The following is a 72,089-nucleotide window of genomic DNA, read 5'->3' on the forward strand; positions in this document are numbered from 1 at the left end:
TATATATATCTATATATATATATAGGAAGGGGGGGGGGGGGGGGGGGGGGGGGAGGGAGAGAGAGAGAGAGGGGTGCTTTTCTTTTTAATTGAAAAAAATTGAGGAAAGTTTTGCACCTTGGGAGATTTGATCCCTTTAGGTGCATGATAGATTTAGAGTTAAAATAGATTTATGTTGATGTTAACTATATTTCTATTTAAATTGAACTCTTTTACTTCTTCTTCGTTCCTATAACATTAAAAAATTATATATATATATATATATATATATATATATATATAGATATAGATAGGTGGGGAGTAATAAAGAAAAATAAAATTATATCTATCTATATATATATATATATATATATAATTTTATTTTTCTTTATTAGTCCCCATCTTTGGGTAGGAGCTATTATTATCACTTCATACTCCATGTTAGTTGACTTAATTTATCTCCTTATTTTGAGAAAAAAATTCCAATTTTCTTTTGTTGAAATTTTTATAAAGCAAAATTCATTTACTAAGTTCTTACTTTTTTTTAATTTAATTTGTGATTAGTTGAAATCAACATGATGGAACCTTTTATTTCTAAAGAAAAAAACCTTTATATTCATGACAATATAATATACATGTTATTCTCCACCAAGTTGGACCAAAAACCTAGTGTTGCATCACAAAGTTGCGTAGCTTAGCTTTGTCAACAAAGAATTGGAGCCATCATCATTACCGATGATAAACCTTTACTACAGAACAAATTCCTAATGGGACTTTATTCCCCTAGTATATTTCATTTTTAAACTATTGGTTAGGGTTGAAAAAATATTGAAGAAAACAAAAATGATGAATAGCCAATTTAAAGGTGTTGATACTACAATTTAAAGTTTATGCCACTGCAACTCAATAGGGGATTTGACACCCCACTATTGCAAAAGAGGCCTTGATACATCACAATAGGGTGTTTGTCATCTTAATATACTTTGATATATGGTACCTATCATTCCTCTAACACTCCATAGTTAGGATGTTTACAATGTAGTCAAGGTAAGGGTGTTGTCATGCCTTTGAGTTAGCCACAACCTAGACTTGAATGAGCCATGGCACTATGCTAGTGGTTTTTAGGAAGAATAGTCCACTTGATAAGTTGTACAAAGGTCATCCTACTTATACATAAATCTACATGTAAGCAAAAAAATGTACCTATGCCAATTTTATGTGCCTAAAATAAATACAAAACAATATGAAACTAAAGTAGCTTATGCATAAAGAAATTGAGCATGAATAAAACTTACCTCATGCTAGGATATTTCCTTTACTCAATAGATCTAGTCCCATCTTCGTAGCCATAACTAGATCTACCATTATCACATTTAGCATCTCCTTTGGAATATGCATTAAAAAGTAGTTGTTAAATGAAACTTATCTATCAACTAAGTCTTTTATATGTTTCTTGTATCCTTGAATTCCAAGTCGATGTTTGTATCCTAGGTCAATGCTTAAGAAAGAAATTTGTGTTTGCTACACAAGAGCTAAAGTTGTCTGAAAAATATTGTACAAGTAGAAGAAGTTGTTGTTGTTTTTATTAATGAGTAATGAAATTAGTGACATCCATAATAACATCTAACAAAACTTGGTGACAATCACACAAGTAGCAATAAAGAGGGTTGATTTCTAGCTATGAAGAAAACAATAAGATGTTGATTTCTAGTTGTGTGGAAAACAAAAGCATTTAATAAGTGCAGATCCCACAATGTATATACTTGCCCTAGTGAAATGAAATGGAGACCTACCTAACAATGAAAAGTCATACTACAATATATAAATGGGCATTAGGCCACTTACCTATAAATGAATTGAGGATTTGAGACTGCCAAAATCATATTAGATTTGAGGTTGTAGTTCAATTCCAATATACTGGATGTTGTGTGTGGAGCATGATTGTTCAGAGGTCTTTGTTTCAGCCGGATGTATATCCCAGGAAGTTTGTACACCCCTCCACGAGGGGGGGGACTTGTCCCCACCGCGGGGGTCCGGGGGGGCCGATCCCCCTCGGCTGGGGGGTCCGGGGGCTCGGGGGCAGCGCCCCCGAAGCTAAAACAAATGTAAAATTGCCTTGTAAAAGTATAGTAATTTCTAGTCAATCTGGGCTGTTCATTAGGCAGATGATCTGACGGTAGAACTTATGTTTAGTTTAGGGTTTTTTGCCCTAGAAGGCAACCCCCTCTCTTTGTATGAGGGCATTGTATTTGAGGCTGAGATATAGATGTGTATTCTGTGAGCGAGAAACAGAGAGGTGAGACTGTGAGAGAAAACAGAGGATATTACAGCGGATTTGCTGTAAGTTGTGTCTCTTCATTTTGCTGGATAATAGAAAGGAAGGACTAGCTGTTCGGGGTGGACATAGCCCAAACAGGGTGAACCACGTATATATGTGTCTCTCTTGTTTTGTGCGTTTTCTGTGTTTATATTTCTGCAATATTTTATGTGTTCCATTGCTCTATAATATATAATTTTCTAACAACTGGTATCAGAGCCGAAGGTCTATTTGGCTAATAAACTTGCAGGAAAGAAGGCTTCCTGGTTCAAGTGGGAGCAATGGCGGAAGATGGAAAGTTTAGGGTCGAGAAATTTAACGGCCAAAACTTCTCGCTGTGGAAGATGCAGATGGAAGATTATCTGTATCAGAAAGATCTATACCTACCATTGGGCAGAAAAACAAAGATGTCGACGGGTATGAAAGATGAAGAATGGAACCTTCTCGATAGAAAGGCACTCGGAACAATACGGTTGTGGCTTGCTGCGTCAGTCACCCTCAACATTTCGAAGGAAACCACGACAGAGGGTTTGATGCAGACGTTGTCGAAACTATATGAAAAACCCTCGGCCTCAAACAAGGTATTTCTTATGAAACGATTATTTAATATGAATATGTCGAAAGGTGGATCTGTTACAAACCATTTAAATGATTTTAATACAGTTACAAGTCAGTTAAGTTCTGTAGGGGTAAACTTTGATGATGAAGTTAGAGCTCTGTTATTCTTGTGCTCATTACCAGAAAGTTGGAATGGTTTGGTAATGGCCATTAGTAACTCCGTTTCTGGATCTAGTACTTTAAAGTTTGATGATGTTGTCGGTGCTATCCTTAGCGAGGAAATGTGACGGAAAAGCTCCGGTGAGACATTAGGAAATGCTTTGAGTGCAGAGTCTAGAGGAAGAAAAATGGAAAGAGGAAAGAGCTCAGGATATCGCAGTAAATCAAGGAAAGGCAGATCCAAGTCCAGATCGGGGATAGTGTGCTGGAAATGTGGAAAGAAAGGACACCTAAAGAAAGACTGTAGATCTCGGAAGGGAAAAGAAGGAGATGCATAGCAAGAAAACAATCATGAAGCAAATGTGACAGGTGAGGTGTTACAAGATGCTTTGATTCTTTCTTTCGAAAATATTACTGATTCCTGGTTGGTAGATTCAGGGGCTTCATTCCATGCCACACCTGATAAGAAATACTTTCATGACTATGTTCAAGGAGATTTTGGACAAGTTCGTCTGGGTGATGATAAACCCTGTAAAATTGTTGGAATGGGTAAGGTTCTTGTAAAACAGCAGAATGGAAACCAATGGCTATTAAAGGAGGTAAGGCATGTTCCACATCTAAAGAAAAATCTGATTTCAACAGGGCAGTGAGGCGGTGAAGGTTGTGTGACAACTTTCACAGATAAAGCTTGGAAGGTCACAAAAGGAGCCTTGGTAATAGCAAAAGGTGAAAAGGTTGGTACATTGTATTTATGCAATGGTATTTCTAACTCTTTTAATGCTTTAACTTCCAAAGGAGCTGATGCAGCATTATGGCATCATAGGCTCGGACACATGAGTGAAAAGGGGATGAAAATTCTTCACTCAAGGAATTTGTTGCCGGGTTTGAAGAATGTTGATTTGGATTTCTGTGAGAATTGCATTTATGGAAAACAGAAGAGAGTCAGATTTCTCAGAGTTGGGAAAGAAAAGAAGAATGAAAAATTAGAGCTTGTGCATATAGATGTATGGGGACCTGCTCAGGTATCATCTCTCGGTGGCTCTCATTATTATGTTACTTTTATTGATGATGCAACTAGAAAAACTTGGATTTATTGTATTAAGAATAAATCTGATGTATTTGATACTTTCAAGAAATGGAAATCTTTGGTTGAGATTGAGACAGGAAAGAAATTGAAGTGTCTTAGATCAGAAAATGGAGGTGAATATTGCAGCAAAGAGTTTGATAGGTACTGTTCAGAACATGGAATTCGCAGAGAGAAGACAGTTCCAAGAACACCACAAGAAAATGGTGTGTCAGAAAGGATGAACAGAACAATCATGGAGCGTGCAAGGTGCATGAGATTGCATGCAGGATTGCCTTTACAGTTTTGGGCAGATGCCGTAGATACTGCTGTTTATCTAATAAACAGAGGGCCTTCAAGTTCCTTGGATGGTGGTGTTCCAGAGGAAGCATGGACATGTAAAAAGGTAAACTACTCTTTTTTAAAGCCTTTTGGTTGTGAGGCCTTTGTCCATATTGATAAAGAAAATAGAACAAAGCTTGAGGCAAAGTCAAAGAAATGTACCTTTATTGGATATGGTGTTAATGATTTTGGTTATCACTTATATGATTACGAAAATCACAAAATCATTAGGAGCAGAGATTTAATATTCAATGAAAAGGTCTTGTATAAGAATCAGTTGCAGGAAAAGAAACAGGAAAAAGAAAACAAGGAATATACAGTTCTTGATGAAATCACTGAAAAGGTAAAGGTGCCTGAAAATAATAATAATCAACAACATCAACCAGCACAACAGCAACAGGCACCCCAAACACCTGAAAGTGGTGTTAGAAGATATACCAGGATAAGTAGACCCCCTGAACGATACTCTCCTTCATTATATTTTTTATTGTTGACTGATTCCGGTGAACCCGAATGTTATGAAGAAGCAATGCAGGTTGAAAGCAAGAAGAAGTGGGAGGTAGCCATGGAAGAAGAGATGAACTCCTTAACGCATAACCAGACTTGGGATTTAGTCAGGTTGCCTGCAGGAAAAACTACATTGAAGAATAAATGGGTTTACAGGCTGAAGGAAGAAGATGGAGGAAAATAGAGGTACAAAGCTAGACTTGTGGTGAAGGGGTTTGCACAAACGAAAGGTATTGATTTTGATGAAATATTTTCTCCTGTTGTTAAAATGACTTCAATCATAACCATTTTAAGTCTTGTAGCAGCTGAAGATTTGCATCTTGAGCAGTTAGATGTAAAGACAACCTTTCTCCATGGGGATTTGGAGGAAGAGATATATATGAAGCAGCCACAAGGATATGAGGTGAAAGGGAAGGAGAAACTAGTGTGCAGGTTGAAGAAGAGCTTGTATGGCTTAAAACAGGCTCCAAGGCATTGGTATCTAAAATTTGACAAGTTTATGTCTGAACAAGGTTATACTAGATGTCACTCTGATCATTGTGTTTATTTGAAAAAGCAAAATGATGGCAGCTATATTATATTGTTATTGTATGTAGATGACATGCTTGTTGTAGGATCTAACATGCAGGAAATAAATGTACTCAAAAGAAAATTGGCAAATTCATTTGCAATGAAGGATTTGGGAGCTGCAAAACAAATCCTTGGTATGAGAATCACTAGAGACAGGACAAATAGCAAATTAACATTGTCTCAGAATGAGTACATACAAAAGGTGTTGAAAAGATTTAATATGCACAATGCAAAACTAGTTAGTACACCTTTTGCTAGCCATTTCAAACTTAGTAAGGAAATGTGCCCAAAGACCCAAGAAGACATGGATTATATGTCTAAAGTTCCATATGCATCAGCAGTTGGAATCTTAATGTATGCAATGGTCTGCACAAGGCCTGATATTTCACATGTAGTGGGAGTTGTAAGCATGTACATGAACAATCCAGGAAAGGAACATTGGATGGCAGTGAAATTGATTCTCAGATATTTGAAAGGTACCACAAATCAAGCATTATGCTTTGGTGGTGCAAACATTTCTCTACAGGGATATGTTGATGCAGATATGGCAGGTGACAGGGATAACAGGAGGAGCACTACAGGATATGTATTTACTGTTGGTGGAACAGCTGTCAGTTGGATTTCAAAAATCCAAAGTGTTGTTTCACTTTCAACAACAGAAGCAGAGTATGTTGCTGCTACAGAGGCTAGTAAAGAAATGATTTGGTTAAAAAGTTTTATGGGTGAATTGGGTAAGGAGCATGATATGGGCACGTTATACAGTGATAGCCAAAGTGCCATTCATCTTGCAAAGAACTCAACATTTCATTATAGGACTAAACACATACAGCTCAAGTACCATTTCATACGATCAGTGTTGGAAGATGGAGAGTTGAAGTTGGAAAAGATACACACTAACCAGAATCCTGCAGATATGCTAACAAAAGTTGTAACCAGGGAGAAACTGAGAATATGCTCAGTTTCAATTGGTCTTCAAGGATGACGATGAAGATGAGAAACAGCCAGGTCCAAAGAGAAGTCATTGTCCAGCAAATGAAGCAGTGGTGGAGTTTCTACAATCATTCTCCAAGTGGGAGATTGTTGTGTGTGGAGCATGATTGTTCAGAGGTCTTTGTTTTAGCCGGATGTATACCCCAGGAAGTTTGTACACCCCTCCACGCGGGGGGGGTGAGGGGGTCCAGGGGGGCCGATCCCCCCCAGCTGGGGGGTCCGGGGGCTCGGGGGCAGCGCCCCCGAAGCTAAAAACAAATGTAAAATTGACTTGTAAAAGTATAGTAATTTCTAGTCAATCTGGGCCGTTCATTAGGCAGATGATCTGACGGTAGAACTTATGTTTAGTTTAGGGTTTTTTGCCCTAGAAGGCAACCCCCTCTCTTTGTATGAGGGCATTGTATTTGAGGCTGAGATATATATGTGTATTATGTGAGCGAGAAACAGAGAGGTGAGACTGTGAGAGAAAACAGAGGATATTACAGCGGATTTGCTGTAGGTTGTGTCTCTTCATTTTGCTGGATAATAGAAAGGAAGGACTGGCTGTTCGGGGTGGACGAAACTGGGTGAACCACATATATTTGTGTCTCTCTTGTTTTGTGTGTTTTCTGTGTTTATATTTCTGCAATATTTTATGTGTTCCATTGCTCTGTAATATATAATTTTCTAACACTGGACTCATTAAGCTATTTCTCTTAGAATTGCAATGGGATGTGTGTTAGGGAAAATGTTGTGATTTTAGTTGTTTTCTTGTGAGGAACCCTTATGTAAATTTAATATATAATCCACCGAGGAACCCCCAAGTCAAAATTTGCACAAGGTAACACCCAAAAAATGTACTCAACAAAATAGATCAATGATAACTTAGAAATTTTGCAAAAATATGTTATGAAAAAGGGGATATATAGATCTGTTTTAGAAACCAAAAAAGGAGAAATTTTCTATGGAAGAAAATTATATGTTGAAGCAATTTGATGCACTTGGCCATATAAAAGTGAGTGTGGTTTAGAGATGGTAAAGAAATAAACCCTTCAAGGAGTGTTATATTTGATCTAAGTTATGCCACAAAATGAAAGTTCAGAAAAATCTAGGGAGGGTAAAGAAGGCAACCTAGCAAGGACTACTAAAATGAGCTAGAATGATCTAGATTTGTTGAACTATATTCTAACCTCACCAATACTTTGTCACATATTATTTCTAAATGTGGTGACTCACTTTTATTTAGTGCTTCCATTATACTAATATTGGGACACTCCCATGTGTTATAATTCCGTAAATCCCTTAAGGTTGAGGAGAGGGATCCCAAAGGTAACCACAAACCACTTGTAGGTTAAGGTCCAGTCCCCCTAACCTTGGAGAGGGCTCTCTAGTTGGATCAACTATCAATCTAAGAAGACAGATAGGATTTTCATTTTAGATTGGTTATTAAGCTTAAAGGTAGATGATATAGGATTTTGATGGAAATGTTGGAAGGGAGGGCCACTGAAGTATAGGATTATAGCACATAAGGGCATGCATGTGGCATCTAGATAATAGAGGAAAGGTAGGTGTACATTCCAAGTCAACCGTCAGTTGTAATATAGCGAGGAATGAGGGAAACACATAAATATTCAGTTAAATGTAATAGAGCATAAGGTTATGAATTTTGCTACACGACTTATAACCAAATATTTAGAAGAAACATGACAGAGAAATAAAGAATTCTATCATGTATTATATCCATAGTTATCTTGATTATATAAGAATGAATTCAAGAAAACAACTTCAGAAATGGATATTAGATTAACACAGAGGAAACACAGACTTGAAACCACACACCACAGGAATCTCTGAAACATATAACTAAGTATGCTCTGAGCTTTATTAAAATGATTACATACATTGCCTCTCCTCTCAACAATTCTCCATCCTCCATTACATTGCACATTTAGCCTTTTATGTTCTTTAGGCCAAAGACTAGATACATTGTATTTCATTCACTAAGTGATCAAAAGGTGTGTTTGATCATTTCTAAAAGAAACAACAAGATTCAGGCTAGTCATAGAAAATATTTTTAATCCTTATCTGCCCAACCTGAACAACAACAATCTCACCAAACCTACTTTATGCAGCTGTCTGTATTCCTCTTGAAAATCTTGACCTGCCTGCTATGATGCCAAAAATCCTGCTAAAAAATACTTCATATGCCTTATTGCATCACCTCTGATCAATCAAAACCATAATACATGGTGGAGTATAAAATCATGACTATGGAAAGGATCTTAAGTTGTAAAACCAGTGAGAAGTAACCATAGGCTTATGTCTTTCAGGGTTAAGCCCTTTAACTTGGGACATGGGGCCGATTCTTTGTAATATTATGATATAACAACGGTTCCACCACATATGACATGGGACCACATGTATATATGCATGGGCCTTTTATACTATTGGAGATTCACAATTGGCGATTTCACAACGACACACTTGGTTGTACCTTTTAAAACTTGCAATTTCCGAACACCGATCACTCTTTGTTTCTGGCCTTTGGTCCCTTTGAACTCTTGTGACCATGTTTAGCCCCCTTATCGGAGCCCCTTTCCTGACGAATTCCAACAGCGGTTTCATTAGGTGCACACATTACATTTCACTGATTGCGATCACTGATCACCTTTTCTGCTTAGTGCCTGGTCATGTGGTTGTTCACGTGACTATAGGCCAGCCCTCGTATCGGAGTCCCCTTCCCTGACAATTTCCAATCAAAGGTTTCACTCCAATGCACAACAAGCCTCAACCTTCGATCACCGATATGCGATTGCTGACATCATCACTGCCATGTCATCGCCATGTCACTGCTACATGTCAACCTATGAGTGGTGAGACGTGTCACCCATTTTTGGCCTATTTTGATCCCTGAAAATGTCAGATCCGCCTGCCACGTGTTCATTGTGCCAACATGTAATTGCTAATATCATATGCCACGTGGCATAATTGGAACCAATTTATGTTTTCCGTGTGTCCTTTATCAGATCCAATAATTGTGTGACACACATCCCTTTAGGAGGAGAGAGAAAAGGCCCGACCTTCCCTATTTCGGTGAACAATTCCTTTGTTATTTGGTTTTCGGCCCTCCCGACAATTTACCACTAGAGGCCTATTTTATCGCAATCCTGGTGATTTCAAAACGTGACCACCCTACCTCCATTGCGAATTGTCGATTGCCGATATGCGAGATTTGGAAATCAACACTTAGGCATTTTTCTTTGTTTTGAGGGTTTTGAAAGAGGATCTTCAACTTGCTCTAACTTTTGACTTGGAAGTTGGTTTGAAGAACTGAATATACCACTAGAAATATTCATTTGAGCACTTTACCGTGGAAATGGTCCGATTAAGCTCTAAGTACTTCAGATGTTCGAAAAATGACCTCAAACTTCCCTGTCTAGACCATAAAACCTCAAGGACTAGATGACTCCCTGGACACACAAAACTTTAGGCTATGACACTTAGTGATTCATAGTCTAAATTGACCAAAATGAATAGTGAGAGACCCAATACCACTGATTCCTATTATAGGACCTTAAGACCATGAAAAGTAAATACTTCACCAAACGATTCTTATTATTGCTACAAGTGGAAAACGATTTTTTTTTTACTCCTATCAAAATTAAATAAAGATTGATGATTTTGGCAACATAGTCCTTAATTATCGATTCAAAAGGGGACGGAGCGATTTGGAGCAGAGGAAGCGATGAAGGCAAGTGAGTAGGGTTAGGGTTTCGGAATGGGCCGCCTCTGGCAGACCTAAACCTGGGATAGGGTGAAGGGGAAGCCTACAACCACCTGCATCTGATCAGAGAAGCGAAGAGTGTAGAGATGAGTGGAGGACGGGAGACAGAAGGCAGGTGGGATTGACAAAGAAATGGCAGATGGAGATGGGAGGGGAGAGATCCCCTCCTATAAAAATGCAGTAGTAGGTGAGTCAAGCAGAAATGGGGCACATGGAGGCACTGGAAAAAGCTACAAAGACATTCTGGTCATGGGGGCTCGCTGGCAAGCAGGGTTGGGAAGTAGATGCCTACCCAGAGCAACGAAAAAACCCAGGTTTGTAATCCCTAACAACAAACTCGAAGAGTATAGAGGTTATATGAAATATCATGCTCTGATTTGCAAGTTTGTGGGGATCTGGCCATCTGAGAAGGATCTGGCCAAATGGATACAACAGATATGGAAACCCAAGGGACACATAGACCTAAAACTAGGGGCAAAGGGCTTTTTCACAGTCATTTTCACTAACCTGGAGGACAAGGAGAGGATTTTTGAGGGAGGACCCTACTTCCTGAATAACGCTGGGCTATTTATGAGGCACTGGGAGGAATGCTACAACCCAGACAAAGAAAAAATGCTAGCGACACCTATCTAGGTTAGACTGTTCGGACTCCCAATCGAGTTCTGGGATCTAGAGATCCTGGAAGGAATAGGAAACACAATTGGGACATTTTTCAAAGTAGCTGAGACCACTAAAAGAGGAAGATATACGTCCTATGCCAGGATCTGTGTATACATGAATATCACAGAACTGCTTCCAGAGTATATTGAAGTAGAGTACCATGATGAGGTCTGGCAACAACCAGTGGATTATGAGCATATCCCGTTCCGCTGTAGAAGATGCCATGAATATGGTCATCTCTTCAAACAATGTCCTTTGAATGCATTTGGAGAAATAGCAGGAATGAGAGAGGAAGAGAAGAAGGAAACAGAGGCAAACAAGGAGGACGAGGAAGGTTTCAAAGAAGTGCTTACCAGAAGGAAATCTCAAAAAGGATCAATCCCTCTAAAACCACCTGTCAAAACAGTAACCTTGGAAAATCAAAACAAGTTCAGGGTACTTCAGGAAGAGGAAATGGAAATGGAAAGGGAAGATAGTGAAGAAGAACCAGCGGAACTTTCAAAAAGGGAAAAAGGACATGACACAATACAAACAAATTTGGAACAGGAGAAGGAAGGAGAAAGCATGGGAATGCCCCAAGACCAAACCCAAATGGAGATAGATCCACAAAAGGACAAAGGGAGCGAAGAGGAACAAGTAATGAGGAGACTGCTACATGAATGGAGGCACCTGGATGAAAGATTCATACTGGAAGAACAAAAGCAATTATACAAGGACATGTTTCAAAAATATAAGGAGAAAGGAGGGGTAGCCATGGCAAACCAACCAGAACAACTAGGAGCACAAGGAAGCCAAGGCACAGAAATGGGTAATGCTAGAAAAGGTGGAAGAAAATGGGGAAGACGACCTATGAGCGAGACCATCCAAATGGTTGGAGAGATGCTAGTTAATTCAGGAAGAGTCATACCTCTTTCAGAGGTATTCCAACAACCCCTCAAATTGTTAAAATGATAATTACAACATGGAATATTAGAGGGCTGAACAGTAAGGGGAAACAAATATATCTAAGAGATAGGTTGAAAAAAGATAAACCCATCATAATTATAATTCAAGAAACAAAGATTAGTGAATAGAAATTGAAAGAGATAATGAGCAAATTCAATCCTCATTATGAAATAATGGGTCAGGATGCCTTAGGTAGTGCAGGGGGACTGGCAATTCTTTGGAACCCAGAGGAATTTCAATTTGAAAATTGGGTTAGCATGCCTCAAATTCTTTCAGTCAAATTCAGGAATATAGGTTCTCGAGAATGGATCCTTCTCACTGGGGTATACGGTCCCCATCTAACGGGTGAACGCAGAAGCTTTCTTCAAAATGTGGGAACAATCTGAAGTTTATTCCCAGATTCACCATGGATTGTAGGAGGTGACTTTAGCATGATCACATCCCTAGAGGAAAAACGAGGAGGCCTGAGAAGAACAGATCCGGATATGGAGGCCTTTGGCGATATGATAACAAAACAAAGACTGGTGGATATTCCCACAATAAATGGGATTCACACATGGAATAATAGAAGAGGAGGTAAAAACCAAATTGCATCAAGACTGGACAGATTCTTAATATCTGAAAAAATAATAAACAGGGATATATTTATTGAAAAAATGATCCTACCAGGACTAGGTTCAGACCATTGGCCGATTCGACTAGAAATTGACATTAAAGCTAGTCCAAAAAAATGGCATTTTAGGTTCGAGGCCTTCTGGCTCAGAGATCAAAAGTTCATGACAAAAGTGGAAGAGTGGTGGAATCATAGCCAACAAAGGGGAAGAAGCAGAATGCAGACATTTCAATTAAAATTAAAGGAACTCAAGGAGAATATTAAAAAATAGAATAGAGAAGAATTTGGGAAGATATTTAAAGACCAACAGCTTTTAGACTAGAAAATGAGAACATTGCAGCAAGAAATCATATTAGAAGGCAGAAGCGAGGAAAGAACCAGAGAAGAAGGGATATTGATAAGTCAAATTGAAGAACGAAGAAAACAGGAGGAGATTCTATGGAAGCAAAAGTCAAGAGTAAACTGGCTTAGAGAAGGAGAAAGGAATATGAAATTTTTCCATCAAGCCATGATTCAGCAGCGACAAAAAAATAGAATTTTCTCCATTAAAAATGAAGAGGGACTTTGCCTAACCCAGCATGAGGAAATGAAGCAGACTCTAGTTGGTCATTTCAAAGACCTCCTTACGGAACCCCAAACGAATAGAAAAGAAGCTATTGGAAGGATATGCAATGAAATTCTGAGTATGATCACCAGAGACCAAAACCTAGCTCTTATGAGAGCTGCAACCCTAGAGGAAGTGGAAGAGATTGTGAAAGGGATGAAGAAGAATAAAGCTCCAGGACTAGACGGATTCACAGTGGAATTCTACCAAGTGGGCTGGAAATTCTTGGGGCAGGACATTTTGGAGGTGGTAGAAGAGTCGCGAAGAAATCAGAAGGTATGTCCTGGTCTAAACTCAACCCTCTTGTCTCTTATTCCTAAAAATTTTAAATCTGAAACTGCCCAGGGTTTTCGACCCATTGCTCTTTGTAATGTAATTATAAGATTATAGCCACTTTGATGGCCAAACGATTGAAGCCAATTCTGTCAAGCATTATCTCTCCGGAACAGACCGGGTTTGTGGAAGGGAGGCAAATCCTAGATGGCTTGGTAGTATCTCAGGAAGTGGTGCATTCTTTGAAACATAAGAAGGAAGTGGGAATGATGATCAAACTAGATCTCTCAAAGGCATATGACCACCTGAACTGGGAATACCTTAAATCAGTATTAGCGGCATTTGGGTTTTGTAATAGGTGGGTAAAATGGGTTTCTGATATGATTTCCACACCAAATTTCTCCATTCTTTTGAATGGAACACCAACTTCAACTTTCAATGCCACAAGAGGGCTGAGATAGGGGGATCCTCTATCCCCATTTCTGTTCATCATTGTAGCAGAAGGACTAGGAAGATACATCAAAAAATAATTGAGAGAAAGGAAAATCAAGGGGTTGAGGTTATGGGAAAACAACCTATTGATTACTCACCAACAATTTGTAGATGATATATGATTTTTTGTGCAGTCTCCCTAAGAGAGGTAAAAAGAGTAAAAAGAATCCTTGACCTCTTCATGGAAGCTTTAGGTACTCAAATTAACAAGGAAAAATCATGTACATTCCTTTTCAACACTCTAGGTACTGTCAAATCCCACCTGACGAGAATACTGGGCTTTTGGTTTGGAGAATTACCCACAAAATACTTAGGTACCCAGTTAGCCTCAAACCCTTTAAAGATGGCGAATTGGCAATAAACCATTGAGAAACTTAAGAATAGATTGGAAAACTGGTCCTTCCAAACTTTGAATATAGCAGGCAGAGCAGTGCTTCTCAGATCGGTCTTACAAGCAATTCCCATCTACCCTCTTCGACAACGGCTGTTCCCAAAGGGTCATGCACAAAAATGGTGGAGATATTCAAAAAATTCAATTGGGGAGGGCCAAAGCAACAAAAGAAATGGGTTCTGATATCTTGGAAGGGCCTGACAAAAAGTAAAGAAGAAGGAGGATTGGGTCTAAGAGACCCTTATAGCCTGAACCAAGTAATGGGAGCGAAGTTGTGGTGGAGATGGATGAGGGGAGGAGGAGACCTATGGAAAAAATCTGGACACAAAAATACAACATGCCCACAACTACTGAAGGTATCCTAAGACTTGAGGAAATGCCAAGAGGTTCCACAATATGGGACCTGGCTAGTCAAAATAGAGACATTATATCCAAACATGCATTCTGGGAAATACGGAATGGAAATTCAGCTAAATTCTAGGATGAAGCTTGGTAGCAAAGAGAGAAAATGAAGGAGATGCAGGGCCTTAGAAACACCTGTCAGAAGGCAAAAGAGGAAGGACTGAATTATGTAAGTGAGTTCTGGAATGAAGAAAGTTAGGAGGAGACCTGGAGAACTTGGAAGAAGCCGGAAGTGTGGGATAGACATATTGATACTGAACAAAGAGAGCTATATATAAGAGAAATGAAGTCAAGGAGAATAAATATCAAAATAGGCCTAGATATAGTGAGATGGGGTCGATCCATGAAGGGAACCTTCACGATCAAAGAATCTTACCATCTAACCATACAACAAGAGCAAGACGAAAATGCACCCATGTGGAAACAAATATGGCAGAGTAACTGGTGGCTGAAAGTAACCATGTTTTTATGGTTAGTAGGTAAAGGTCACATTTTGACATGGGATCAGCTTCAGAAGCGTGGATTCCACAGACCCCCCAGATGTTGCTTATGCAAGCAGGACCAAGAAATGCAAGAACATCTTCTGAATACATGCCCTGTCGCTCAGCAGCAATGGGAAGAAATCAAGAAACTATTTGGGAAGAAAAACAAAGATCCTCATAACATTAAAGAAACCATTAAACAATGGGGGTGAGGTCAATTTTCGAGCCTGGTGGTTAGAAGAGCCTGGAGTCTAGTGGTGGGTTTGAATATGTGGATGATATGGAAAGAAAGAAATCGGAGAATATTTCAAAACAAAGAAATGTCTCCAGAGCTGATCTGGAAAGGAACCCAAAGCCATATAAGAGAAACTATCCTTGCGGAATCCTTGAATCAAGAAGATTGGAAAGCAACTCCGGAAGAAGAAAGGATCCTGGCATTCCTAAATTTAGAACAAGGCATGGTGCATCCCCAGAAGCAGAAAGAACTGGAAACTCACAACCATAGCCCTGCCAAGTTCAAGTGCCCACAAGATGGCTTCATCAAACTAAACTTTGATGGAGCCTCCAAAGGAAATCCGGGGCCAGCAGGGTTTGGAGGCATTTTTAGGGATAATCAAGGGCAGACAAGATGGGTATATGCAGATCATGGTGGTATTATGAGCAACAATGAAGCAGAATTAATGGCAGTCTATCAAGGATTAAGAATAGCAATCCGAAATGGATACAATAATCTGGAAATAGAGGGCGACTCAAAACTAGTGATAGAGATGCTCAGGAAACTTAATAATGGCAAGGATTGGGAGAAAGTGGTGCAGAGTTGGAGGACGGCGGGCCTAATTTAGGACTTGGCAAAGCTCATAAAGCGCATTGAGTATAAGATCATAAATCATGTTAGAAGGGATGGTAATAAGGCAGCGGATTTCCTTGCTAATTGGGGTTGTAATGAACAAGGGGGCAAGGTAGACAGTATATGGCTGACACATTTGGAAGAACAAAGATGGGAGCCCCTCAAAACAATCATTACCCAAGATAATAATGAGGACACGAACTCAAGGTAGTGGATACAGGTGGCCCCCGATCAGGGTGAGAGAGAAGGACAAGACAGTTAACAGGACAATGCAGGGGAGAGGCTGGCAAGGTTGGCCACCAAATGCTCTAATAATTACTCAGTGGGATGCGGGGGCATCATGCAGGCCTGCTGGAATCCCGAGGCGCTGAGGTGACAGGGGAGTGGAGGAAGAGGGAGTAGGAAATGGCGGTGGAAGAATGATGGGATGTAGAATAGATGGGAGAAGGTTAGTGAGGATAGCTAAGGGAGGAAGAGAGACTAGTACTTAGCGAAGGAAGGAGAAGACCGGAGCCAAGCGAAAGCTGGATTCTTATGCGACCGAGCGACAGGCTAGGTATGTTTTCTCAGTATTAATTCTTGCATCCCTTTCAACCTTTTGTTGTATGATGGAGGAGGGAGGGGAGATAGGATTTGATGTAAGTGGAAGAAGCCTGTGCGAGTTTGCAACCCTCGCTGCAGCGCACAGTAATAAGGTGGATGGGGACCAAACGAGGAATGCAGAGGGAGATTCTTGTATGGTAAAGAACTGTGAATACCAGAATGAAAACCTGGAGGGGTTCTGTAGGTGTTGGGTACAGGGGAAGGCTGAGGAGGTTAAACAAGCAGTCTGGCAGGCAGAAAAGATTATAGAGGGTATACACATGTCTGGCCCAAGGGGAGGCAATCTGGGGAGTAGCCAGACCATTGGGAGAAGCTAAAGTGGGGAGGGCAAAATCTGGGATAGGGACACTCAGGAGATGGGAATAGGAGTAAATGTAGATAATCTAAACTTTGCTATTGGTCATGGTAAACAGGCGGCTGTAAAACGCAAGATGATGTGTTCAAGTTGAGGAAGGGGCCAAGGTGGAAGAGACTGACAAAACTAGCCAGGATGTAATGACCCCACGACCTCTGGGCCTGCACCTTAGAGGCGTAGCTGGAAAACTATGAGGAAAAAATACAGGAAGTTGCAAGGGCATATCGAGAAGGAACTGATGTGGATATACGCAAGGTCATTCAGGAATTGGAGGAAAATATCATGGAAGAAGATTCAGAGCTTGAAATGGAGGAATGGGGAGATCTCATTCTTGACCCAGGAAATACCAGGGGAAGAATGACTCTATACAAGAAAGCCTTGCACGTTTATTGGGTGCTGAAACGTTTACTTGCAAAGGCGCTGGAGCAAGTAGCAAGTGAAATGGCAGAGCTTGCCCAAGGCATGCCAAACATGAAGAAAGAGGTGAAAAATCTACAGATCATAATGATAATGCAGGACAGTAAGCTGGAGGAGATCCAACAATAGTTGAAAAAGCTAACTCCAACAATGAGGGATGTGGCAACAGCACCCGAGAATGGGAAAGACATAAAAGTTTAGCTCTTGTAGTTGTTTATTATGTTTGTTTTTGAGGATCAGTATTCTCTTTTCTTTTTACTGGTTTCATGACTGTCTGGAACATGTTTAGCATTTGCTGGTGCGCAGTTTATATTGCATGGATTGGTAGACTTATAAATTTTTGCTACTGGATGGCCTATAATAACTTGAGGTGGCCAACAGATCTGGTTTCCCATCTGGGCAGGTTGAGGCCACCAAATCGATGTATATGGTTTAACCTGTTTTTATATAAATAGAAAAAGAAAGGAACTACCGCAGCTTACAAAAAAAAACATAGTCCTAAATTATCTAACAAGGGGCTAAACATCTAAAATATTGATTTTTTTTATAATCTTGATGATGGTTCAAGCTATACCCTTCTTTCTTAAAAGCTCACATTGATTGTAATATCTTTAATAAAATTAAATATTGCAAATGATACAAAAATTGTGTAACATAGTCCATACTCACCATCAAGATGATAAACATCTCTTTACCACCAAAAGGGACAAGGATCTTCAAATTGTTTGACATCATATACCAAAAATTATTTATGCGTTTGGATTTTCTATCGATGCCTAATTCACCTCCCTCTTTATTAAATTTTATTTTTCCCTGCTTTGCACATGCATATTTCTCCCACTTTGATTCTTTGCTATGTTTTACTCTACCACTAGTAATCCATGGATCTTATCATTAGATTTGTATAAAATGCTACAAAATCTTTGTAGCCATGCCAATCATCCACTTGTGTAATGATGTATAACCTTTTTCCTTCTTATCTATCGATGACTAGTCGATCTATCTTTAACCAATATTCTACACACCACTACACATGCAATTGAGTATGGAACAACATATTGAAATATAATATCACCTATTTGAATGATCACTTAAATTCCTAGGTAAGTTGGAAATTACACACTATTTTGCAACACTATTTAGATGTCCATTTGTAAGAAGTAGATGATGGTTGGTAGCATTATATATCATTGTGGTTTCAATCAAGTATTCCAAGTGTTAAAGTGTTGGGAAACATGCCTTGAAGTAATAAATTTAGTGCCTTCAAAAATGAATTTAAGGGTAATTCATGTCAGTGCCTCTGTTATTCACTTATCCATGTGTCCATTTGGGTATTTGCAATTTGTATGTCAATAGCTAATGTGTGTGTATATGAAATACAATTTCACTATTTCATTGTATGTTCAAATCAACCCATTATTCAATAAAAAATATTTAGGCAACATGTTGCGTTATTTTTAATGTGGGAAGGGAGAACTACTCACTTAAAAAAATTTCATCTCTTCTAAAATTTTTGGTCTGCACATGCCACGTAGAAAAAATGTTTCTCCTTGCACACATGAAAAAGTAGAATCCCTAGTTGGTCAATTGATCATGAATTTTGTTGTCAACAATAGGCATGAAATAAAGTGTGCAACATTGCAGTGCAAAAAGTGTGCTTTACTTCATTATTTTATATTTTGTGTATCTTGTAATTATTTATTTAGACTTTTTTTAATTAACTTTAATTTTTTTTTATATTTTATAAGGAATATCTATAATTTAGAATTTTGGATTTTCATAGTGTGTAAAAAAAATGATCATGACCATTAACAACAATTTTACGAGCAAGATCATAAAAACATCAAGTGCTTTAATATTTTGTGTCAAGATGATATGGGTGGCCTTCAAATTTGAACAAATGAAGAAGAGTGGATTAATACCAAACCCTTGTCTAGATCATATGTTGTTATCAATGATCTTCTATAGGTGATTCTTTCAACCTCTTTTTCTTTCCTTAAAGCTATTAGATTATAATTCACTTATAATTAAAGATGATGGCAATGGTTGACAGATGTTGAGTAATGGTAGATACTACTACGTAGAGCATCATGTGGTGTATGGAGGATTCAAAAGGTTTTCCATGGCATTATTTTTGGATTTTTATATACAAAGTCAAGATTCATGCTCCTGAAGAGTTGAATGATAAGAAGCATCCCCAAAAGTATAGAGTAGTTACTATTGAATACCTGAAGTCTTATTACATGCAAGATGGCCCAACTATGGGTGGACCTTCTACTTACTTTTCATTTGAGATAGAAGGGAAATCTTCAATTCACATTTTATGAATGAAAATTGTTCGAGACTAGAAGTGCTAAGAATATATATGTAAATGATGGTTAATATTATTATTTTATTCGACAAATATGTTGTCGTGGAGTTATTAATACTTATTAGCATAGTGTTTTAAAAATTTATATAAGTAATCCTAGATTTCTTGGTGTTTATAATAATAACATACATATGAGAAACAATATGTTTTTTCCTACCAAGCTTGCATGTCAAAATTTCTGATATATATAGACAAGGAGTGACAACACATTGCTTACATATCACTTAATTGTTCAAAGAAGTAGGGACTGGATACTTTGCAACTATCTCTCTTGTTTTACATATATTTATCCATTGCATGTAGTTTGCATCTCTATGTAATAAGTAGAAATATCCTTTCTCAATATCAATTCCAATAGCTAATTGGAATTGAAATTCTTATCTTTTACATAAGTTCATTATCTCTTTACATTGCTCTTCACAATTTCTTTAATAGTATGTTTACTCATATGATCAATATCTTTACAATAAATCCTTGAATCAAAATAAATAAAACTTTCTATAAAAGAAGATTCAAATAATTCCTTAAACCAAAAAAGCAAACTTTATATAAAGACAACAAAAAAAATGTTAAAAATATTATACTGAAAAAATATTTCCCTGATCTAAAAGAAGCAAAATTTATATAAAGATAACAAAACATATTCAAAAGTATGTCTACCAATTTAATTTCAGAAGACATTTAACATCCAGAAAGTAGATATCTTTTTAATCATTGGGTTAAGTTTTAGTCTAGTGTTTCATAATTTACAGTTTCAAACAAAAAAGAGTAGAACACAAGGATGTAACTCTATAAAAGAGATGTAAAGTGTAGAACACAAAGAAGAGAGAATGCATAACAAAAAGTAATTTTTTTGTGAGATTGTTACCATGACATTTCCTATATGATTTGCCATCTACATATTGACAGTGAAATTGTGAAGGATGTTTTTCTTTTTCAAAATGTAAATCTACATGGGATACAGGATGGCATTGAATAAGCAAAAGAGAAAAATAAATATTTGGTTAAGTATGTAAAAATGTGTTTATGTATAAAAGAATCTCATATGTCATTTTAATTTGTATCTTATATCTTAATATATAATAAAAATTTCAAAATAACAAATAACAAATTATAATTTTTTTGGTGAGTTAGCTTTTTTAGTTATAACATAAAGTTACATATATTCTTGGTCTTTGTTTGTTAGTGATTTACCACATGGGAAACTAGATCACTGGAAAAACAAAATATTATTGACATTTGAAAATAAATTAACCAAAAAAATAATTATGTCTATTAGAGTATAATGTTTTTTCCATAGGGAAACACAAAAACTATCTTAATAATGCATCACAACCTTAGAAAACTTACTACTAATTTTTTTTGACAAAGAATAGAAACACATCAAGTAAAATTCAAAGAGTTGGTGGCATTGGCATCAATAAGAAGATGTTCCACAAGGCTATGGCTACTTGGTCCAAGACCTAGTGGATCCACACTCTCCTCTATGTGAATTAACTTGTCATTCATTTCCTTAAAATGCAACACTATATCATCCAATACCAAAATATTTTTTTGCCTTGGTGTCATTATTTCCAAGCAGGATACAGACTAGGAGTGACTTCATACACTAATAAATATCTATCATGTAGTTACATTGGTTTTGTCAACTGTGAATGTTCCTTGCATCTAGCACCCAAGCCTCAAGTATTGTTAAGCCTTTAGAATTATATAGACAATATTGCTCATAAGCTAGATTGAACTCCCCCTCTTGTAGTTGATCTATAATTGTTTTCTAGATATGTTCCCTCTATAATCTAGCTAAGTACTCATTCCATTTCTAAGCTCGAGAACCCTCAGGAAGGACATGCCCACCATCACATCTTTTGAATTAAGCCCATTGATGCACCATAACTGTGATAAATGAGATAGGGAGAAAAACTATACGACCAATTAAATCTGCATAGTAGGGTGAGGAAGGCTAAGAAGGGGATTGCAGAAAGGGGGTTTCAAAACACAAATGTATAGATAGAGAGCTATGGAAAAGCACATAGGGAGACATTTTTTTGAAATAGAAAGAAATAAGGTCATATGCTAAAGGGATTACACATAAATCCCACCATCCATCCAAAATAATGGAGATAAATGGCATCATCTTGGGAAGCAAAATGGCATTATGAATGAGAACCCAAACACATTGAATCTTAAATGTCTAGAATATGCATAAATCTTGGCTTATATATGTCCCAAATCAAAGGAGGTGATGACCAACATGTTGCCATATATACCCATGAACATGTTTAATAACACATAGCTCATCACAATGTGGAGGAAGGAACATCGACATCACTTGTTGAATATCTCACCACATTACACATCCCAATTCACTCCATTTGAAAAATAATAATTTATAAATTTAATAGTGATATAAACCAAATAATTCATTAAAGAATTTATTAATAATTGGTAAGTTTAAAAATACCCTCCAACCACACCAAACTCTTAATCTATGATATCTCCATCATTTCCTTTCTGATTATCAAATTCCTTTTCAAGATGGTGTTGATATTCTTTATTGAGGAAAACGTCCTCATGGAAATTTCAACTTCTAAGAACCCTATAGCCTCCTCTTCCCCTCTAATTTTGATGAAAACAATAGCAAGTGAAAAAAAATTTGGCACTGTTGTGGGGAAAAATGCCTATGCAGGACGATCCTATCCACCTAAGGTGTGACAGTGCCTTAGCAACAAACAGAGACAGCTATTCTAGTATTCTTCCTTTATGAATTAAGAATGAAGAGAGATAGGTGGACTAACCGGTGTCTTCCGTTTGTCCCTCGATCCGGTCTCTCTTCTCTTTGAGGGTTCCCATCTACTTGCCTTCTCGCTCGCCCAGCTTCAAGAGGTTTCTGCAAGATCACAAGAAGAGAACACTACACAAGACATGGATTCATATTCATAACTAGTTCAGGATTAGAAATAAACTAAATACACTAATGCAATCATACATCAAAGACACATCAGCATATAGGAGAAACCAAGATAGCTTTATTGATGAATAACAAGGTTCAGGAAGAGATACAACCCAGAGGGCTCCAATCCAGCATCTCCTTCCCAGCAAATGGAATTCCTATCTTCACCCCCTTCAAAGCATTAAGCACCCAATGATCCCAATCTCAAACCAACAGCAATTCTTTGCAATAACAAAATTCCAGCCCCTAGATCTCATGGAGGAGAGATCCATATATAGATGTTTGGAGATAGGATGAGTCAGCTTGAGATCTGACTAGTGTCCTCCCCCTCTGTCAGTTCTTGATTCCACTTGGAGGTTCTTGCTTCCACTTGGAGATTGGAACCTCCTACTCATCACTAGTCGAATTCACTGAGGCAAGTGTCATTGAGGAAGATTCTGGAAGCTTCCTGGGTCTTGACACCTCTTGGAATGAACTTGCCATTTGGCAATTCTCGTTCAACGCACCCTGGTAGTGCTTCTACCTACGTTGCAGTGCAGGTAGCCAGTGTTGGCTTTGACATTCAGCGCAGATAGCTAGTAGAGCCACTGAATTGATCCTGAATTGACTTGTTTTTGAGCAGTTTCTGGTGGAGAACTTCTGTGAATTGTTGTGGTTTGTTAGCCTTGTTCCTCTAGGGGTAGGAACAACATGTTTAGGGACTTTGGATCCCTTAGATTATGGACATTTCATGCTCAATGCTGTAAGGCACAAAAATGTCGATGACAGTTGCCCCCTAAAGTATGAGGCCGTTTATCGGGTGAAATGCTTTATCAGGAGGATTCGAAGTTCATTCAATTCTGGAGAGGAGACCTGTAATAAGATACAATACAATACATTATTTTTCATACTGCTTTCATGATCTGGCTGAGGCGGGCATTCCATGCTCAGCTTTATAAATTCATTTTCCTGTACATAGAACAGACAATCGTCTGGTGGTAGACTGATAATTTTGATGAAATTATCATCCTTTGGGTAGGATGATTATCTGCTGCAATGATGTACATGTCAATGTCTTTATCTTTCCTGAATATATATCGCAGCCCAGATGGATGAAACTAGATCCAGGGTCTTCAAACTCGTTCGATCTTCACTCTAAGTACAAGTCGATCCATGTGAGAAATGTTCTGAAGTCGAACATGGAAAGACATCGCTTGATTACCGGTCAATGAGGTAAACCGTTAACAAGCGCGAGAGGAATCACCGATAATGATAATGACCCTCAAGGTACTGCAGTACAATTCACGTGGTGTGAATAAAGGACTTGGCGTCGAACACCACACAAAATCTTTCGGTCGAAGGTCATTGATGTATACCTGTCGCCGGAAGTGAGAAACTTGCCATTGAGGCATGCAAGCTTCAAAGTACTGAAGGGTGTGTTCCTAGATCAACTTCTTGGATAATGAGCTGATGTCGACAAGAAGCGATCCGTCAAAGGAGGGCCTTAATGAATCCCACATCAATGACACGGAACGGAGCTAATGATTTTGATGGAGGTGAAAACGATCTGTGACATATGATTCAGGGTGGCGGTCATGAAAGGATGAAGGATAATGTACGGCAGTGGATGGGACACGGTTGACTTTTCTGAACGACTTCTCTTGAACATATGGCAACACTGATGCGATGGATCGGTAGCATTACCCCAAATATGGATGGTATGGCGAGACCATGGATGTGACCGGTGAATGAAACAACCCAACCCGATTGTGGTACGGAGGAAAAGTGTCATGTTCAAGAGCGACTTGCTACCATCAAAGTTTTCTTGAGTTTCTCCCAATTTTTCCCCAGTCATTGCTGACCAGTACCTCTTTATTTTTATCAAGCTTGAGGAGGATAACATATGCATGTTCTATAACCTGCCCTTCGGGCAAGCCCATCGCTATGTTTTAACGAGCCTAGCGATAGTGAAACTCGTTCTCGTCTAAAGACAAGTTTGTCGCTATTTAATGCATTTAACGAGTCTAACGACAAGGATAACTCGGTCCTTTTCATTTTTAGAGAGTCTGAAAAGGTACATAAAGTTAACTCCAAAAGTCCTTTTTCATCATCTAATCCCTTAGGTCCGAAAAATTATAAAACAATACAGAAGGGATGAGTTTTCGATAGTTTTAACGAGCCGAATAAAACAAGCGCTCGATCTTTTTGTGCAATAATCCCTCAGGTCCAAAAAGATTAAAATCTAGAGGAGGGATAGCACTTCCTGTCCCTTTAACGAGCTGGAAGGCCAAGGACTCGACAATATTTTCATATTTTACGAGTCAGATGAAAAGAGCTTAAAGAAGACTCGTCTTTTGAGGAACGAGTGATAAAACGGGTTAGCAGTTGATTCCAGGTACAGGTTGGAATTTTCCAATCATGGCAGTGTCACAAGGATGGCTAGTGAAATCACTCTTCGCAGATGTTCCTCAAAATGGGTAAACAATCATATGGAGGTGAACGATCGGCCAATGGAAAAGTGGAGGTGACGGGCAAACACGACCAAGGCTTTAATGGCTGATGATGTTACATTCACAGTGGTTATTTACCAGGATAGTTCATTTTTTAACGAGATTAAACGCGGGTGGAAACATTTGCTCAATCTTATGTTTATTTTTTAACGAGCATGAACTATGTGCTAAAACTTCTCGGATCTTGCGTTTATTTTTTAACGAGCATGAACTGTGTGCTAAAACTGCTCGATTACCCAGTCATATGATAAGAATGTCTCATTAAGATACTATTTTTTATGGAGCTTCATCTTACAAAGCTATGCCCCACATCCTTTCGTTATGAAAGTTCGGAAATGACTAATCCTACAAGTTTAAAGGGTTAGAGGTCCTAAAAATTTAAAAAATAAATAGCCGCCCTTGCTTGCACTCCTGAAGGTTTGCATGCCCCCAGGTATAAAACAGAGTTTCAAGGTTACCCCTACTTTAGTCCGGCAAAACAATTGTTTTACGGAGAGAGGCCTACCTCTTTCAGGTTACCCAAAGATTGTCTCGTTAATCTTTCAAACAAAACACTTCTTCGGCGATATCTATCGAAATAGACAAAGGTGAGAGACTCTGTCTGTCAACTCACATAACTTTGACAAAAGAATCTTATTCTAGAATAACCCTCTTCCAGCATGGGCGGGGTACAGACTAGTCATATTCTTTCGCGGAAACCTACCCTATACCCAAAGTTTTCCTGCCGAAGCAGACCAGGACGCATGCCCCCTGGGTTCCAGTCATATCCTCCCGGATTACTCGCGCTCATCAGGAGGACGGATTGTGGGTTGAGACATTTCTTGCGTGAAGAGACCATTTAGGGATGGTACATGACTATTTGCGATGCGTGATCCGGGAAATGAAAGTTGGTCCACGAGCTTGACCACTCTTCCTTCATGCGGAAAACACATTACTCTAAAGAGTGAGGAGACGATGGCTCCCATGCAATATATATAGTCTCGTCCAAGGAGTAGGTTATAATCCAAGGGTCCTTGAATGACCATCACGTTCATTTGAACGGTCTTCCCTTTCAATGTTATGGGCACATTGGGGAGGATCCCTAAAGGTCGACTGGTTCCTTTATCAAAGCCTGATAGATTTCTCATTTCAGGCAAAAGCGCTGGCGAGCCAAGCGCTTTCCAAGCAATAGAGGAAAGGATACTCACAAATGCCCCCTCATCAATGATAGTGCCAGCCATTACCATTCTGTATATTTGAACGATAATTCTGAATGGTATGCTTGCTGGCAACCGGGGTCTGCCTAGTTGGTTCCAGTCGAACGAGACAACTAGGTTGCTTGGTGATGGGACCAAATAGACGGTCGGGTATGACTCTGACGAAGTTCCTTCCCGCGATAAAGGAATGGGCAAATTGCCCCCTTGTTCGTCGGAGTCTGTGTTGATGAAGAGAATTTGGACGGTGTCGTCTTTATTCTCCTCTGTGATGATATCATTCGAGGATAAAGCCTCTGAAGGCAAAACCGGGTCAACTGCCGCCTCAACCTTTTGACTTTCGTCAGGTATGGATTCAGACGGTTTATCCTCAATGATAGGTGCTTCGGCTGACCACCTGGGCGGGCCAGCCGGGTTCTCAACTAGTGAAGGACTTGGCAGGAGTTTTTGATATCCAGGAGGAAGTTGCGCTCGTAAAATCGGGCGATCTTCCAAAACTCTTTTAGCCTCATCTAAGAAGGGACAATGGTGGATGGCATGGTCGCCTTCACATAGTTTGCAGGGAAATCTAGCTTTCCCTCTCTGTCCTGTGGCTTCACTTTCACTAGTTGACGGTGTGCAGTCAACATGGCTATCAGAGGTTAACGCCACCGAATTGTGCAAACGGGGAGACCAATCCCTTAGTATCCGAGGGATGCATGGACAATCTCTGTGGAAGTGGTCTCCCTTGCATATGACACATGGTGATTTAGGCCTAGTCAGTGCTGTGTGTGGATTTTTGTCAGACGACACTTGTTTGCCCCCAGTCGCTTTTGGCTCCTTCTTCTTCTTCTCTTTCTTCTTCTTTTCCTTCTTCTCCTTAGGAACTTGGTTTTTTGTTTTACCAGTTCCGTCAAGCGAAGAGGAAGGAGGAGAGGAAGAATTAGATGAAGTAGAAGGCTGATGGGCAACTCTGGTCTGGTCTAACTGTTGACTCGACTGTTCAGGAATAGTGGTGTTCTGAACGACATTGGTTGAAAAGAGCCAGACCGGCAAGCCAATTGTCAGTCCTGGAAGTGACAATGTGGCCATATGGGGCGCACCAACATCTCCCCAAGAGGAGAAGGGACTAGGATTTCCGCCAAAGGGAATTCCTTGGTTGGTGGGCTCCATTTTTTCAACCTAAAGATCAATGCAGGAATAGGGGTGATTGTTCCGTTTAAAATAAATTTTAACGACACTTTAGACACAACTTGCTTTTTCAATTTTAAAGAGTCGAGAAAAAGCTAAAGATGACTTTAGTCTCCTTCGATGTTTTAACGAGCCCGAAGTGACAAATGCTCGGATGGACTTTTTCTGTTATAGAGTTTGAAAAAGGCCAAAAGGAGCTGCTTTGGAGTTCTAGGTAGAGGGTGTGCCAAACTTTTCGCAAAACCGCAGAATACTTTTTAGGGTACGGGCGGTCGATCTTCCTGAATGCTGTGTTCAGTGCATTGCGATCAGTAGGGCGGCCGACACGGCTTCCTAAGGATAAAGGTTTTATGCCTATAGGGGTCTCCCAATATATACGCGACGGTACGTGGGAGCACAATCCGTACTGGCGCTATCGTCTCTCAGGAGGAATCACCCACCATCAACGAGATCGACAGTCACCAGGCTTTACGACGCTGGAACACGTCTCTAGCCTAGACCTCTATGTTGTGCATTATGTTGCAAAGCGTTGTTAAGTTCATTCAATTTATTTTAGGTTGATCTTTTTAGAAGTTTTCCTTTTGAGGTTCACCACGAGATGTATGATACAATTCCTAAATGCAGTCTAAAGATGATAAGCAAGCTTTATATCTTTTCAACTTTGAAAATCCTAGCTACTAAGGGAAAAGAAAGACACCATCTTTTCTCAAAGAGCAATCAGCACACTCTAATGCACTTTTCCTAAATCAAACATGCAAACTATCAAGATGCAAATGCACAATGCAAGGGTTTGTTTTCCGCTTTCTTAGTATTGATGCCTACAAAGAAAGCTTTTTGTACAACTTTGAATTTGCTTTTAAATGACAAATACAAACAAGTTTACTTTTTCGAAATCATGGAGGGTAGAAGAGATTACAACACTTAACTATTTCCGAAATGAATACTTGTTTTGACACTTAAAAGAGACAAACTCAAACCAAAAGCAAAAGTAAATGTATAATCAACTGCAAACAGCCAATGAACTCTCTCCTAAGATCACAATCAACAGATCTGAATCAAGGGCTACAGGACGATTATTTCACTCTTGCAAAGGAAAACTGCAAATGACGCCAAAAACACATAAAAACACTCACAGTCTTTTTGTACAAAAGGAGGCGGAATTTAAGCAGAGAAAAGGAGTTATCAGACTGGTACCTATGCTGGTTACAGGCTGCAAAAATCAGAGATCAAAACAAGGCAAAACAGAGCAGAGAACCGCAGCTGCACAAGGCCTAACTGGATCAGCGCAACCTCAACACAGGGGTTTTGAAATTCAGCGCAGGTAGCCTTCACAGGACCTGCGTTGAAATGCAGAACCTCTTCACAGGGTCTGCGCTGAAGGAGAAACGAGAGTTTCTCACTGGGTTCTGGGTCACAGATTGCTGATTAATCTACTGTTTCAGGCCAAATAAAAGCAACAAGCAAGGTACAATCAAAGGGATGCTTTGAGGGAGTACTAAGATCTATCACAAAGGATCATCAAATCATTTGTGAGTCCATTGTTCAGATCATAGACAAATCTAGTGATTGGATCAAAGCAGCAGCTGTCTACTTTGCATCTGAGAATAGCAGATGCAGTTCGATTGCTGTTGTTGAGTCTATGAAACAAACAATGATGGAAACACAAATAAAATGACTAAACAGATCTCCCCAGCGGAGTCTCCAATTTGTTGTGGGGAAAAATGCCTATGCAGGACGATCCTATCCACCTAAGGTGTGACAGTGCCTTAGCAACAAACAGAGACAACTATTCTAGTATTCTTCCTTTATGAATTAAGAATGAAGAGAGATAGGTGGACTAACCGGTGTCTTCCGTTTGTCCCTCAATCCGGTCTCTCTTCTCTTTGAGGGTTCCCAGCTACTTGCCTTCTCGCTCGCCCAGCTTCAAGAGGTTTATGCAAGATCACAAGAAGAGAACACTACACAAGACATGGATTCATATTCATAACTAGTTCAGGATTAGAAATAAACTAAATACACTAATGCAATCATACATCAAAGACACATCAGCATATAGGAGAAACCAAGATAGCTTTATTGATGAATAACAAAGTTCAGGAAGAGATACAACCCAGAGGGCTCCAATCCAGCATCTCCTTCCCAGCAAATGGAATTCCTATCTTCACCCCCTTCAAAGCATTAAGCACCCAATGATCCCAATCTCAAACCAACAGCAATTCTTTGCAATAACAAAATTCCAGCCCCTAGATCTCATGGAGGAGAGATCCATATATAGATGTTTGGAGAGAGGATGAGTCAGCTTGAGATCTGACTAGTGTCCTCCCCCTCTGTCAGTTCTTGATTCCACTTGGAGGTTCTTGCTTCCACTTGGAGATTGGGAACCTCTTACTCATCACTAGTCGAATTCACTGAGGCAAGTGTCATTGAGGAAGATTCTGGAAGCTTCCTGGGTCTTGACACCTCTTGGAATGAACTTGCCATTTGGCAATTCTCGCTCAACGCACCCTGGTAGTGCTTCTACCTACGTTGCAGTGCAGGTAGCCAGTGTTGGCTTTGACATTCAGCGCAGATAGCTAGTGGAGCCACTGAATTGATCCTGAATTGACTTGTTTTTGAGCAGTTTCTGGTGGAGAACTTCTGTGAATTGCTGTGGTTTGTTAGCCTTGTTCCTCTAGGGGTAGGAACAACATGTTTAGGGACTTTGGATCCCTTAGATTATGGACATTTCATGCTCAATGCTGTAAGGCACAAAAATGTCTATAACAGGCACCTCAAGCACTTGCCAACAATCACTCTCTTCTTGTAGTTCCTAGCTTGGAAAAAACCCTAACCTGGGATAAACTCCAATGCTGAGGATTTATTGGCCCCTAGATATGCCTTTTATGCCAATCCAAATATAAAACCAGAAATCCCCTCTTCAATACCTACTATTGTACAACCACTCTTTGGGATAACCTCACCATTATTTTTTTCCAACTAACTGAGATACCAATTACATCCTCAATACTCTCAACTCATGGCCATCCTCCCCTTTCTCCAATCCTATTATTAACCTTGCATGGATTTGGAACCTAGGATTTCTACTTTGAAACACTTGGAAAGAATGTAACCGAAAAACCTTTAAAGGAAAATGATCCCCCTCCTGTCACCTATTGCAGAACATTCTCCTCAATTTAAGAGAAACAATCCTCTCATTACCTTGGACTGAAAAAGACTGAGAATGTAACTTTGTTGAGCCTTGAATTCTTACTCTCCTTAGCCTATCTCCCTCTCTACCCTAGCACTCCCTCTGCCCCTCACCCCATTCCTCTAGTGCATCCCATTGGTCTCCCTCCCCCCAATCACTTCATCAAGCTCAATTTGATGGTGTCTCCAAGAGTAATCCCGGACCAGCAAGTTATGGAGGGGTTTTTTGCAATATGCAAGGTCATATCTTACACATATTTGTTGGGTCCATTGGTCTCACCAAATAAAATTTGACATACATTTTGGCACTAGAAAAAGGTTTACTCATTGCCAATCGACAATAATACATCATGCTTATAATTGAGGGTGGCTCAAAAACCATTATCAATATATTTCTCCAAATCCAATGGATATGATCCAGGAAAACTCACCAAAAGTTGAAGGTTATAAGGCCAAGTCTACCATACAATTTTATTTTTGGCTCAAATCTTTTCTCCCATTTTTCCTATATTTGACATGAAGGTAACAAATTTTCCACTAATCATCTTGCAAATTATGGTATAAACTTCACAAAAACCTCTTTGGATATGAACTAGGAACATCCCATTCCATAACCTATCAGTCTGGAATTCCGAGCACAAGCCATTGCTAATCTTTTGAATCCCCCTTCTCAACAATGATATAATGAACAAACATCACAAGATGAAGACTATCATGTCCACCACCTACCACTTGCCCTCCCCTTTCATCAATATCTTGCATCAAATCATAAATACTCCTTGTTAGAACCTTAAGGTGGATCCTCAAGTTCAAACCCTCCCCCTCTGTTGATGTCATAAGGAGGGGGGTTCTGCACTCCTTTCAAGTCGTTGATCCCTCACATGAAATCACAGTTGAACACTATATCGACTAGAACCTTAACGAGGATCCTTGAGTTCAGATCCCCCCCCCCCATTCATCGACATCATGGGGGGGTTCACACTCCATTATGACTGTTGAGATCTCACATCAAGTTACAACTGCACATCATATCTTTCATAACCTTGCGGATGAAAAACAAGTGTAGGCCTCCCCTCCGCCCCCGCTTTGTGGACGTCACAAGGGGGTTCACACTTTATTCACATTGTTATTCATCTAAATCAAATCCTTATTTTTCATGAAGTCGGGTGCTACAAGCAAGTCCAAGATAACGTTTATGGTTATATGCTTCTGACTGGTCCACTCCTATTAGACTCCTCTTTACCCCTACATCCCCACTATGTCCACATGCAGGGGCATTTTATCAATGACATACATCAATTTCAAACAGATTATGGTTGTATTATGATAGATATTTCTCTCATGATGCATTAGGATTGAATCTTCAGTCTTTTAAATGCCTTAGTTAGAAACAATCTTTTCAATCTAAAAATTTTATAACTCAACCTCTGATCTGGTTTTCCACTAGGTAGACCAAAGACTAACCATTTTGTATTTTTGTAACCTTTAATATTATTAATACGAAGTTTCTTACTTAAAAAAAATGATAAGTTTGATAATAACATAAAACTTGTGATTCGTTTAAGTTATGAAAAAAACCCTTCAAATCAATTTTCCAACAACATTGGTCTCACTTTTATACAAGTGCATTCTTATAATTTAGTAATTTGCTTTATCTCATCGATATTACTCCTTACTATTACAAACATGCTGCTTCTATGATTCTGTGCCTCTCTTTTGTTTTTCTTAAATTATACTATAGGCAAGAGTGAGTAAAGTAGGGAATTCATTGTTTCCTATTGACAAATCTATTGGTGCATTGCATATCTTTTAGTTATATGCACCAAAGAAAGAAAAATAAAATTATAGCATTTGGAAAACTATATGAACATTAAGATTCGGGTCTAGTTTAGGAAAAAATGTGTTTTAAACAGTGATTACAAATTTTAATCAACCACTATAGCAAGTTTGTTACAATTGTACATAAAATTTATTTTTGGCAAAATATTCCAAATTCTTTAAATGTTGTATTTTTAAGAGATAGATGTTTGAGGTGAGCACAATGGTCATACTTAAGTGGTAATTTCAAGAAATAGGTGTTTGAAAGAAGCATAATGTTTCTATTTGTGTGCTAATTTATAGTGATAAGTATTGGAGAGAAGCATGACATTCATACTCATTCCAATCATGTGTTCACCATTAGAGAGAAGCACATTTTTTTTAGGTTTGGCTGGTGAGATATGTCTGAACTTCTAATCACTTGGATTCATAAGGGTTTTCCAACATGCATTTTTCCAATTGTTGATACTTATATAAATTTCATGTCTACCTCAAACTTATATGCCTACAATGCAAAACCCTTGATTTTTCTCTCAGTTAGTTGGTATTGAGACCCATCACTAGAACATGTCCTTCCTTTATGCTAAACAATATTTAGTCTTATTCTTTCTAGTTTTGAATTCGATTGCAAATTGTTTGACTCCAAAATAGAAGAGAGTTGTTGGAACAACAAGGAATTAGAGCTTTTGAGCCCACCAATATATTAGTGAAGTTATAATGTAACCATTATAAAGTGAGGAATAATATCTTTAAATTCTTGTAAGAGAATAAAAGGTGAGTTATTAAAGAAGATAAATATCTAACCCTCTTCAAGACTACTCTATGATTTTAGTGTAGTAGCAATTGTAATGTTTTTGTTGTATTGTTTGTCATGGTTTTCCAATATTTCTTCCATATATAGAAAACAATGGTATGATATTCACCTCTACTATCTTTAAGATAACTTTAAATAGATTTTTGTTTATGAAAAATAGGTTATAGTAAGATGACACATGGAAAAAATATAAGCTTAGTATGCTTGAAAATTATATGCCCCTTTATGAGGGAATTGAAGACTACATTGGAATAGTGACAATCTGATTTAGGGATAAAACTAGTTTTGAAGTGGTTAACAATGAACATAAAAGATTATTGTTGGTGTTTCTCTTCCACAAACTATGACTTTCCTTTAAATAAATGAGAGATTAGACAATGACATGTCAAATAATGAAGTGTAAGGACAAACTAGAACACCATACAGATCTAATTGGTTTGAAGACCAATAAAAAAAATCCCAAAAGGTCCACATACCATAGGAGTAGCAATTATATAAGATTATTTAGTTATAATTGTGTTTATCATTCTATAGTTGTTCTCTAAAACCCATTTATGACACCAAATTTTGTTAAAAAAATGTTGTTAAAAAATATCTAGCCTTCATTAATGCCCCTTTGAAATATTCATCATCATCAATTGATGCTAGCACTAGTGCATTATACAACTCTTCATCATGTTTATATCATTTTGTAACTATGAATTGAATATTTTAGTTGGGATTATATGGTTTGGCTATAAACCCAATGGAACTTATCCATGATTGGAAAAACCATATATATTTACTATTAGTGGTACAAGGCATCCCAAGCCTAAGTTATTCTCTTTCATGGTTGAAGCATATTTAAAGTTGTGATGCTAAGCTCATCCCCTTTGTTACTTCCTTCAATTTCTAGTAGTAACAACCCTTGTATGTACATGCCATCCTATAGGAAAAATGGGAGATGCATTTTCAAATCCATAGAATTTGTCTCTCGCAAGTACTTGCAAGAACTTCACCTCAATGTGGGGCCATAATTTTCTAAGATAGAGCAAACCAATTCCTCAAATAGTACCAATGCTTCACTTTTCCTAATGGAGTTTTTTGAATTCACACTTATATTGGTGTTGGGGGGGGGTGGGTGGTTTGGGTGAATTGGTACAAGACAATTTGTACTTATTTAAACATTCTAGAACTATAAGAAAATAATCTCATAAGTAGTTCATGAAACACAATATATACATGGAAACCCTTTCAAGAGAAAAAAACATAAAAAATATTCCTATAATAGTTCTTTGTAGGCACCAACCGATAAGATACACCAATCCCCTCAACTTCACAAATTTGTACATACAAGACTATTGAAAACACCAATTCCCTAATATTTAAGAATTTATAGGCCCCAATCCCCTTTGTTGCAAATGTTTTTAGGTGCCATCCTATTGGAGACACCAATCCCCTTTGTAATATGCTATAGTATTTATTCTACAATTGTCCACTCTACTTCTCTGTCTATGTGAATTCATATTTTTTCTATGTTACTTTGAACTAGACACTCCCTTAAACCCAAGCATCCATAACTACACTCTATCAATGTAACATCTTCATAAATCACACTTCCTTCAACTCATACTTTCAAAATAGGTGCTTCCTTCAACCCACTTTCAAACATTTAGTGTTGATACCACTAAGTGCTTATACTATAAATAGTGTGCAATTGAAAAAACATTACATCCTCAACACTAAACACATATTGGATATCGAGATTGATAAGGTGGTTACTTCATAAACTCATTGTGTAGAAAAATTAGGTGTGATGGAAAACACTTGTTTGAAATCTCTCTGTACATTATCTTTATTGGGGGTGCTAGGGTCACTACACCAAATTTCACCTTTATACTATAATATCGCAAAATACTCGAAATCACTTAATAGTAGAAATACCCACAAAACCAAGTTTTTTAGGGTTTGAATGATGGGAAATATTATTGTCAAATGTTGATTACTTTTCTATTAGTTGACAAGACTGAAGCACTAGAATATTGGGAAATCCCCTTGCATAGAAAAGAATATGTCTATGGTTAATCCCAATGAATAGACTTTAGTTGAAAAAACTTGTTCACATCAAAATTTTCCATTAGATGATTATATTGACATATTAGAGCAACAAAGAATCAAATGACTTGTGTTTTAACAATCGCTGATATGGAAATATGCCGAGGGTCCTTAGACCCTCACATGCTATAACCCAATAACTCCATGACTAAGTGTTGTGACCAATGCTTACTGAGTATCACGATACTAGAGAAATTTGTGCTTTAACAAAATGTCCTAGTAGGCAATATACTAAGAGTTTAGCCCTTATGTGATACATTGAAGCGCCTTTGTGGCAAAGAGTTGTGACTAGGCGTTCACTGGGTATTGAATAATTTCATAATATGTGCTTCAATGAAAAGTACAATATGTGGATATGCTAAGGGTTTAAGCCCTAGGTGATGTGAACTAGATCCTATGAAAGTGGGGGCTATGAAAACATGTTTTTTGTTTCCTTAATTAATGAAAACAACCTGAAATGGTGTGTTTTGTAATATTTTTACATTTATCCAAATTTGAGTTTTTTGAACTTACCAACACATTACCTCTTCCTAGTTCTTGGTCTTTCTTTTGTGCCTCAAACCTTTTTTCATGCCTCAAACTTACTTGTTACACTTTGTTCCTCGTAATTTAGTTCCTTACTTATGATCCTTGATCCTTAGTGTTACAGACCATTTTGTCACATCAACACAATAGGCCTACAAATCGGATCAATCAACATCCTATAACACTTTTTCATAACCCCTTCACAAAGCCCTAAGCATCACTTCTCCAAAAAGTCTGAGTTTCTAGGACAAATTTCTCAAAAACATTGTTTTTATCCCAAACGTTCCTTGCATGACTCATCACCTTCGTTCAACACATTTTTAATGCCTATTATCTAGTGATTATCAACACTTGTTGCTCCCTTCTGCAGGTGTGCTGATTCTAGAAATTCACAAAAAATTAAAAATATTTCCCAAGCTTCCTCTTCGAGAAGCTTCCAAGGTAGTTTTAACTATTTACCATGGATAGAGAGATCGAATCCTATCTTGGAGACCTTATCTGTTATCCCTTGAGCTCATCTTACTCTTTTAAGTTGATATCAAGCCTATATTGTGTAGAAAAACCTATAGATTCACAAGCTCATGTAATCTACTAAAACAAGAGACAAGAATATACTTCTAATCTTTACAGCAGAAGCCCATAAACATCTAGCAAACAAAAATAAATAGAGGAAGAGAATCAAAGGTGCATAACACAATAAATATCCGGGGAAAGCCACAACACAAAATCCCACTATCTGTTTTGTATTAATCCAGAAAATCAAGATGAAATTACAATGCTTGTTCTCTCTAGAACAATCCCAACACTCATAAAATTCAATCTCCAACTCATAAGCAATCTCAAGGCCAAATCTTAGCCAATTCAAAAGCTCTCCAAGTCTATATTCCAATGTGTAATTCCTATGAAGGATAGCTTGTATTTAAAGGGAAATAAAGCCTCTAAAAATAGCGCAATCCCTCAAGGATTAGTTCCTGATTACATGCACTGTAAGTGCAACTTAGAAAAATCTAAAACAAATATTACACTGTCCTTGCACTCTAGTCTCAACTAGGCCTTTCTCAAAATCAAAATGCATGAGTTTCTGATGGTGGAATATTTAGTTAATTAGAGTAGCACTAATTAGGTCAGTAGTGTCCCAACTAACTGTTTACTCACTATTAGTTCCTAAAACTGATTGGAACTAATTTAACTGGACTTAACTCAATAAAATGAGTTAGCTAATTACAACTCATTCATAACTCATCCTTAACTCCTATAAGTTAGGGAGAACATGTACATGTCTTTTAAAAGACTTCCAATTCGAATTTCCTAAATTAATTAAGTTAATTAAACTTAATTAATTATTTTCAAATTTCTATGAGAAAATAATTCTATTTTAATTCACGATTTAATTCAAGGACAAATTAAACTGTAATTTCTTGTTGCCATTTCTCAACACTCCCTCTCAATAAGAAAGGGATTATCCACTACCCGATCCTCTTTATGTGAAACTTGAATTTACATCTTGGCAATGCCTTTGTCAAGATGTCAACATCTTGCGCCTTTGTGGGAATGTAATCTAACAACATGATCTACCTCAATACACAATCTCTAAGATGATGATACTAGACATCTATATGCTTGGACCAATCATGAAAAACTAGATTTTTAGAGAGTTTGGTACAACTCTGATTATCAAAATAAATCACTGTCAGATCTATCTGATGACCAAAAAAACCAACCATGATCTTCCTCCTCTAGATAGCCTCACATGCTTCTTGACTTGCAGCCATGTACTCTATCTCTACTGAACTGAGTATAGTTGATCTCTATTTCCTGTTGTACCACAACACAAACTGAATATTGCCTATGAGGCATCTCAACACATGCTTTTTTGCCTTCCAATATAGCTTGGTAGGCCTAATCATCGCTTGAATAAGTTGGTTAACTGCATAACACATAGCTGTTCGTGTGTTCACCAAATACATGAGTGAACCCACAAGATGCCTGTAAATAGTAGCTTCCACTACTTCCCCTGAAGTAGCATCCTCCTTCCTCTAGTGTTGGCATTATGAGACAAGTGTTTTCCTTGATGGAAAATCACACAGATGATAAATTATAGTGCAGCAAAGCTATTTTCAAGTTCACGCACTTTCATGCAGAGAAAAGTTTCTTTCATATGGTGAAAAGTTCATGCACTTTCATGCAGAGAAAAATTTCTTTCATGTAGAGAAAATTTCACGCACTTTCATGTAGAGAAAATTTTCTTTCATTTAGAGAAAAGTTCACGCACTTTCATGCAGAGAAAAGTTTGTTTCATGTAGAGAAAAGTTCACGCACTTTCATGCAGAGAAAAGTTTCTTTCATGTAGAGAAAAGTTCACGCACTTTCATGCAGAGAAAAGTTCCTTTCATGAAGAGAAAAGTTCACGCACTTTCATGGTTGGCTCATGGTATTAGTCTGACAGTTTTTGATCCTATGGTTTTGGTCCGTGGTATTGCATCCAAAAGTTTTGATCCCAAGTATTGGGTCTGTGGTATTGTGTTATTATGGTTTTGGATTGTGGTATCGTGAAAGGCCTAAAACTATAAAAGAGGAAGGAGATCATTTGGCAAAGCATCATCTGAATTATTGAATATATGATCAAGTGCTAGATCTGGAATATTGTGATTGGGTTATGGTGCAGATCTGGATTTGAGCTAAAGAGGGATCTCACCGGTTGATGGAGAACAAGATCTAAGGATAGATCGGGATCAAATGGTTTGAAATGAACTATCTCTATATATTTGATTATGCTTATTCTAGATCTGTATACTGATGCTTGTAATGATCTGAATTGGGTATAACTTAAGTTTGAAATTGCTACAAGTCATGTTTGAATATTTATAGATCTCTACGCGGGTTGGCTTTGGTGTAAGCGCGTATGTATGCAGGTTTGGTTCATTGTAGTAGCGTATACAATTTAAGCTATGATATTTGAAGTCACAGGTGGTTCTGGTTGTTGATGGGTTCTGATGACAGTTTAAAGGTGTCAGTATTCTGCATATCCTGTTTGGTTGATTGTGTTTAGCTTTAGTATTGATGGATGAGAACTAATATTGGATCAGGTTCTTAATGACTTATCTTTATGTGATCTGATGGACTAGATCTGGTTGCTAACTCACATATTATCCTTGTATATGTATTGATCTGGAGATTGGGTGATTCAGAAGATTGATTGATTATGTGCTTCAATGATATTAATGGGTCCAGTATGAAAATTGGATGAAACGTGGCCTTTCAGATTATGTGTTGTGCTTCAGGTGTATCCAGTCTGAAAATGTATGAAACGTGGTACCTAGAGGAGAGAATATTGTAGGTCGGCGCCTACGTACTAGTATCTTAGCTAGTACAAGAGATAAGGGGGTGGTAGCTCCCTTCCAGTAGCAGTTGAAATCTTTGGAGCATTGTAGTAGGTAGCAGCCTGCGTACTAGTAAATGGATCGGCTAGTACAAGAACTATGGGGGTTGTAGCTCCCTTCCAGGAGAGATTGGAGAACGAGAGAGGGTTGTAGCTCTCTGTAAGTAGTAGCCTGCGTACTGGTAAAGGACTGCACTAGTACAAAACTTTTGTAAAAGGATTTTCTTATTAAGAAGAAGAATGAGATGACTTGCAACAGGTGGTTTTCTCCCACATTGGGTTTCCACCTTATATCATGGTGTTCATGTGTGATGATCTGTTCTATTTTATTGCACCCGTTTACTATTAATATGGCTAATAATGTTCTAATGCACTCATTGAAGATCAATTAATTGAATCATAACTTTACTGAATATACGCGGGTATTCTTAACTGAAGCAGCATATATGAATCAGAGTATGGAAATGAAAAAATTTTATTGACTTAATAATACTGATTCACCCCCCCCCCCTCAGTATTATTTCCAACATCTAGTTACCAAATAGAGAAGTTTCCATGGGTTTACTTGCTCTCCATGCGGAATCTCCTGAGTATCTCATTGGCATACTTGCATTGAGAAACAAACAAATCCCCGTCTCTCTGCCATACCTCCATGCCAAGAAAGTAATGCATGAGCCCCATGTCCTTCATCTCAAACTCTCTTGCAAGGTCCTCCTTGTAAGATTTGATGAGCTTCTCATCACCTGTCAGTATGAGATCATCTACATAAAGTACAATGATCATAAGCTTACCTTACACCACTATGTGATACAGGTTCGCATCTTCTTCAATTTTCATGAAGCCCAACCCAGTGAAGTAGCTATCTATCTTGGTGTACCAAGCACAAGGTGCTTGGTTCAACCCATACAACACTCTCTTGAGTCAGCACACATGTGACTCATGGTCCAAGGTTTCAAAAACCTTCAGGGTGCTTTATGTACACCTATTCCTCAATCATGCCATTGAGGAAGGCAGTCTTCACATCCATTTGATGGATCTTCCAACCCATCTGTGCTGATAGTGTCAAAGTAGATCTGATAGATGAGTACCTTGCAACAGGAGCAAAGGTCTCATCATAGTCAATCCCCTCTACCTGTGAAAAGCCACGAGCCACAAATCTGGCCTTATGCTTCTCCACACTACCATTGCAGCTTTCTTTACTTTGTATAACCAATGGGAGCTCACAACTGACTTGTCCTTCAGTCTTAGGACCACATCCCAAACAATGTTTAGAACTATGGAGTCATACTCCTCCACCATTGCATCAACCCAAACTGACTGCTACACTACTTCCTGAAAGGAAGATGGCTCTATCATAACACATGCACCCATAAGTGCCATGTATCCAGTGTACCTCTTTGGTGACCTCATCTATCTGAGTTGAGAAGAGGGTGCTCCCACATTCTCCTGTGCATCATCCAACAATCTGTCAGCCTCTCTAGTGTGCTTTCTTCCCTCTCTGGAAGACTCTGCCTGAGTAGATGTCTCCACTCCCAGAACCTCTGCATGTGGCTGCTCCACATCGATCTGAGGCTCCTCAACCTTAGGGACTAAAAGTTCCTCCTCCACATGTAGCTCAAGCTCCCTCTCAAATGATACTCACATGGCCTTCTCCTCATCAAACTTGACATCCCTACGAACCACTGTCATCCGAATGGTTTGCATGTACACCCAATAGTTGTGGGGAGTATCATTGTACCCCACAAAGATCCCCAACTCTGTTGTTGACTCAATATTATTCCGTGCATCTTTGGTCACATGGCAATAAATCGATGCCCCAAAAATCCTAAAGTGACCAACATCTGGCCTATTATCGGAATAAGCTTCCTCTGGTGTTTTACTCTCAAGTATCTGATGTGGGCTACGGTTCTGAACATAAATTGTTGTGTTGCATGCCTCAGCCCACAACTATAGTGGTAGACCCTAATCATGCAACATCTCCCTTGCTTCCCCTACTATGCTCATGTTCTTCCTCTCAGCAACCCCATTCTGTTGAGGGTTATGAGGTGTCGTCAACTCTCGTTTAATCCCTTCCACTGCACAGAAGTTCTTAAACTCATTGGAGACATATTCTCCACCATTATCACTCCATAGAGCTTTAACCTTCTTTCCTGACTCTTTCTCGACCAATGCTTTGAATTCACAAAACTTTGTGAATGTCTGATCCTTTCTCTGCATGAAAAATATCCAGCATTTACAAGAATAGTCATATACAAATATAACATAATACCTGTGTTTGGCGGTGGATACTGTCAAGAATGGTCCACACACATCTGAATGGACTCTCTCCATGATGGACTCTGCTCAACTCTCTATCTCCAAAGGAATACTTGGTGTATTTTCCCAAAGTACAACCCTTGCATGTATCAACTTGCTCAAGCGTACCTTTGGGAAGACTGGTAGAGATTTGGTGCAATATCTTCAAAACCCCATGATGCAAGTGGCCCAATCACCTGTGCCACAACTCACCGACGTCTTAGCTCAACATATTTTCCACTTTTGAACTCAAAGCAACACAATCCTCTACCTCTATCTTATAGAGATTCTGAACTCGAATACCTATCTTCTTTACTTGACCTGTGGCTATGTGCTGAAGGAACGCCTTTCCTTTCAAAAATATCACATCATAACCTCTATCCTCAAGCATGGCAACATATAACAAGTTCTTCTTCAGTCTGGGTACATGCATAACATTCTTCAAGGTGAGTGGAGCCACATGCTCCCTCTGAAAAGTAATAGTTCCCACACTAGTAACACTATACTTACTGTCATCACCCATCTTGATATGCATCTTAATATATTTCTCCTCCAGTTCACTAAATAACTCTTTGTCGCCAGTAATGTGGAAATAAGCTCAACTGTCTAAATACCAGACACTTCCCATCATTGAAGACACCATGCATGCAATGAGGGAAAATTCCAATTTGAATTGCGAGGCCAAAGCCTCACCCACTGCTCCTCCTAAGGCTTTCTCGTTGGACTTCTTCAATGGACAAATTGTAGCAAAGTGACCCATCTTGTGACAATGAAAGAATTTAACTTTCATCATGTCCTTCTTCTTACCTCCATGATAAGAATCTAATTTGGAACGAGAAATTTTACCTTTCCCCTTCCTTGCCTTAATCACTAAGGCACAGTTCTCTTCATCATTAGTATTTGATGAAGAGCTATCCCTGGTGTTCCTCTTGATATCATCCTACATCAAATCCGAACATAGTCATTCCCAATCTGGTAGCTTCTCCCGACCATTGACAGAGTCCTGATAATTAGGTCAACTCTTTGGGAGTCCAAGAAGAGCAAGGCTCACCATATCCTCCTCAAAAACTTTGATTCCAATACTTCCAAGATTATCCCGACATTGAGTGAACTTGGTCAAGTACTTTGGAATCATCTCGCCTTTCTCCATCTTGATTTTACGAAGTTTATCCTTCAGTTCCAACTTCCTTTGATCATTGCTATTCTGATACAAGTCTGTCAATGTTTTCCACATAGCATGTGGAGTTTCCTTACCATGGAGACTCGAGGCAATGTGGTCTCAAACTCCCTCAAGGATTTTCCTTCGCCGCACACTTTTTCCATTCGCCCAAGTTCTATGCATCCATAGCTGTTGGCTTTGGGACTTCTTGATCAATGAATTCCTTCATGCCATTATTTCTATCACAGCCTCCTTCCTATCCCTCCAGGCTATAAATTTCGATCTTTCTTCCAAGGCATACTCAAGCCTCAACCCATGGAACGCCAGCTGTTGATCTTGAAGTATGTATGCAAATTCGACTTTCAACTATAACCCAGAAACTCAAAACTTCAAAATTTCCTCTAGAGAGCTAATTTTAAATTAGCGATATCTCCCTCATCCAAACTTTGATTTGGCCGATTTGTTTTTTGAATTTGGGTATCTTTTCCCAAGGAATCCAAATATGCAATTTTTTTCTGAAATTTTTTCACAGAAATTCTTAGAAATTCTCTGAAAACTCTTGTCCCAAAAAACAATCTTGCTCCGATACCATGTAGAAAAACCTGTAGATTCACAAGCTCATGTAATCTACTAAAACAAGATACAAGAATCTACTTATACTCTTTACAGTGGAAGCCCATAAACATAAAGAAAACAATAATCAATAGAGGAAGAGAATCAAAGGCACATAACACAATAAATATCCGAGGAAAGCCACAGCTCAAAACCCCACTATCTGTTTTGTATTAATCCAAAAAATCAAGATAAAATTACAATGCTTGTTCTCTCTAGAACAATCCCAGCACTCAACAAATTCAATCTCCAACTCATAAGAAAGCTCAGGGCCAAATCTTAGCCAATTCACAAGCTCTCCAAGTCTCTATTCCATTTTTTAATTCCTATGAAGGATAGCTTATATTTATAGGGAAATAAAGCCTCTAAAAATAGCACAATCCCTCAAGGATTAGTTCCTAATTGCATGCACTGTCAATGCAACTCAGAAAAATTTAAAACAAATAGTACAATGTCCCTGCACTCTAGTCTCAACTAGGTCTTTCTCAGAATCAACATGCATGAGTTTCTGATGGTGGAATCTTCAGTTAACTAGAGTAGCACTAATTAGGTCACTAGTGTCCCAACTGACTGTTTACTCACTATTAGTTCCTGAAACTGATTGGAACTAATTTAACTGGACTTAACTCAATAAAATGAGTTAACTAATGATAACTCCTTCATATCTCATCCTTAATGCCTATAATTTAGGGAGAACATATACACGTCTTCTAGAATACTTCTAATTCGAATTTCCTAAATTAATTAAGTTAATTAAACTTAATTAATTATTTTCAAATCGCTATGCGAAAAGAATTCTATTTTAATTCACAGTTTAATTCAAGGACAAATGAAAATGGAATTTCTTGTTGCCATTTCTCAACATATTGGTAATTGGATAAGAATTCCCAAACTACCACACACCTCCTATAAATTTACAGCCTCCCATAAGGTCTGGGTTGGATTTTGGAGATTGATAGTAGCCTTATGCTGTTTCTTTGAGCTTAAATGAGTCACCATATTCATGCATTAGGGTTTATGTTGAGGCATGATTTGTGACAAGGAAGGAGAAGTCAACTTTGGGAGACATCTACAAGATAAGATTCTATTTATGGTTGTAAAATCTCTCCTATATTTGTCAATACAAAGAGTGTCATGTTTTCCTATATTTGTTGTGTTATGTTTTCATTCATGTATTTCAATGCCATGTTGATTCATTGAATAGAGATTTTAGATTATGCTATTTATATATTATGGATCCTTTGATTGTTTTAGTCATGTGTGCAGGTTCTAATTATAGCACTTGGAGCTAGAATTGGAGCTTATAAGCAAGGAGAAAAGGAAAGGTTACTCCTAATTCTAGGTAGGATTCTTTCTCATTTTCTAATTTATCTAAGGAAAACTCAAACCTTTTGTCTGCTATTTTTCTAGATCAGACCACTAGATCTAGGGAATTCACCTTTGTCCGCAATCATGAAAATTTTGCATAACAAATTGGTGACCATAATAGGGAATGATATTTCCCTTAGTGTTTTCTTTGGACTTAGCATCTTTTCACCTCTCAAAGTGACCTTAATAAACTTCTTTAGAAATTGATTGACCTTAGGAAAAAACCTTTTTTTAGCTTGGTTGAGTTTCTTGTGTCGTGTTTTGACCGAAACAACCCCAATGCATTCCTTGTTCTGAGACAGAGTGCTTCAACGCACATGTTTCTTCTATATGACTGCAGTGCAATGCACTGATGTCTATTTTGCAACTACGTTGTTCCCGTAGGATGAAAAAAATTACATTCCTTGGCCTTGCTCTTCATTTTTCTTGAGTTCAATTTTTTTTCTTGAGTCTCTGAGTTTGCCTATGTCTCTGAAAAACCAATCCCTTGTATGAAATTGCATGTTTTTGTGTGAAAACTGTGTATGAGTTTTAATTACCTTTGAGTGTCATCACCTTTTTGACAAGATTTTGTTTCGTTCTTTCTTTCTTCTTGTCAATTAGTGTCTGTATGCATAGATTGATTGTTGAATTTGAAAAGTAACTTCTACATTACAGTTAAAGTCTGTGTGGTTTCTTTTTGTCAGCGATCGAGTTAATTCATATGTTTCTTTGCATTTCAAACATTAAAAGATTTTTTTTTGCATTGCATATGGGGTTTTGATTTTGATTGGAATAGTGAAGTTGAGGAGATCAATTATTGTGTCACTTGTTTGTTACATTGTTGATTGATTTCTTCCTCCCCTAATTAGCTAGGCCTTTCATTGTTAAAAGGAAAATGAAAAGAGTTATTTTTGTCATATTAGTTACATCATAGGTGTGTTTAGGTGACATCGAGTTTTGATCCTTGAAATCAAAACTTAATTCAAGATAAACTATAAAATTAACTCAATTAACTTAAGTAGAATTTGAAACTTAATGACACACATAGAGGTCTAGGCTACAAACGTGTTTTGGTGTCTTTAAACATAAGGGTTGTTGTTTTTTGTCAATGTTACATTCCGGGGCTGATATCTTGTTCCACATATGTAAGTGTATCAAATCTTTCTCCACGTACCTTCAGGTATATCAGATAGTGCTCCATGCATGAAGAGTATATGGGAACGTTCTCATCGAACGATTATGCATTAGACATCACTACTATGGACTACACTTCCACATACCTCCAAGCATATTTTGGAAGTCCCCACTAGGTTTCTATCTCTCCATAGGTAAATAACTTGGCCATCTTGTCCATTATGATACACCGAACACATCATTCGGGGAGATTTCCTACACGTACATAAATCCTTGGTTTACCAAGGAGGTATATCACAGTTCATAGTGACTTAGTAATCCTTATTTGACTAGTTACCCCTTTGTTTTATTTTGTGTATTTAATTTTTAAAATCAATTAATTGGTCATGGAACAACATCCTCACCATGGAAAAAATCATTAGTGGATATTAGGTTGAGACTAATGGAAACAATTTCTGAGTCAAATAGTCAAGGAAACCCCTCTGACATGAATACTAGTCCTTTTCCTTCTTTTCGAAATATTGGTGCTCCTTATTTGGCAACATTGTCCCTTCCTAGATTTACCATTGGTTTACCAGTTTGGTTGTTTTTGACCTCCTTGGTTTTGAATGTACAAACTGCTCCTCAACCAAGTTATCCTCCACCTGAACAACATCAAGACCAAGTTGATCCTAAAGTTGACCCTTTTCCTTCTTCACTTGTTGTTTCTCCATGAATAAGAAGCAAAATAAATAGGGGGCAACCAAGAAACCATTGCTACCAATTTTGGTCCACAAGCTCACACCAGCCCTAGTCACCAGCCTTCGAAGATCATGTTGGTGACAAACCTTCAACTAGCGATAATAAGGTTTGTGGGAAGAAGGGTAAAATTAAGTTTCCCTTTAATTTATGTGAAGGGAACCATCCAAATCATGTTTTCCCTTATATGGATTAATAATCAAAATTGTTGGGAAATATTACTGTTTCTCAATCACAACTTTCAGTTGGCTACCAGAAGCTTTCCCCTAATCCTCCACTAGTTGATGAAGTGATTGATTAGAATCCATCTTCAATCAATCCCACTCTTTGTGAACGTGATTCCCATAATTTTATTCCCAACCAACCATTGGTTGAGAAAATGGTTGACTTGATTCCACCTTCACTTGGTCTTACCTCTCCCGTAGAGAGTGAACTTCACACCACTCAGGTTCTTCTTTTTTTTTTTTTTTTTTTTTTTTCAGATTCCAATGAAATGGGGGGAAATATTCCTGTTGTAACGACACAGGGGGACACTTCTCCAATTCCCACAAAACAGGGGGAAATCCTCCCGTTCCCACAACACATGGGAGTATTTCTCCCACTCCCATAGCACAAGGTGGCAGTTCTCCCATTCCCATGACATCCCCTCAAAGTAGTATGGTCACATCCTTTGACTCGTCGACTGGAAATATACCGTCTTCCTCCTTATGTTCCCTTCTAGATCATAGTACAATATTATAATATGGTCATACCTATCACAATGATAGAAGAAGGCATGTCTGTTAGTATTTTGTCCTCAACTACTTGGCAATATTTTGGTTCTCTGCAACTTGTGCCTGTTACCTAGGATATGTTGGCTTGTAAGGGAAGAACCAATCAATCGTTAGGGATCCTTCCTCAGTTTCCTATGAATTTGGGAGGAAATATTGTCTATATCAATGTGATGGTAGTCCAAGGCCCTTTGGATTTTAATTTACTCCTTGGGTGTGACTATGTTTATGACATGGGATCTCTTGTCTCTTGACTCTTTTGTGTGATGTGTTTCCCGCATGAAGGAAGAATCATGGCCACTGACCAAATTTTTTTCATTGGACCTAATTTGAATCCCAATCAAACAACTTCCCTAAATGGTACTTATATGCAAGTGGTATCTCCCCTGCCATAGGTTAATTATGTGGAAACTTGTTCCATGCCCGTGTCTACTGATGATCTAGTAGGTGATGTAGTGCATCATGTATTGGGAGCACTGGTTCCTGATCTTTCCTTTAGATCTTATGATATATATGCCTTCCAAAACATTGTTATCCCATCTGAGGAGAGCCTCCTGGAAGCCATGGCCTCCTGGAGGTGATGATAAAGGTACCCAGAGCAGAGTTCCTTGTCTTGTATCAAGCACGTTAAAAAATGAAACAAGGTTCTTGAAGCAGAGTTCCTTGTCTTGTGTCAAGCTCGTTAAAAAATGAAAAAGGGTTCTTAAGTAGAGTTCATTATATTGTTTCAAGCTCATTAAAAAATGAAACAATGTTCCCAGATCATTTTTCATTTTCTTGTGTCCAGCTCATTAAAAAATGAAACAAGGTCCCTAAGAAAAGTTCCTGTTCTTGTGTCAAGCTCGTTAAAAAATGAAACAAGGTGTCAGAGAAGAGTTCCTTTTCTTGTGTCAAGGTCATTGAAAAATGAAACAAGGTGTTATGAGAATAATTCTTTTCTTGTGTCAAGCTCATTAAAAGCTGAAACAAATTCCCTTCCAATTCGAGTCTTTGATTAGATCTCGTGAATTCCCAGCCGATTCTTTCACTTGATCTCATAAATGAACCTTCATTCCATCCACCTGTTAGTAACTGTAGAAATTTTGAATAATATATGACACTTATTCATAGATATTATCTCGATTATACACTATTTCGGAATACATGCATAATACATAACCTCCTCTACGTTTATCATCAATTTTGCGGAATTAAAAACAATGAAACATCAATCGCATGCACACATTAACACAGTATGTAACCCGGGGAAAGAATACAGCTGAAAACCCCACACTATCTGTATATTATAATGATTGAGAACATGTAACAATACATAGTACAATACTCCTCACAAGTACTCAGTACTATCTCCACCTGTTACACACAAAACTAGCTCAGATCTGAATCAATCACAGGTTCAAATCTCTTCCACTACTTGCCTGCCTCCACTGCGCAATCCTGCATGAGAATAGATGAGAATAGCTAAAGCAAAACTCATATTTCCTTGGCTGAACCACGCAATCCTCATTGGCAATACTCAATCCATTGATTGTGCAAATCTCATGCACAACTATAGTCACAACTGATAGCAATCTCAACCTCTAACACCTGTCTCCACTGAACTGTCCACGCACTGAGTTAACTGATGTATGCTTTAGTTGCTTTATGAGTTAATAATTAGTGAATTAATTAACAATTAATTCACATCGCTCATCACTAGTGTATTTGCAGTTAAACTAAATACAACTAGTTCAACCAAGTCAAATTGAACACAACTCCATCAACTCCTCAATCAACTCCACCAAACTCAACCACTTGAGTTCTAACTGAAGTCCATCATGCAATAGCTCAACTGACCCATAAGAAAAGTGTATTTCCTTCTGATAGTTGTATGTGCCACATCTGTAGCTCAAACTGAAGTGCTCCAAGAGGATAAGATAATGTTTATAGTCCAAATATTATTATGATCTAATAATATTTGACTGTTCTATTTTTAGCCCGGTAGTCTAAAAATAGAAATCGCCCATATGTCTAAAAATGGAAGTCCATCTATTTTTACCAACATGACCAATCATCCACAAATAGCATCCTGCAACTCATAGACCATGATCCGTATGTCTAAAAATAGACATAGTCTAAAAATAGACTTTGCGCCAAAAATAGCCTGCGGGCCCACTTAGTGAAGGCGACTTCTTTCCACTATGCTCCATCATCTTGTTGCATTATCAACACTCCCTCTCAACAAGATATGGATTATCAGCAACCCCTATCCTGCCTCAGTGGTATTCGAATTTGCTCCTGGTGAGCACCTTCGTCAAGATATCAGCATCCTGATCCTCCGTTGGAATGTATGAAAGTAACATGATTCTCCGCTGCACACAATCTCTGATATGATGGTACCTGATGTCAATGTGCTTAGATCTATCATGAAATACTGGATTAGCTGAGATTTTAATGCAACTCTGGTTATCACAATAAATCACAGTAGGCTCCAAGCATGAACCAAACAACTCGACCAAGATCTTCCTCATCCATATAGCCTCGCATGCAGCCAAACTTGCTGCCATATACTCGGTCTTTGCTGAACTGAGTGCCATGGATCTCTGCTTCCTGCTGTACCAAGAAACTATTGTCGATCCGATACTGAAAATCCCTCCAGATGTGCTCTTTCTGTCTGTTGGGCTCCCTGCCCAATCTGCATCCGTGAAGCCACATAGCTTCACCTCATCCTCCTGTCTGTACCATAAACCATATCCTGATGTGCCTCTGAGATAACGCAATACATGCTTGCCTGCCTTCCAGAAGAGCTTGGTTGGCTTAACCATAGGTTGTGAAAGTTGGTTAACAGCATAGCATATATCGGGTCATGTATTGACCAGATACATAAGCGACCCCACCAACTGTCGATAAACAGTGGCATCCACTACTTCCACTGAAGTAGCATCCTCCTTCCTCCAACCTCCAGGAAGATGAGTATCAACAGGCTTGCAGCCATGCATGTTGAACTTCTCCAGTATCTCCCAAGCATACTTACCCTGAGAAACAAATAGTCCATCACTGCTGATGAGCCCCAAAAATGGATAATTATTCGGGCTCATTCAACCTCCTAATTTGACTTAATCCACCATTCTCATTAGTTTATTGCATGTTTTTGATTATATTTATGTTAACAGAGTGAATTTGGTTAGTCATTATGCCAACAAGTCTAATGGGTGCTTTGTGTAGCCTTTTTGGTCAACTTGGAGACAAAAATGAAGGTCTTAATGAGCACTTGGCAGCCAAATTCGTGGGAGAACAAGCTAGAGGATTTGTAGGAAGGTGTCCCCCTCATTTATGGGCCCTTACCTCGAATTCTCCACCATCAACTCGGAGTTCAAAGGCCACCAAATCAATGAGCACAAGGGCAGCCAAGCAAGTCAAGTAGGACTGCTGTTAACTACAAGTCTTGGGCAGCCAAGTCCCTAAATTTTAGGAGGACTGTTGGGTCCTCAAATTGTATAAATAAGAAGGCTTAGGGCCTCATTTTGGTTAGCTAGTTGGTAGTCATTTTTGTAGCTAGTTGGTAGTCATTTTTGTAGCTAGTAGTTAGTCAATTTGGGTTAGTCAGTGTAAGCCAGTTTTGGCATGATGTTAGACTCATGATTATGATCTTTTAATAAAGGCAGGCAGCTTTGGATTCAATTCTGAGTTCTTAAGGGAGCTATAGCTCTCAGGTTAGGGCCCAACCTAAGAGCAATAGACCTCCTCTTCCTTGTATTGTTATTTAACTTTCCTTTCAGCACTTTATTCCTTTGTTTTGACATGCATTTAGAATTTACATTCTGCTGATTTGATTTCTTTTATGTGATTGAGTAGGATTAGTTTACAGTTCAAGTGCTTTTAGTTGCTTAGATTAGAGTAGGAGGATTGTAATCCATTAGAGCTCCAAAAAAGGTTGATAGTGCACTCGCTGCCATCTCTGTTTAGATATTGGGGGTGTGGGTTGTACCAACCACCAAAAAACGCAGTCTTATGCTTTCATGCAAGCTGCCACATAGTCATTTCAATTGTAGATCCGTCCATGCATTCTGCTCTTGAGCACTACTGCTTCGTTCCAACACCATGCATGATTTTTCTCCACACTTTACATTGCTGTTCATTGGTTTAATAACACAGTTAGAATAGGTTGATGGAATTCTCGGTTTTGTGCAAGATATAGAGGATTTGTTTCTTTTACACTGCATAGCATCACTTTATCGTGTTCTTTTTCTTCTCCACCACACCTGAAGCCACTTGCTCGGCCTCTGTTCAGCTCATTAGCCTTCCAACCCATCTACTTCTCACGTAGCTCCATCTTTTTAACTTTTCCTTGCTTCCACCCTTCTATTCACCAACCAACTGTACTCACTCTTTCCTCACCTCAGATCTCTGTCCCTGAACCATCATAGGCTCCCTTTCCATCCTACCTATCCACTCATACCACTCCTCCACTCCTCCATCACCCAAAACTCCAACTACAGCACATCCTGTAGAAGTTAGCAGACTTCCTGTAGAATTCCTGAGTTTCCTGTAGGATCCCCTGCAGACATCCTGTAGAAGCCTGCAAACTCGGTTTCCGAGCACCTGAACGTTGTGGACTTCTATGGACTAATGCTAGGGACCCCCTGGGACCTCTCCTAGCCCTCCTGACCTTTCCCAAGCTTTCTCTCCCTTCGCACCACCTCTGCACAGCCAAACCCTAATAAGAAACAAAACCATAATCACTCCAACCACTTAAGCAAAAATACAAAAACAATGTTCTTTTCAATGGAAGTAGTTTAAGTTCATGCATTTCATATCACTAGCAGTAATGGCATCATTCTTAGACACTTGCACTCCCACCATTGCATCATAGAGATTAAGCTAGTCAGATTAGGGTTTACTAGGGTTTCCATGTTTTGGTTGGCTTTCAGTTCATTTTTGCAAAGTAGATTAATTTCCTTTGAGATAGCCTTCGTCCATCATTTAGAAAGCTTCTTCTGAGAGCATATAGAAGTTGGCTTGAGCCCTAGCGGACTTGTGCCAGCTGATCAAGTGACAGCTGCGACAAGAGCTAGTACTTGTGCATACAACACCGTCGCTTCCAAGTTTGTACGAACTACCGGGTTGATAAAATTAGAGATAGGAAGCCCCAGGAGTTGTAGCATTATTGCTACAATACTGGAGCCCACAATCTTTTTGGCGCCGTTGCCGGGGAAGCGTCAGAGTATTGGTGATTGTCGCTTTTCTTCTATTTTCCACTACAATCTTCTTCTAAGTAGTTTATTTCATTTCCATTATGCAATTTCGTTTATGCAAAAGTAGATTAGCCTTTCCTGCTTTCATAGATTAGCATTTCAATTCCGTAATTTCATTTCTGCAAGCGTAGATTAGCATTTCAATTTCGCAAGCGTAGACTAGCATTTCATTCCTGCAATTTCATTTGAGCAAAATAGATTAGTCCTTTCCTGCTTTCATTTCAATTCCGCATTTTCATTTTAGCAAGATAGTTAGTTGCAGTTCAATCTATTTCAGTTTTGCAAGTAGAAGTAGAAAAAAGCAAAAATCAACCAAAAAGATTTCATTTCATGCCTTGTAGGAGTAGAGATAAGTTAGAAAAATGATTGCACAACGCCCCCACTACTTCACACAGCCAACGTTCTCTCTTCTTCGATGGCTGTGATTAAAGAACCCCTGGGTGGACATCAAGGCATATTTAAAGAACCTCTAGGGGAGAAGAAGAAGAAAACATTCCTCTGGAGCAAATGGCTACAAGTAGAAATGTTGGGAGCAACATCTTGTCCAAAGATGAATTTGAAAATCAGATCAAAGATTTCAAGAGTGATATGAGGCAGTTTCTTGCCATGCAACTGGATACCTTGCGGATCCAACAGAAGCAAGAGGAAGCCAAGAGGGCTTTGGTCATTTTTTGTCCTAGGTGCACTAGAAAGCATCCTAGGAACGAATGTCCATTGTACTCCATAGAAGTGTGTTTTGTCTGTGAAGAATACCATCCTACAGATCAGTGCCCTTCCTTACCCAGATTCAAAGCTGCATATCAGAGAGCCAAAGGAGCCACTGAATCACTCTATTACATGAACCAAAATTGGCCGCATGGACCTAGATCTTACCAACATGAACTGCAAGGGACACCCGAGACCTATTATGACCCTTATCAAGCCACTTTCATGCCTTCTTGGGGTCCCCCTGCTCATCCTTCCTGGTCTACACCTCCTCCTTGGTCATATCCTCCTTGTTCCTTCACAGATCCATATTATGCCCTACCAGTTGCTCATTCATTTCACTCTTATGCTCAGCCACAGCCTCAGTGGAATGCACCTTATCAGGAGTGGAGGCCCCAGTACAACTCTCATCCCACTCATTGTCCTCCACCACTTGCTCATCCACAACCATTGCCTCCTCCTCCACCAAGGCAACCCCAAATGCCTACCCAACCACAATGCCATCCATCTCCATCTCAATTTCACACCTCCACTCAACTACCCGTACCACCATTTCCAAAACCATGCAATGGAGCAGCTCAACCCAATTACAAATTTGAGGCACAACATGTCCAAATGACTCCTCTTGAGCTCAATGATCTTCACCATAGCTCAGGAAAAGCATTGCAAAAAAGAGATCATCTTGAAAGCATTGAAGGATCACATCCATCAAAAGAAGATTCAAAAGAGGAGATCAAGGAACCATGGGCTGCATTTGATGAAGAGAAGAGATCAGAATCAGAGATCGAGAAAGCTTCCTCATGGTTACCATCAATTATTCCATGTATTCCAGAGAAAGATCAACAAAAAGAGGAAGATGAGAAAGTCATGATAGAAAGTGACATGAAGAATGATCTAGATCAGCAAAAGGACCAAGGATATCAAAGCTATATTGAGACATGGTTCCAGACAGTCACTAATTTGTAGCAGTACTCTCTTCCTCAGCTATGTTTGATCCCTTCAAGGTCAGATCATTTGGTCTCTGAGATCTGGATACCTATCCAAGCATGCATTTCGAGCCTCCACATCATCTTGTCTCTAATCTCGATGTGCACATGGCTCCATTGGAAGTATTCTTATACTTGAAAATGATTTTGTTTTTCAAGTAGGGTAGGGTAGAAGAAGAAGAAGAAAAAAAAAAAAAGAAAAAAAAAAAAATGAAAAAAGAGGAAAATAGAAATCTAAGGTGAAAACCTCCTCGGAGGCGCCTTAGATTAGCTCATTGATTGAAAACCTCCATGAGGCGGTCAATGGGTTGAAAAAAAAAAGAGAAAATAAAAGGGAATAAGATCTTTGGGTGAAAACCTCCCTTGGAGGCGCCCAAGGCAGACAATTAGGGTGAAAACCTCCATGAGGCGCCCTAGTTGTTTTTCAAAAAAAAAAAAAAAGAGAAAAAGAAAAAGAAAAATAAATCTAATCTCCATTGAATAATTTCATGTTGCAGCAATGACATTGCAGGTTGCAAGAAGGATGTTTCATGATAGGAGGAGCACTCAAATCAAGATCAAAGGAATTTTTCTTGTGCCTTCTACAGGAAGCTCTGTATTTCTACAGGAAACATCCTGTAGAACCTTTGGATGAGCCAAATCCAATTTCAAAAGTGAATCTAATGGTGGGAATCTTTTGATTAGGCCTACAAGCACTTGTGTGTCCATCCCTTGCCTTTATCCATCATTTTTTCCACCTCCTTGTGCTTCTCATTGTGCTTCTACAGGAACTTCCTGTAGAAATTGTGGGAAACTAGACATGGATTTCAAAAAGTGGTTTGGCGAACATGGTAGCTTCCTCAAGGGTTCAGAAGTCCTCATGCAATCTTCCAACTCCTCCTCCATCATCTCCATACCTGCATCACAGCCCAAGCTCAGTTTTCCTTTCCATGCAAACACATGCAAAAAGCCTTGAGGCAAAAATCCATAGAACAAAATTTGTTTTTGCCATAACTTGAAAACCATGCATCCATTTGACAAACCGTTTTATGGGGAATTGTACAAGGTTGATGACAACATGCCTGAGCAGTTTTAGCCAATTCTGGTGCACGGTTTCCAAGAAATCAGCCTCCATCACCATCAGCCATTTTTGTGTTTTCTCCATATCCGTGCATCCATTTTAAAACCTGTTTCATGGGTAGATGCACATGGATGATAGTAGCCTACCCCAGCAGTTTCAGCCGATTCCGATGCACGGTTTCCGAGAATTCGAGCTCTGAAATCTTCAGCCATTTTCCATTTTTCTCGAAATCCGTGCATCCATTGATCACGATTTTGCTATGGGAGATGAATAATGATGATAGGAACATGCTCACCGAGTTTCAGATCAATCCGCTTTACCATTTGAGAGCAATGGCGAAAACAAGTTCTGATTTTGTGACCATGCAGCAGCAGCAGCTTGAAGGTGCAGATCTGAACGTGGAAAACAATTGCATGCAGCTCAGATCCGGCCAGAGGACACCTGCACAAGGAAAAAAAAATCAAAGATTAGCAGCCAAGCCACATGCAATCAGAAAAAACCAATGCATGCAGCAATGACAGGCCACAGCAGCTCACGGCAGCCATTCAACTTCGAGGTATGTGACTGAACCTCATTCTTCTATTGCATAAATTTAATTTCAAAACTGCATGAATTAATGGAATGGTGGGATTAAGCCACGAATTATCAAGGTTAAGCTGATTGTTCAGCCGGCAGTCACGCAGTACACGTGGACAATTCACTCACGTGGAAATTTAAAAAAACAGGAAGTGTTGGTCGGTTAAACTTCAGTTCAATTCACGGCAGTGATTACAGGGGGAAAACACATAGTTCATGAACAACACTTCCAGTTGCATGTGGCCACGTACACTTGGCCACTTCACTCTCTCACGCAAATCATGCAGCAATTAAAGACGGCTTAGCTAAAACTTATGAACTGTTGTTCATCTGCACTTTCCACATCCTCAACTGAAGTGTGCACAACCGGTTAACCTATCGTCCTCCACTAAGTTTTTCTACCTGTTTTCAAAATTATCCCGTGTATCAGATCGTTCAGAGGCGCAGAGACTCTACAGGCGTTTCTACAGGAAGACGTTCTACAGGAAAGTACAACAGAGCCTTCTAGAGCGGAAAAACTTGGATTTTTCTTCGACAAATTGGGAGTCCCGAAAGTGGTAGGCTTGAAAAAACAGTCTTCCATGCATGATACATCTGAAAGGTGGTGAATTAAAACTATTTTTGAATAAGAAAGTATGAAAGAAATCTGTCTGTGGGTCAAGAATGGTAGTTTTCCTGTGTGATACACGAAATTTTTCAGTTGGTTATGCATCACATTCCCCTCCACAGGTCCTATTAACAAATTTCTCCTGTACAAAAGTTAAAGCACTGTGAGGACTAACATGTGCATGAAGGATGTGAAATTTATGTAGTTGTATGCATGCTGGGGATGAAAATTAAGCTCTACACTTTGTCTTTGGAAGCCTAATTCCCTTCTGATAGTCGAGTATTTGGGCAGAAAAAGTCTTGAAACGAGGGAATTGTTGTTCATTGATATCAAACAGCTGAGGAATTCTTCCTTGAGTCCAAGGGAAACTATAAACAACATTTCTGTCTCTGAAAAAAGAATAAGAAAAAGGGAGCACTCTTACCATGCCAGGGGGATTCATGATTCTGCATTATCCATGGTTGTCATGTGAACTTACACTTCATCCAGTAGTGAGAAAAAGGATCATATTGAGGCAGAGAAGCTAACTAAGGGTAAGGAAATTAAGGGTAAGAAGACCTAAGACGGGCCACCATAGGAAAAGCAAGAAGAGAAACAAACAAAGGCCAAGCTACCAAGGCCAAAGCTGTGGGTGGAATAAAGGCATAAATGCCAAGGGAGAAACGGTTGCAAATCAGGGCAGAGAGGACTAAAAAAGTACAAACAAGTAGGGACACACCCAAGGAAACCACAACACAGGTCAAGGAGAAGGAACCCCCAGCCAAGCAGACCAAAACAGTTGAAACAATTTCTACAGGAAGCCAGAAATCAGCTACAGGACTTTCTACAGGAAGTCCTGAAAAAGGGAAGCAGAAGGAGAACTTGGCCGAAATCCTAGCTAGGGAGGCAGCAGCTGTGCTGGCCGCCCTAAGTACCTCTCCCAAGCCGAAGGAGAAGTGAAAGAGGGAGCTTCCACTATTTTTAAGACAAGAAAGGGCATGCAGATAAGAATTGGCAGACCCCAAACCACAGTCAAAGAAGCAAATTGTCATTGAGGACACACAAGCTAAACAAAAGAAAGAGTCTCCTTCAAAGAGATCCATCATCTATGAATGAGGAAGCTAAAAGCCTTCACCTAAAGAGAGAAAATCAAGATGATGGACTCAAAGACAGTTCTACAGGAAGCTGAGACAGTTCTACAGGAAGCTACAGGACTTTCTACAGGAAGTTCTGTATGTTTAACAAAAACATCCTGTAGAAGCCTTTGGGCAGGCCAGAATCAATTATGGAGAGGGATTGGAAGCTTGAAGTCTGTTGAGGAGGCATGCAACCACTCTTTTCTTCCATCCTCCACTGGTTTCATATCCTTTCACTACCATTGCCGCCATCAGATTGAATATACTTGCACAATCATACCAAGGCTGAGAATTCACTAGGAAAAGGAACATGCAGTGGGAAGAAGCAAAGAAGCATGGTTTCATGACAGAAAAGAGGACATCACTTCAGAAGCTTGGCATGACAAGGAGGCCACCAGGGCCATCAAAGATGAGGAGAGAGATTGGTTGCTCAGAGGATGAGAAACACTTTCAGTAGGGGGGTGATGATGAGCCCCAAAAATGGATAATTATTCGGGCTCATTCAACCTCCTAATTTGACTTAATCCACCATTCTCATTAGTTTATTGCATGCTTTTTATTATATTTATGTTAATAGAGTGAATTTGGTTAGTCATTATGCCAACAAGTCTAATGGGTGCTTTGTGTAGCTGTTTTGGTCAACTTGGAGACAAAAATGAAGGACTTAATGAGCACTTGGCAGCCAAATTCGTGGGAGAACAAGCTAGAGGATTTGTAGGAAGGTGTCCCCCTCATTTATGGGCCCCTACCTCGAATTCTCCACCATCAACTCGGAGTTCAAAGGCCACCAAATCAATGAGCACAAGGGCAGCCAAGCAAGTCAAGTAGGACTGTTGTTAACTACAAGTCTTGGGCAGCCAAGTCCCTAAATTTTAGGAGGACTATTGGGTCCTCAAATTGTATAAATAAGAAGGCTTAGGGCCTCATTTTGGTTAGCTAGTTGGTAGTCATTTTTGTAGCTAGTTGGTAGTCATTTTTGTAGCTAGTAGTTAGTCAATTTGGGTTAGCCAGTGTAAGCCAGTTTTGGCATGATGTTAGACTCATGATTATGATCTTTTAATAAAGGCAGGCAACTTTGGATTCAATTATGAGTTCTTAAGGGAGCTATAGCTCTCAGGTTAGGGCCCAACCTGAGAGCAATAGACCTCCTCTTCCTTGTATTGTTATTTAACTTTCCTTTCAACACTTTATTCCTTTGTTTTGACATGCATTTAGAATTTACATTCTGCTGATTTGATTTCTTTTATGTGATTGAGTAGGATTAGTTTACAGTTCAAGTGCTTTTAGTTGCTTAGATTAGAGTAGGAGGATTGTAATCCATTAGAGCTCCAAAAAAGGTTGATAGTGCACTTGCTGCCATCTCTGTTTAGAGATTGGGGGTGTGGGCTGTACCAACCACCAAAAAACGCAGTCTTATGATTTCATGCAAGTTGCCACACAGTCATTTCAATTGTAGATCCGTCCATGCATTCTGCTCTTGAGCACTACTGCTTCGTTCCAACACCATGCACGATTTTTCTCCACACTTTACATTGTTGTTCATTGGTTTAATAACACAGTTAGAATAGGTTGATGGAATTCTCGGTTTTGTGCAAGATATAGAGGATTTGTTTCTTTTACACTGCATAGCATCACTTTATCATGTTCTTTTCCTTCTCCACCACACTTGAAGCCACTTGCTCGGCCTCTGTTCAGCTCATTAGCCTTCCAACCCATCTACTTCTCACGTAGCTCCATCTTTTTAACTTTTCCTTGCTTCCACCCTTCTATTCACCAACCAACTGTACTCACTCTTTCCTGACCTCAGATCTCTATCCCTGAACCATCATAGGCTCCCTCTCCATCCTACCTATCCACCCATACAACTCCTCCACTCCTCCATCACCCAACACTCCAACCACAGAACATCCTGTAGAAGTTAGCAGACTTCCTGTAGAATTCCTGAGTTTCCTGTAGGATCCCCTGCAGACATCCTGTAGAAGCCTGCAAACTCGGTTGCCGAGCACCTGAAGGTTGTGGACTTCTGTGGACTGATGCTAGGGACCCCCTGGGACCTCTCCTAGCCCTCCTGACCTTTCCCAAGCTTTCTCTCCCTTCACACCACCTCTGCACAGCCAAACCCTAATAAGAAACAAAACCATAATCACTCCAACCACTTAAGAAAAAATACAAAAACAATGTTCTTTTCAATGGAAGTAGTTTAAGTTCATGCATTTCATATCACTAGCAGTAATGGCATCATTCTTAGACACTTGCACTCCCACCATTGCATCATAGAGATTAAGCTAGTCAGATTAGGGTTTACTAGGGTTTCCATGTTTTGGTTGGCTTTCAGTTCATTTTTGCAAAGTAGATTAATTTCCTTTGAGATAGCCTTCGTCCATCATTTAGAAAGCTTCTTCTGAGAGCATATAGAAGTTGGCTTGAACCCTAGCGGACTTGTGCCAGCTGACCAAGTGACAGCTGCGACAAGAGCTAGTACTTGTGCATACAGCACCGTCGCTTCCAAGTTTGTACGAACTACCGGGTTGATAAAATTAGAGATAGGAAGCCCCAGGAGTTGTAGCATTATTGCTACAATACTGGAGCCCACCACTTGCGCTGCCAAATTTTCAATCCCAGGACATAATGAAGGAGGCCCAAGTCCTTCATCTCAAACTCCTTAGCAAGATCATCCTTGCATGAAAGTATCAATAGCTCATCACCTGTTAGAATCAAATCATCTACATAAAGTACAATGATAAGCAACTTACCCTCTACCACAATCTGGTATAGGGTAGGATCCGCCTCACTCTTGGAGAATCCAAGTCCAGTGAAATAACTATCTATCCATGTGTACCAAGCATGTGGTTCTTGTTTCAACCCATATAGCGCTCTCTTGAGCCTGCACACATGCGACTCGCTGCTGAAGATCTCGAAACCTTCGGGCTGCTCTATGTACACCTCCTCCTCAATGACTCCATTAAGGAACGCAGTCTTCACATCCATCTGATGAATGTGCGACCCCACTGCGCTAAGAGAACAAGAATCATCCGTATGGAAGAATACCTTGTGACAGGTGCAAAGGTCTCCTCATAATCGATCCCATCTATATGTGAAAAGCCTCGGGCAACAAATCTTGCCTTGTACTTCTCCACACTCCCGTCAGCTGCCTGCTTCACTTTGTAGATCCATCTCAAACCCACCACTGATTTCCCCTCCGGTCTTGGGAAAATCTCCCATGCACTGTTTCTGACAATCGAATCATACTCTTCCACCATGGCATCTACCCATGCGGGATCCTCCACATCTTCCTCAAAAGAGGATGGCTCAGTCACGACACATTTGCTCACAAGAGCCATGTATCCAGTGTACCGATCAGGTGACTGTCTCTGTCTACGTTGAGCTGTAGGTGGTCCTACAACCTTCTCTGCATCTTGATCTAGTCGCTCAGCTTCTGTAGTGCGCTTTTGCCCTCTGATGGTTGGCGCTCCATGAGTGGTCTCTTCCACTCCATGAACTTCGTCCTATGGCTGATCCATGTCCTGAAGCTCATCCTTAGGAACTAATAGCTCCTCATCTGCATTCAAGTCTGGCTCCCTCTCAAGCAAACACTTCATGGCTTTCTCCTCCTGAAATTTTCTATCCCGCCGCACAACAGTTTTGCGACTGTCTGGCAAATACACACAATAGTTGTGGGGTGTATTAGTGTACCCCACAAATATCACAACCTCTGCGGTCAGCTCCAGCTTCTTCCTGGCATCCTTCGTCACATGCATGTAAACATTAGTACCAAAAATCCTCAAATGAGAAATATTAGGCCTCTTACCAGAATAAGCCTCCTCGGGTGTACTCATGCCAAGTATCCTGTGAGGACAACAATTCTGCACATATACTACAGTATTGCATGCTTCCGCCCACAAGTGAAGGGGTAGGCCCTGATCATGCAACATCGCCCGTGCAGCACCCACGATCATTCTGTTCTTCCGCTCAGCAACCCCGTTCTGCTATGGGTTATGGGGAGCTATGAGCTCTCTTCGAATTTCTTCTGCACTGCAAAAGTCCTTGAACTTGCCAAAGATGTATTCACCACCATTGTCACTCCTAAGAGCCTTCACCTTCTTCCCCGATTCCTTCTTGACCAATGCTTTGAACTCATAGAACTTGAGTATGTCTCGCTCTTCTTCTGCATGAAGAAGATCCAGCACTTTCGAGAGAAATCATCTACAAAGATCACATAGTACCTGTGCTTTGCTATCGAAGCTACTGAGAAAGGTCCACACACATCTCTGTGAATTCTCTCAAGGATCATCGTGGCACGACTATCCTTCTCGTGAAAGGTGGCTTTCAAAATTTTTCCCAAAGTACACCCCTTGCACTGATCTTACTACGCAAGAGTGCCTTTAGGAAGCCCTGTATTAATCTGCTGCAGTATCTTCAAGGCTCCATGGTGAAGGTGGCCCAATCTCCTGTGCCACAGCTCGCCATCATCCCAGCTCACCAATCCTTCTGCCTTGCATGCCATTGTTGCGCAGCCATATACATGCAACTGATAAAGGTTCCTGAATCGAACCCCTATCTTCTGGGTTTCTCCAGTTGTCTTGCTGCGCAGGAAAGCCTTTCCTTCGCTGAAAACAACATCATATCCCTTGTCTTCTAACATTGTCACATAGATAATATTATTCTTCAATCTTGGAACATGCATCACTTCCTTCAATACGAAGGGTTTACTAGACTCCCTCTCAAGGGAAATGGCACCGATACCGGTCGCACTGTATCTACCATCATTGCCCATCTCGATGTGCACTCCAAGATCTTTCTCCTCCAGATCAGAAAACAAATCTCGATCTCTTGTCATGTGAAAAGATGCACCACTGTCCAAGAACCATACCGATCCCATCACACTTGATACCAAGCACGCTATCAATGAAAAATCAAGCTCAAACTGCGAGGCTAAGGCCTCTCTTGCTACAGATCCAGCAGCTTGCTTATTTTTCTTCTTCTGCAGACAATTTGTGGCATAGTGTCTGTGCTGGTGACAGTGAAAGCACTTCACCTTGGACATTTCCTACTTCTTGCCTTTAGCACCGGAATGAGAAGCTTTCTTGTTCTTCCCCTTCTTTTCTTTGGTAGCCAAAGTACAATTTTCTTCATCAGGTGCCTTTGATGAAGATCTGTCCCTGGTATTCCGCTTGATCTCCTCCTGCACAAGATCCGACGAAAGTCTCTCCCATCCTGGCAATTTCTCCCGACCATTGACAGAGTCCTGATAGGAATGCCAACTCTTTGGAAGACCAAGGAGAGCCAAGATCACCAAGTCCTCATCATCGACAATCACCCCCACACTTCCCAGCTCATCCCTGCACTGAGTGAACTTCGTGAGATACTTGGGCATACTGTCTCCTTTCTCACACTTAATGTTTCTGAGTTTATCCTTGAGCGCCCACTTCCTCTGGTCGCTCTTGCATTGGAATAAATCTGTCAACGCTTTCCACATCAAGTATGGAGAAGCCTTTCCATGCAGGCTGGACACAATGTGATCCTTCACGCCCTCCAACAGAATCCTTCGACACTTTGTTGTCTTCTTTTGCCAAGCCTCAACTTGAGCAGTATCAGTAGGCTTTGGGACCTCAGCCTCTATGAACTCCTTCAGCCCATTTTCATCTAACACGACCTCCATCCTATCTTTCCATGCAATATAATTCGAGCTGCCCTCAAGAGAATACTCGAATCGCAATCCGTTGAAAGACATTTCAACTTTGACACCAAGAAAACACTGCTGCAAATTCGAATTCCACCAGCTCAAAACTCAACTGCTTCTGATCTAAAATTCGTGAGAACAAAGTATTTCTCGTATAGAGATTTACTGTATGGGCTTTTACCGGATATCTCACCTTCCAAAGGAAGGATGAATCCAGAGGCTACCTGGCCCGATTACAGACTCTGCCTGAAGAAATAAAATGTAAACACTTTCTGAATAATATATTTGATGATCAACTCTGCTCTGATACCATGTAGAAAGTTTGAATAATATGAAACTTATTCACAGAGGTTATCCCGATTATACACTATTGCGTAATACATGCATAATACATAACCTCTTCTATGTTGATCATCAATTTTGCGGAATTAAAAACAATGAAACATCAATCGCATGCACACATTAACACAATATGTAACCCGGGGAAAGAATACAGCTGAAAACCCCACACTATATGTATATTATAATGATTAAGAGAATGTAACAATACATAGTACAATACTCCTCACAAGTACTCAGTACTATCTCCACCTATTACACACAAAACTAGCTCAGATCTGAATCAATCACAGGTTCAAATCTCTTCCACTGCTTGCCTGCTTCCACTGTGCAATCCTGCATGAGAATAGATGAGAATAGCTGAAGCAAAACTCGTATTTCCTTGGCTGAACCACGCAATCCTCATTGGAAATACTCAATCCATTGATTGTGCAAATCTCATGCACAACTATAGGCACAACTAATAGCAATCTCAACCTCTAACACCTGTCTCCACTGAACTGTCCATGCACTGAGTTAACTGATGTATTATTTAGTTGCTTTATGAGTCAAAAAATTAGTGAATTAATTAACAATTAATTCACATCACTCATCACTAGTGTATTTGCAGTTAAACTAAATACAACTAGTTCAACCAAGTCAAACTGAACACAACTCCATCAACTCCTCAATCAACTCCACCAAACTCAACCACTTGAGTTCTAACTGAAGTCCATCATGCAATAGCTCAACTGACCCATAAGAAAAGTGTATTTCCTTCTGACAGTTGCATGTGCCACATCTGTAGCTCAAACTGAAGTGCTCCAAGAGGATAAGATAATGTTTATAGTCCAAATATTATTATGAGCTAATAATATTCGACTGTTCTAATTTTAGCCTGGCAGTCTAAAAATAGAAATCGCCCATATGTCTAAAAATAGAAGTCCATCTATTTTTACCAACATGACCAATCATCCACAAATAGCATCCTGCAACTCATAGACCATGATCCATATGTCTAAAAATAGACATAGTCTAAAAATAGACTTTGCGCCAAAAGTAGCCTGCGGGCCCACTTAGTGAAGGCGACTTCTTTCCACTAAGCTCCATCATCTTGTTGCATTCTCAACAGTAACCAGTAGTCTACTTAGCTAAATGAAATGAATCTTGGGGCATGTGCCTAGAATTGAGTCATTATGTTGGGGGCATGCAAAATCAATTCAAGCATAGATTTCCTTTGTTTCAATCTTGTGTAAAAATGAAACTCCTCTCAAGCATAACTTTCCCATGTTTTAAGATTGTGTAAAAATGAAACAAATCACTCTCAAGCATAGTTTCCCATGTTTAAAGCTTGTATAAAAATGAAACCATTCTCATACTATCCCTTGTAATTTCCATTTTTATCAGCTTGTTTATGCCAGATGAGCCTTGGTTTTCTCATTCCATTGTCACCATCTTCTTGGTCGATCATACGCTTTCACTTGGTTGTTTTACCCTTTCCTGATGAATAACTATGATGAGTGGTTTTATTGGCTAGCCTCTTGACCTCAACATGTTTTGAGCAGTTCCGTCATGACTAGAACCAATTGATACCCTTTACACCACTCGTTCCTCCAGGAGAAGTCCTCTTTCAACTCTTTTCAGACTCCCTAAACATGAAAAGATTGTCGAGCACTTATCTTTTCGAACTCGTTAAAGTAAATGAAAATACGTATGCCCAATACAAGTTTAACCCTTTTTCAAACTAAGATATAATATTTACGAAAAATAAATACCTTAGTCGAACATGGCTAAGAGGTTCTCCTGAGTATTATTTTCTGCCTTTTCGGACTTGAGACAATTTTACGAAAAGGAACCTTTTAGAGTTTTCCTTTTCATCTCTTTTTCTAACTCTCTAAACATGAAAAAGGAGCCAAGTTATACCTTAGTTAGACTCATAAAAGAATCAAACAACGTTGGACTCATCGAACATGATGGGACTGAACCTCTCTTTCTCAGGGTTCATTAAAAATACTTAGAAGGATTAATCCGAAGGATGAAATTATAAATCAAGCATATGTTATATTCATCAAGCTTGTCAAAATAAAAAGGTACCGATTAGAATTGGTTGGGAAAATAGGGAAAATAGGGTACTTGACGTATTAATGGCAGAAATTCACTCTTTAACATGAAACTCTTTCACTTCATCTCTGTGACTGTTGGGTTGGGAAATCCACTTACCTATTTGGTTCATGACACCATATTAAAATCCTCCACACTTACTTTTGAGTAAAGGATGCTAACTCCATAAAGTTTCACTGATATGTTCAATAGAAGTCCTTCAATTGATATCTTCTATAATACTCTTAAGCCTTCATTCATGTCTACCATTCCTTAACCAACTTTATGTTAGCATCATTCTTTCTCAAATATTGATACATGTTTCGTGTTGTTGAAAGGGGATACATCAAGGCCCTCTTGTGATGGGTTGCTTCCTATCGACATCAGCTGATTATCTAGGAAGTTGACTTAGAAACTCCCTTCGGTACCTTGGAGCTTTCATATGTAGATGGAAAGTTTCCTCTCTCTTTGCGATAGGTCTTCATCATTGGCCTTCAACAAGAATATTCTTTGTGGAGTTCAACTTCAACTCCTTTATTCACATCATACAAATTGTACTATGGTACCTTGAGAGCCATTAACATCATTTGTGTTTTCTCTTGCTTCTGTTAACAACTTACATCATTGAACAGTAATCAAATGGTGTTTACTATGTTCGACTCCATCTCATTTATTTACATGGTTAGACTTGTCCATCAAGCGATCGAGTCAATGAGATAGAAGACCCCAGACCTAGTTTCATCCATCCAGGTATGATTTCAAGATTAATACAAGATCACAAAATTATAATGGCTATGATCATACAAAAGGTTATCCAAGCATGGGTCCACACTTTTTCATCAATGGAAGAGACTTCTTGATTATTGTGCATGTAATATTGGCTTATATGTTGAGCATGGGTATGCCTCCCTCAAAAATGATAACATGATGAAAATGTATTGTAATAGATGATTATCTCGACCAGTCATTATTAATCTGGACTTATCACAAGGTAAAGCACTTGTCATCAACCATTGCTTCTAACCTTGTACTTTAGGGGGAAATCAGTTACATGCCATTTTTTCATATCAGCACAATAGGCGTGTAAATTAGATCAACCAACATCTTGGAACACTTTGTCATAACCCCTTCACAAAGCCCTAAGCATCACTTCTCCAAAAATTATGAGTTTCTGGGACAAATTTCTAAAAAACGTTATTTTTAGACCCCACGCTCCTTGCATGATTGGTCACCTACGTTCAATGCATGTTTCATGTCGATTATCCAATGCCAATCAACACTTGTTGCTCCCTTCTGTAGGTGCATTTATTCTAGAAATTTGGGAGAAATTAAAAATATTTTTGAAGCTTCCTCTTCCATAAGCTTCCAAGGTCGTTTTAACTATTTACCATGGATAGAGAGCTTGAATCCTATCTTGGAGACCTTATCTCTTATCCCTTGAGCTCATATTCCCCTCTTAAGTGGATCTCAAGCCTAGATTGGTAATTGGATAAGAATTCCCAAACTACCACACTCCTATAAATTTATTGCCTCCCATAAGGTCTGGGTTGGCCTTTGGAGTTTGATAGTACCCTTCTTTTGCTACTTTGAGACTAAAGGATTCATCATATTCATGCATTAGGGTTGATCTTGAGGTGTGATTTATGACAAGGAATGCCAAGTCAACTTGGGGAGACATCTACAAGATAAGCTTCTATTTATGGTTGTAAACTCTTTCCTATATTTGTCAATACAAAGAGTATCTTGTTTTCCTATATTTTTTGTGTTATGTTTGCACTCATGTATTTCAATGTCATGTTGATTCATTGAATATAGATTTTATATTATTCTACATAGATGTTGTGGATCCTTTTCTTATTTTAGTCGTGTATGCAAGTTCTAATTATAGCACTTGGAGCTAGAATTAAAGGTTACAAACGAGGAGGAGAGGAAATCTTACTCCAGATTCTAGGTAGGATTCTTTCCCATTTTCTAATTTCATTGAGGAAAACTCGAACCTTTTTGTCTTCTGTTGTTCTAGATCATACCACCAGATCTAGGGAATTCACCTTTGTCCACAACTGTGAAAATTTCGCAAAATGCTTAGAATACTTCATCACCAATTATCAAGCCTTAAATACCTATGTTCTTTTCATTGCATCCAAGTTTCTTATAGAATTCTTCTCCTATCAATTCACTATACAAATTCAATGCAAACTTTGAATGGCCAACTTGAGAATGCGCTCCCATAACAATTCCAGGTTGAATGTTTATTTCCTTCTATATTGATGGACAAGGAAAACAAAGAGGGACATCAACGTATCTCCCCCTGAATTTGACATTAATGAAAAAATGCAACAATCCCCCCTTTTGTCTTCGATGGAAACCTTTAGACAAATTTGGAAAAATGCTGTGCAGCTTCCCCTGTGTGCAACTTCATCTTTGTCTGCACAATTTTCCATTCCAAATTTCCTTAATATCTATTTAACATATTTTGTTTGGGAGATAACTATTCCTTTACTTAATTGGAAAATCTACAATCCTAGGGAGAATGACAATTCTCCTAGCATGGACATTTCAAACTATTTCGACATTTATATTACAAATCTTTGGCTCATTGTGTTAACATCACTTCCAAAAATGATGTCAAACACATAGAAAAAATAATCAACATATTTTCATTATAGTTTTTGATGTAAAGATTGATATTTGCTTCTCCTCTCTTGAATCCTTGGTGTTGTAAAATTTCTTTTAGTCTTGAGTACTAAGCTCTAGGAGCTTGCTTTAATACACACTGAGTGCTTTCTTCAATTTGCATACAAAATCTTCATTTTTAGACAACTAAAATCGTTTTGTTTGTTCAAGATATACCTCTTCTTCTAAGTTCCCATTTAGAAAAGTTGACTTAACATCCATTTGATAGACTTTAAAATTTCTAAAACATGAAAATGCAAGAACACTCTGATTTCTTCTAGTCTAGTAACTAGAGAAAGAGTTTCTTCAAAGTCAATACCATCAACTTGTAAATATCATTTACAAACTAGTATAACTTTATTTCTTATTACTTTTCCATCCTCATTAAACTTCTTCTTGAAGACGTGTTTGGTGCTAATCACATTCTCATGTTTTGGTCTAGGCACAACTTCCTATGTTTCACTTTTCTCTATATGATTCAACTCTTCTTCCATAACATTGACCCAATGTTCATCTTCAATGGCTTGTGAAAAACTATTGGGTTCTATTTTGGATAGGAAAGATAAGTTTGAATTCTTTGGTGTGCTTGTCAATCTCCTTTTGGGTTGAACCCAATATTTATTACCAAAAATTTGATTTTATGCATTTTATTCTGAACACATCTTGATGAATTCTTTGGATGTTGATCTTCTATCTCCTTCTCCTCTTCCTTTTATTATTTGTGTCATTCCACTTCTTCTTCTTCTCCATTTTCATGCACTTTGTTGATTGTATCCTTTGAATCTTCATTTGTTTGTGGATTTTCCTTTCGAGGTTATTCTTCATCTACTCTTACATTAATTATTTCTACTACCTTACATAGTGTTTGGTTGTAACATTTGTAGCCCTTTATTCTAGATGAATATTCAAGAAAGATTCCTTCAGCTGTTTTAAAATAAAACTTCATGTTGTAGCTGCTGAAACACCCTCCAAAATTTTGGCTTACACTCAATTTCAGAGCCTTCCTTGGTCTTGTACATTGTTGTCACGAACATTGAAGCTTATCTCATGAGCTTTCTTGTAGTGCTTTGTTCCCTTTTGCATGTTGGGTTAATTGTCGTCTTTTGGCATGTTTGGATGTCACGCAATAATTACAAGCCTATTCTGATGTTTTCAAAGGTCTGTATTTGTGAATTATGAGTTTTTATAACTATGTAAACATTTGTCACACCCATACACAAAGTCCCGAGCACTATCGCATAAGTGTCGTCACGGTTGTCCCAAAGTGTATCTTAAGTGTCGCACTTGTCATATCTTGTCGTAATGCAATCAAACGGAGGGAAATGATTTTTTCATGTGTTCATATGATCTATGTTGTCAAATTATTCTAAGTGTGTGATCACACTCACGGTTCATCACAGTTCATCACCTATCTCACCAATCCCACACTTAGCAGCCAATTTTGGAAAAAATTCTCGACCGAACAACCTAGACTCTCTAGGCCTCTCATGATCTACATACTGCATAGTCTCAAACCTCTAGATATGAATTTGCTTCTTGGAATCGCGCAATGCACATTTCTTGTCTCCCAAAAATACTACACTGCACAACTCTTGTGCCCAAGTCCCGACCTTGACCTCCAAAATTGTGTAGTCTTGTCCTCTAGCCTAGCTTAAACTACGTGCTTCACATCCTCAACCTCAAGCTCATCCCCTGAGCCCTTGAACTGCATAGCTGCACAAAATCATAACCTCCCTTGGCTCCCAAAACTGCACAGTTGGCTCTCCCAGTGTCCATTCCCTCAACCTAACCCCATTGGCTCTAGAAACTGTCCATCCTTGTCCTTCATTCCTCCTTGAGCTACACACCATGTAGTCTCAAAGCTCAAGATTTTCCCATGGCTTCTACGATTGTGAATTACACAGTCACTGAGTCCCTCTTCCCAACCTGTTATAGCTCCAAATCTCACTCTTATGGTTTGTGATGCTGTACTCATGGCCTAGGGCAACCCCTCCTTCCAGACTTGGTCCTAAAATTTAAAAAATAGTGTTTTATCCCTTATACGCGACATTTCCCTGAGTTAAACGCGTGTATACGCGGGTCTGTGTATATCCAACCCGCGTGTATGTATTAAAACACTTAAAAAAATATAAATTTCCTTCTTTTCGGGCGGAGATCGCGGGTTTTACCTGCTGATCACCTGTTAGTGCCCGTGGCCCAACTGTTCCCAACCAACTCCTAACTAAAAAACTACTTTGGAGATGGTATAAAAAGACCTCAAAGGGAAGGCCTAAGGGGGAGAATAGAGAGGAAGGTTATTATGATGAGATTTTTCCTTGACCAGGTCTGAAGTCCCTTGTGCCTTCTGCACTTCCCCCATTTTGTACAGGAAACCTTTGTTTCCTTGTGTGTTGATGTTCATCCACCATTTATGACATCATGGAGAGAGTCATGGAAGGAGTTTTGTTAGAGGCTTGAGGCTGGAACGGATCCGGAAGGAAGCTTTGCTTGGAGCCTGCTGAAGGTGACTCAGGTGAACATATTCCTTTTTATGTACTTTATTTGTCTATAATAAAAGAAACACATGTCTTGGTTCTCGAAATGAATCTTCTTTATGTTAATGATATTCATGTTTTGAATTCATGTGTAAATGGTTGTTTGGATTTCATAGCTAACTACCTTTCTTTATAACATGAAGATGGTTTCTTTATAAGTTTTTGTCCATGTATTGCTGTGTTCTTTGAATTGTTTGTTTTGCAGGACAAAAGAGAAGAAGGGAACTCCAAGAAGGGTTTGGACCCTAAAGGCCTTCTCAAACGTAGGACCGAAGGTACGTACCCTTATCATAGAATTTGCTTATAATAGCATAATGGCTGTATGAATGCATGTTTCTTTGAATAGACAACTTTCAGTCTGCTAAGGTTTCACCCAAAAAGCCCTAGGGGAGTAATTCCCTCTACCACAACCTGTCACTTGTTCCAGGCTCAGTTGGTGAATCATTATGCATCATCTTAGACTAGGGTGTTTTTGGATTGATGTCATCTCATCACGAGTGAATTATAGGAACATGTACCCTATCATGTCATGGAAAAATTATGGAGAAGGAGAAGAAGGAGAGAAGCATGCCTAAATACTCCCTTGTAGCTAAACTAACAAGTTGATCAATCAAGAGAAAGTGAAGGGACACAAGTTTGTGACCACTATCCAAGGCTAAAAATCATTAAAGATTCCACATATCCAAGCCATGCAGAGGTGAAGAGAAAGAATCTTCAAGAAGACATATAACACTTAGCAACAACAGTGACTTGACATTACCACATCATCAAGCGATCCATGACAAAAGTGTCATGTCATGAGTGGTAATATGCCACATCATTATTGTGGATCATGTATACTGTATTCAAATGTATTATAAAATCGAAGTCCAAAGGACACACATGGAATGTAAAGAAATCATTTAAGTTGAAAAGTCATAGGAAGTCAAAGAGTCACCCTTGGTTATATATACTCCCTCATTGTATGAGCGAAGGGATTTTCACCTTGGCTCATCCTACAAGGCATTAGAGAGATATCCTAGTTATTTGAGGAGCAAGGAGTGGCTCCAATGTTTCACTACTAGGGCTAGTGATGTACATTTTAAACATGTGTCTTGGAATTTTTACTTAATAATAGAAGCC

The sequence above is a fragment of the Pinus tabuliformis genome, chromosome 9 (assembly GCF_031772625.1).
Source record: "Pinus tabuliformis cultivar Carrire ecotype Pingquan chromosome 9, CPIR1, whole genome shotgun sequence".
NCBI classification, from domain to species: Eukaryota; Viridiplantae; Streptophyta; class Pinopsida; order Pinales; family Pinaceae; genus Pinus; species Pinus tabuliformis.